Raw genomic sequence first — 57,904 nt, forward strand, 5'->3', positions numbered from 1 at the left:
TTGAACACATTGACAATGCCAAGGATGAGAATTGAATAGCCAATGCCGTGATGGTAGATGTTCCAGAAGAGCCTGTACTTGTGATCCTTAGCAGGTCTCAAGAACAATGCAAACATCTGAAAAAGTCCAAACAGGGCAATTACCATCAGAAACAACAAACTAAAGAGCAAAGCAATCTAATCTGCCTCGTTTCAACAATGCTGCCTCCAACATGCCTAATTGAGCTAACATTACTGAACACTTACGGCATCACACAATAAATCTTCAAAGTTCAAAGTGCAAATTGCCGAATTCTCAATGCCCTTGAATTTGTCATGAAATTGGATGAGAATTTTACCTGCACAGTTGCAAAGCTGAAGAGGGTAATTCCGATGTTGCGGTGTAGAATGTACTCAGCTCTTCCAAGCTTCATTCCGGTGGCCCAGCCAGCGGCGCCGATGGCATAAGCAGATAATTGGCAGGATACATGAAGATAAAACCATGCAGGATCGGCAGACGGAAAGACTCTCATGTACCTTGCTATGACCATCCCCAATGGAAACAAAAACCCCCAACTCACAGCATTCAGAATCCCATGAATCTGAAACAGAGCACATCCAAAACAACTTCCCAACTTTAACAAATGAATCAAAATAAAACTTTCCCTTTCCTCAAAGTTTCAACTTCAATAAATAAACCAAAGTTTAATGGCAGTTAAGAAACTCACATTCCTGTTCTTCAGCTTGGAATCGGCTCCGGTGGTGGCTGTGACACCGGCATTACTTCCGGTCAAGGTGAGAGTCCCTTTGGCCTGAAGATTCCCATCATCAAAAGCATGCTTCGCCGGAAACCCAGTATCCGTCACCGCCGGCCCGACCTGCCATACATGGTTCACCTGCCCAGTCTTCACCTTCACCTTCGCAAACAACCGGAACGCGTCTCCGGACGACTCCGCCGCCGTGTCCCAGACGTCAAACGCGAGTTTTCCGGGGACAATGGCGTCGCCGGTGTAGCCACTGATGTTAAACGTCTTGACAGCCATGGCGCCGGAGGCGGTTTTGTAGGCCAAGAGCGTCTGCGCGCCCTCCATGCCGGTGCCGGTGGGGTTGATGGCCCATGCAACCCACCCGGCGGGCTTGGCAGGAGGTGCGACGAAGGCGACAGCGATGGTGGAGTTGGCGGAGTCGTAGGACCAGTGAAGGTAGGCGCTGAGCGTGGGGAGGTCGGCGCATTGAGTGTAGAGCTTTCTGTTGGTGAAGGACTGGGAGTTGCAGGTGAGGGAATGCGCGGGTGAGATTAGGAGCATCACAGTCAGTGAGATTAGCATGGCCATCATGCTCTGGTTGCCAACACCAACTGAAGAAGAAGAAGCCATGGATGGGGTGACAAAGGCTTTCCCACTCAAATTTTGGCTCCAATATATAGAACAACTGAGAGGAGGGGGTTCAGTGTGGTAGCGTCATCTGAGTCTAAATGAAGAATGCCAATCAACAGACGAAACGTGTTAGGTGATTCCCGCGTTGTTTTTTCCCGGGAACTGTGGGTGGCACACGTAAGTTATGAAATTATGCATCCAACAACCATAAAACGGATATTAAATGAGGCCGGAACTGAAAATCAGGTGGCAATAAATGGAAATTGAATGATAGGAAGTAAAAAAATTTAAAACATATATTTCTCAATAATAACGACTAAATTAGGAAATAATTTTTCAATGGAATAAAATCACAATCGAGGTGACGTAGATTTATAAATAAAAATCTGTTGGGATCAGGGTTTGTCTGATTTTGGAAGTTTTTACAAGTGTGGAATTGGGAATCGCAATCTTCGTCTTCTGCCTGATAAGATGTTATTGGAATGAGCCGATGCAAAGTTTGTGTCATGATTACCTCAATAATATTGCATAATAAAATTATAAAAGAATTGGTGAAAAATCTCTTTGCCTGCAATAAACCTATTCAAGCATGTAGCCAACTCTTTTTTGGGTTAAATACGGGGTCCCAAGCAAGAAAAAAACAACACAAAAACTAAGACTCATACGAAGAGCCAACTCTTCTAGCCTTTTATTGCTTGGCAAAGTTCAGAATTCCTTTTTTGGTTGTAGTCAGTGGTGTGAAGAAATTGTGGAAATTGATAACGTGCTCTATGGTTACTCCTTCGATCTACATATGATGATCAATCTATGAACGAAAATTAATTTCTTTGTAGGCAACCTAGCTAATCCCCTCCAATAAAGGAAGTTTAGTCTAGACCTTAGCCCGTTTTAATTTGTTTTTCAAATCATGTTCATATGTTTTGCGATGCCCGTCAACAATGTAGATTCCTGAATGAATAGGTAGTGTTAAATTCTGTATCAACAGACCCAAAAAAATTCTCTATCAAGGTACGTCACAATAATCTCCTTTCAACACCGAAAAAAAAGAGATTAGAATACAATTTGTCTCATTGATCCTTAATGACGTTAGACGAGCAGGTAAAGTTTTGGTCTATAAGTTTAGAATCTCTTTGAGGGCGAAAAATAATTAGAAATTTACCAATGCTATATGAGATGATTGCTTTTGATGTAAAAAACAGAAAAGAAAAAGAAACTTACTGAAAACTCAATAATAGTGCATTTGCATGCAATGAACAAATAGCCGTGGCACTCAAACGCCTAGGATTTTCCTCAGGCAGGGTTGCAAATACACTTCTTCGATCGCCTCCTTCAACTAGAAACGAAAATGGAGTCTAAATGAAATGGGGAATTCTCAGGGCCACCATTTTGCTTTCCATGTTTAACAAAATACAGTTGGAAAGAAGAAGCAATAATAGAAAGTTAGAAACAACAGACATTGTACACATCATATGCACGTAAAATACGGATGTCTAACTGACCAGACCCTTCAATATAATTGAATATCGGTTGCCTTCAGTTGACTTGAATCTGAGTGATTGATTATAGATGTTCTATTACAGGTAAATTGTATGACATTTTACTATTTTACACGTATCGGTAAAAAGATAAAGGAAAGTAAAAACAATTGCAAAGCCACAAAGCACATAACAACAAGGGAAAATGACATACAAGAAGTGAAAGCTCAAAATACACAAAACTCACTTGTTAAAAAATTTGAACAAATTAGTACAAACAGCTCAACCCAACTTAAAATTAAAACTAATTAATCTCTCTCGCTCTCTATGCAAACAAAAGATTTTTTTTTTCTGAGAAGGTCTCTTTATTTGAGTTTTTTTAAGGTGAATGAATTTACTTCATTTAGTAACAACACCATGCACGGCCACAATGATCAAATACAAAAAGCCGGTGACATTACCAAGCTAAACCCTATGCAAAACAAATAAGTGCGTAAAAACACGCTTATTATACAAACCAAGATCTGAAAAAAAAAAAAACCTGAAAATGAAACGGAAAAACACTAAAACCAAAAAAACTAAAGCATAGTAACTCTCTCTAAACTTTTCAATCAATCAAAAACTAACAAGTCGGTCCCATGACATCAATTGCGTACTCTTAATGATAGAAAGAGTAATAAAAAAAGTAAAGAGGGAGGATCTTTCACCCCACAAGGCATAGGCTCACACCTCAAACCCCTTGTTCTTGCTTCTAGCCATGGCCGACTTCCGATCATCGATGGGGTTGTTGCCGCCTCGTCAGTCAAGTGGTTTACCCAACCCGGAGGTCATCTTGGAACCTCCACACAAATGCAAAACCACAATCCAAAGTCCAAACTGCCGCAAAAGCGCTACCCACCAGAAAAGCAAGAATGCAAGATGATGCTGATATATGTCGCTACCAAACAAGAGAACTTGTTGCCGGTCACAGCAGCATTCTTGCAGCCTCGGAATCTGAATACACCTGATCAAGATCCCCGCGCCCTATAACCAAATCAGAATACCAATTGGAAATAACCCAAACGTAAACCAACCCTAGCATCGGTTGCTACACTACGTGTCTTCGCATGTGTTTACTTGCAATCGCCCGACGCCGAGACATTTGAACAGTCAGAGAAACACCGCCGCTTTGCCTCACGAAACCTAGAAAACCTAGGTTTCGCAATATTAGCTGAGGGAATATTGGAGCTTCTATTTTGTTGTTCTTCTTTATTTGAGCATTGAAAGATTGGTAAATCATCTTGAGGATATATGGCATGTAGAACCAACTTAATTACCTAGGGTGGTGTATTTGTGTAATGCATGTATTTGGAGGACTTAAATGTGATTTGCTATTATTCATGTGGAAAAATAATGGACTAGCTTCCGGGACTAGTGGGCGATCACTGCTAAAACTAATTAAACTCATTCCTAATAAACAAATACAAATTGAGCATATAGAACTACTGTTAAAGTCTTTGCAAAATTATACCATAACGTTTATTTAGAATATCTGATATTCTGATCGGATCCAAGACAAGAGAAGCGCGCCTACAACGAGCCGTGCTGCATCGAAAATTTGTTAAGGAAATTCTTTGGCAATTTTGTATAGAAGCAGGTGCACTTGGGCATATATAGGCAAGATTCGAAAAAACGTTAGGCGTTAGCTGGGCGGACAGTCACTGCCTAGTGCCTAGACGATTTCGAATTATTAAATATTTATTTATTTTTATACATGTATATAATATTATTTATATGATTACAAATATATAATAAGTAAAAAGTGCTCAATATTAATGTTCAAAAATCAAAATAGTCTCAACTCATAATAATTTAAAGTCTAAAGTTCATACCATAATATTAAAAATTTAGAATAAAAGGTAAATATTAAAAGTTTAAAACAAATGGAGGACTATATCTCGAATTCCTCTTGTCAAACTCTTTCTATAACTACTTCGGTATCGGATTCAAACTCAAATTCCTCTTGTCACATAACTGACAGAAGTCACATGAGTGTATAACATGTTTTTTTTTAATACATGACATGCCAAAATTGAAAAACCAATAAATTTAGCATAAGAACAAAGAAACATTCAGAACCATAAATGTATACAGAAATACAAATCATGTTACAGAAGTGAGCATGGTCTATTCTGATTTGCTTGGCTTCCTCTTCATTCGGCTAAAATGTATACAAAATGGGAGTCATGTTACCCGACTGTTCTGTCCATTATATACATGTATATGACCTGACTCCATGATTTATAAGACTCCAAACCCTCATAGTATTCAGGTGCAGTGGACTTCACATTGTGGAGCTTGTTCCCAGGAGAGAAATCAGCCATAGAGAGAAATTAGAGAATCAAATAAGCAAAAGACTTCCAACCAGGAAATACAAAAAAAAAAAAACAAATCATCATCAAGTATAACAAAGCTTATGCATTTTAAAACGATCACGGAAGTTTTCAACTAGCAAACATATCAACATTAAGGAGAAACTAAATATGGTGTCAACTGTCAAGTAACAATGACGTTTTGGTATTAATATGTAGAAAATTAATTTGATAGGGGATCCTGCCATAAAAATATGAAACATAAGTACATAGAAAGAATCTTCTGCTTTTGTACCCAGCAATTGTGATTTTATTGTTGCCATTGATGTGTTACAACATATGGTAAATGAAGAAAGCATATGTAAGTCACTAGCTACAGGTTTTTTTTCTTCTTCTTGTTCCTTTCCTTCTTTTGTGAGGTGGGTTTGTAAGGTATCTGTTTGTAAAGTGGTTTAGTCAGGTGTCAGATTCTGTGAAGTGATATTTCATTATTTCTTATAAAGTTAAAGTTATAATCCATCAGCAAAGTATATATCATAAATTTTTTAGTTAGAGCTCTCATAAGCTGTTTGACCAACTGCATAGTCTGTAAATATTGTATCTTTCATATGGTTACTTTAGTTTCTTATTTCAATTTGCAGTTGAAGATGATGAATAGCTTGCAGCTGGGGTTGTTGTACTTTACATACAATATTTTCTCTAACAGTTAAGATCGAGGATTGCCAATATTATCAATCACAAAATACATAAATACAAATCATCATCAATTGTAAACATGCATGCATTTCAACTTTCCATATAGAAATTCATCAAATTCTAAACAATTTCCCCAATTACAAATTAACAATTTCATAACAATAGTTCAATTTATAAAGACTAAGAGTAAAGATTACAGAGTATAGAGTTAAATGACTTCAATCTAAAAGACTAAAGATTAATTAACAACAATGCAAGAAGTCAAGAACAAATATAGAACAATTTAAGAGCAAATTTACAGAGAGGAGAGAGTTGTACCTACAGTTACAAAGATCGGTGAGAGGTGAGCGACGGAGAGAGAGAGACCCAAAGGAGACCAGCGACGATAAAAGAGGAGAGACAGAGAGAGATAGGCCAATGGACATAGAGAGACAGAGAAAGAATGACGACAGACATCGGTCGGAGAGAGAGAGGAGAGAGTTGTACCTACAGTTACAAAGATCGGTGAGAGGTAAGCGACGGAGAGAGAGAGACCCAAAGGAGACCAGCGATGATAAAAGAGGAGAGACAGAGAGAGATAGGCCTAATGGACATAGAGAGACAGAGAAAGAATGACGACAGACGTCGGTCGGAGAGAGAGAGGAAGCCAACGGAAATCGGACGAAGAGAGAGAACCGACGGAAAGGGACGGAGAGAGGGCCGGCGGATCGAAGTTGTGATATGCAGAAATGGAGATCGCGAAAGAAGATCCCATCGGAAGGCTTCTGCAGCTCTATTACATTTTAGCATTTTAGGTTTTTTTTTTCTTTTAAGTCAACCGTTTTAGACCACCTAATCCACAAAATGCCCAAATTGGCCGCACAAGAAAAAATCGAAACGGTCACCCGCCGTTTAGCGCCCAGGCACCGCCTAGTCACTTTGAAGTTTGGAACCAACTCGTTTTTCGGTTTCAAGGAAAAGCTCCAAAAGGATAGTGGCATTGCTGAGACGAAAGAGACGGATCCTATCATGGTTAATGGTGATTGTCTAATCTTTACTAGCCAAATTGTTTCAGATGACAATAAATTTTGTTATTTCCTGGGTGGTTGAAATGACCTACCACTGAAACTAGACCACATTTATTTCTTCAATTCCAGGCCATATATGAAATGACAATTTAAAGACAAAAGGAGTCTTTTCGTCTCTATGGAAAAAACTAAACCCACCCTATTCCATTTCAGGTCGGTTTTCTAGATACTTGGTATTCTAATAATTGCATATTGTAATTGTGATTAGAGAAACCAACAAGTACTATTAATACATCATCATCAACACAAGTATTCTTGGAAGCGACAAAACCGAAGTAAATTTACCAACCACCTCTTATATGTTCACTTATGTCCACATATTTAAATAAAAGTCACATGTCTTTTTACTTACTATAGTTATATCATAGTTAACTCTTAGATTTCTTAAAATTAATTATTGATTTATTTTTACCATGTGTTATTAATTTATATAGATAACCATGATTATATCATAGTTAATCTAGAACACATGACTTTCATCTAAGTGGGTAGACATGAGGGTGGTAAAAAAAGTGGTCGGTAAATTTGCTTCCGACCTTAAACCTCATCATACAATTCTTTTTTACATGATAAACGACAGTATTGTTAAACTCTTAGTCAGTTAGCCGAAATAGATTAAGTTTCCACGTACATCTTTTTGTTTTAGGCCGAAAATGAAAACTCATTTTGGGTGCACTCTCTTTCAAAAAAGAGACACATTTGTCTCCATGATACAAATTAAAGTGACACTATTTTTTTATAGGTTGAGCAATAAATAAAACAAATCGGTCTGGATTGGAAAATCCCTTTGCATATTAATAAGTCAATTTTGGACATGTACCAAATTAAAATCGCACGGTATAGTAATTATTCTCACAGATCTGATCACATTTAATAAGCAAATAACTCATTTCTCAAAAGGAAAAAGTCTACCATATATCATATCATATTATTGACAAATGAGTGAAATGACAATGATGAATCATCAAATGGTACATTTCGTGACAGATCTAGATCACATTTAATGAGCAAATAATCAATATTATTCTTCCATCTAAAATTATATGAAAGCTCCATGTGGGAGGGATTACAAGAAAATCGAAAATTTCTGAGCCAAGTTCAAAAATAACAAAACAAAAGAGAAGGTGAAGGTCCAAATCTAGAAAACAATAAGAGTGGCAAGGACCAAAACCAAAATAGAGAACAAACTCACGTGTCCTCCATCCCCAATCCTCAATGGCGCTCCACTCTTACCACTCGTGGTGTTCGTGGCGCTGCCACCACTAGTGGCGTTTGTCGTGGAGGAACTGCTGCTAGTTCCGGTGGCCACCAAGCTCAAAGGACCGAACGCTGCAAGATTTTTGGCGCGAAGTCGTGTTTCATGAGATAGCCAGTGGTCTTGTTGACTCCAGGGCCGACCTGCCAGACCTGGTTCACTGTCTCCGCCTTCTCGGGAACTTTAACAGTGGCGAAGAGGGTTAGGGTTCCATTGTTGAGCTCGGCGCTGGTGTCCCAGAAGTCGAAGGCCAACTTTCCGGGAGTGATGATGCTGTAGGAGGTGATGTTGAGGGTTTTGATGGTGGGGGTGCCGTCTTCTTTGGTGTAGGCGATTATGGACTGCGCGCCGGACATTTTGGTGCCGGTGGGGTTGATGGCCCATGCGATCCAGCCGCCGAGCTTGGATGGTGCGGCGACGAAGGCGATGGCGAGGGAGGAGTTGGTGGCGTTGTAGGTGTAGTGGAGTTGGGCGTCGAGGGAGGAGAGGACGGTGCAGTTGGCGAAGACCTTGTTGTTCTTGAACTTGGTGGAGGAGCAGGCGGTGGCTGCCTGAGAGGGAGAGATTAGAAGAACTGAGAGGGAGACCAGTAGGAGGAGGGGAGAGAAGGAAGCCATTGAAGCGAGAGAGAGAGGGAGAGAGAGAATAGTGTTTTGATTTGGTAATGTAATAAAGGAGGAAGCTCTAAGTAAGGGTTATTTATATCCATGGCAGGAGTGAAGTGTGGAGATAAGCGTGGAGCTTCACTGCTTAAAGTTTTTAATTGGTGCTCAAACATTAGCTTATTTGTATTTGTGTCTTGTGTACGTCTTATTCGGGACAAAATTATTGATCTTTATTTGAACGTGGGAGATGCTTGATATGCGACGAATAAGTAAATCCAAAAAGATACTTAGCTAGTTAGCTTACAAAGGCGCTAAAGAGCTAATGGAACTGAAAACTGAACGTTGTCTAAAATAACGGTTAGCTTCATAATACGAAGCAAACCCAACTCACGAGCACTAGTAGATGAAAATATCTTAGAATCGAGACCTCAAAAAGGGGATTAAACTGAGGGAAACGTGTGGCCGAATTTTTCCATAATGCAGAGAATACCGTTAAAAGAGCACTCGGGGGGCAGTGAATATGAATATGGGGGTAGTTGGTGAATTATAATGAATTCATGTGAAAATTCCATCTAACAGACGACTTGGTTTTTTCTGGGTCGACTGGTAGTGGCAACAGGACTTGCTTTGCCTCCACTTTAATGTTGGAGACGACTTTCTTTTTTATCTAAGATAAAGCAAATATAATTGACTAAAAAAAAAGATAAAGCAAACATGTGAACAAGACGACCTGGAATATGATTCCTCTTCTTTGTGTAAACTGCACCCGGGCATTTAACCTAGCTTTCCGGGTTAGAACTAAGGAAGGCAATGGAGTATGGATGGAAATAATGTGTACGTATGAAAATGTTATATCCTTGGATGATTCGATCTTCTTTGTAAGAGAATTAAAGAAAGGAATGAAATTTCGGTTTTCCTAAAAAGATTAGATAATCACTTGTCTGAATGGAGCAAGAGTAGTTGAGATTATGCATATGACGTAGCGTTTGGATAACTTGGACATGCCGTAATCCAGATGATTTCTTGAATGCCTAACACTTCAAACTAAAGAAAGGATAGAAGAAATAGTTCATGATATTTTGATTTTGTTAAATTTATTAAAATTAAAACTTTTTCATTCCTAGTATGATGCATGTGTGTGAATGTTGAAAGCATGCATGCTATGTGTTTCATAAGAAAATGGGGTATGTGTCTATATTGCAATCTTCTCTTTATATGAATGATGGAAAAGTAATGGAATTGCTTTTCGATTTCGTTTTCTGTTTTTACCTTAAAATCACATGTCAAATTGCATAAGAAATTCAGTACATAGCTGAGATACATTCTTAAAGTTTTGCTAATTAGGTGACAAGTGGATAATCTATATTATAATTAACAATTTTCATATTATACAATATTACCGATCACCACAGTATGCTGATCCGGATTTATGTATAAATATAACTATCATATTTTATGATAGAAGCCATAACGTAGTACTTTAGGCTTACTTTTGTTCGTTCATATTTTGTTTCACTTTTTACTCCTAGGGTACGGCCGAACATGGTACGTATGAAGTATGAACATGTAAGAACGAAAAAGAACTTATAAATCAAAAGAGCACTGTTAGCACGCCAGATTCAACATCATAATCTTAATCGGTATGCACTGTCACATTGTTACGTCAGTAGTTAAAATAATTATTAAATGTTATTTTTAAATGAAAAGACAATCATATCCTTGTTAATCCAACGGCTCTATATCATTATAAAAATTATATTTTTTGGTTCTTTTTTTATATAATGCTTTTAAAATATAATTACAATATGTGTGTGTGTGTGTGGGCGAGCGCGCACGCACGCGCAAAAAATATTTTCAAAATTAAATTCATCTGATTAAAATATATACGTATGTATCCTAAATAATTTTGTTAGAGACTTTTTCATTTTTTTTGTAATCTATTTAATAATTCGATAGAGAATATATGGTAATTGTAGTAATTAATTATAGCTATTAATATAATTAGTAAATGTAAATAAAATTGAGAAACTGAAAAAGTCATTAATTAAATTTGAAGCATTTCTTGACATATTTAGTGATAAAAAAAGAGTTTTTTTGGGTAAGATTCTTAATGAAGAGGATACACAAATTCAACGATAATTAATTAATTCACTTAGATGAAAACGTTTTTGTAAGATTATTTTATTTTGGTAATTAATTATCCCTTAATTATTGCTGAAATCATATTTAATAAATAAATGATAAAAAAATCAAATTATTTACAAGGATATGATTGTCTTTTTATTTTAAATTAAAAATTTTGTAATATTTTAAGAAAAATATTTTGGAGCCATATCCGGCGTCACAATCCTACATGTCATGTCATATCACATTGTCATGTCAGCAATTACAATAATCATAAAAAGTCGTTTTTGAAAGAAAAGACAATCATATTCTTTTTAATTCAATGACTCTAGATTATTATTAAAAAAATTTGCAGTTCTTGTTTATATAATTTATTTTTTCAAAATTCTTTCAAAAAATGTTATAAAAAATTCAATATTTACAAAGTATGCTTGAAATATATAAATATATATATATGTACATATATGTGTGTGTGCGTGAAATATATATATATATACACTCTCTATCTAGAGTGAAGTTCCAATTTTGGCACATTTTTCGGTCAAATTGTTTCACCATAAGCGATTCAATATTTAAGTATGTTATTCAAGATCATATCTACAAAGTTTCATCTAATTTGACAACGATTTGAGCTTTTAAAATTGAGATTTACACGAACGGTTCACGTTGAACATTTTAATTCATTCATTGATTTAATCTAATTTCAATATTTTAACGATATCCGAATTAGATGAAATTTTGTATAAATGATCTTGAATAGCATACCTAAATATTAAATCGCTTATGGTGAAAAAAGTTGACCGAAAAGTGTGCCAAAATTAGAACTTCACTTGGTAATTTCAAAGTGAATCTTAACTCTTAATAGAGACTGTATATATATATATATGTGTGTGTGTGTGTGTGTGCATGGGTGTCTATATGGTAATTGTATTAATTAATTATAGTCATTAATAAATCGTAAATGTAAATAAATTAAATATTAGAAAGTTATGAATCGTAATTATGATATTAATTAAGATATGTATATTATACGAAAAATAACATTTGTTACCTTACCTATCCCCTTAAATCGATTATACCCTAATAAAAGAATATTTTATTTCAGAAAAAAAAAAACAAAAGAATCTTACCAAAAGTATGCATCTAAATAAATGTTGTAAGGTAACTAAATCGTTTGAAATTTTAAAATAAAAATATAAGGTATCCGAATTATATATCTCCATTAAAATATTTCCTTAAGAGAAACACAAATTTTTCTTAATTTAATAATCATAATGAATAAATTAAATGTCGTATATATCGCATGTCGTAATTATATTTTAGAAGCATTATTGTGATGAAAAAAAATGATAAAAAGAAAAATAATTATAATAATTTAGAACGGTTGGATTAACAAGGATAATATTGTCTTTTCATTTAAAAATGACATTTTGTAATTATTGTAATTGCTTACATGACAATGTGACGTGACATGCCATATTATAACGCCAAATTGCTTATATGATTGCGGCACCGGATTTGGCGTCATATTATGGCGCCCTAGCATTTCTCATATTTTAATTACTAAGGTGGAATAGTGATATAGCATGCCACGTAAGATTATGACGCCATATTGTGGCGCTAAAACATTTTCCAAATCAAAATACTTTGTCACTTATGGTAAGTATATAGCTGGAACTTAATCTAACACACCACGAGACTTAATTCTCCGGATGTTGAACTTCACTCCTTTTGTTAATTGATAATGCGAACGTATGCTCTCGGCTCTTCTAACGTGAGCCTAAAGCACATTTATGTATATAATATTTTCAATACATTTGAACGTCTTACACTCCCAATTGCAAGTTTTCAGCTGATCTTTTCGTCTGATTCAAATAAGGTGCGGTTGTTGTCATCCTACAGTTCATTTTGTTCACCCCACAACCTAATGATTTATTGAAAGACTATAATATCCTGATGTAAAATTATTGTAATAGATAATAAGTTATTAAATTTGTGATTTATTTTTGTTTATTTCACAAAACACACATATATTAAATAGTTAAAATTGAAACTAATGAAAAAGATCGAAATCCTTATACTTATGCAATATTGTTAAATTGAAGAACGTGTTTTTGTTTTTTATTAGGATTTTAGACTTCAATGTGATCGTTGTTTTCTTAGCTGATATTTGTAACTTTAACTAAATTATACTATTGATATACATACAAATGAGAAAACTAAAGTACGTCATTTTATATCTACAAAACCTGGTTACATGTAGTAGTAATTGCAAGCTTTTTTCTTAATATAGATTGTCAAAATAAATCTGAAATAAAATCTGAACATGATAAGTTTAGAATTGAAAAAAATTGTGTAATGTAAGAAGAGAATGTAGGATGAACAAAGCAAGCTTAAAATTAAAGAAATTATATTGAGTTATTGAAAAATGGGTAATTAAGTATTATAATTGAGTGAACAAAGTAATTTGAAAAAAAATTTACGTGAAATAAAGAGAGAATGTGGGATGAATAAATTAACATGTAGGGGTGACAATAGCCGCACCCTTCAAATAATCTTCAATAGTAGAGAATTAACAAATACTTAAAAACGGTAAAGATAACACTACAAAGTCATTGACTCTCACATGCTGTTGCCGTCTCCAACTATTTTTCTTTTCAATTTGCACCTTATTTTTGGTGTTTGACTACCTAACTTGCACGTTATTGCAGCCAATGGATCCCCCAATCTCTGGGTTTGAATACTTTGCGCGATGATCGATCTGAAAGGTTAGCAACTTATTCAAGTCTGATCACCAGGGAAAGTAAGAGACCAATTGATAATGTTCAATGAATTATGACTAGAATTCTTACAAAGATGGTAATCTTTTCGAAAAGAGCTTTTTGAATGAAGAACATCTTTGTAGCGTACGTAGAGTAGTTATGTATTGGAATAGATCTCTATGTGGGAAGATCTTTGAGGCGTAGCAAGTATTGTATGGAATCTTTTTCTTTGTTAGTTCGAATTAAAGATTTGGAGGCAGTAGATTAGTACATGTCTTTTATTAATTGGTATGATGATATTCGTTTATTTTCGAAATTTTCAGTTTGTATCGAGCCACACAACTCTAACAATCTATACGTACATTATATGAGATGCAATACTACTCTATCACCGATCGTCACTTTACTGAGTGATAATATGACTTATGGAAACTCCACTTTCAATCTTGATTTTTCATGAGTCACTCTAAATATATGACTTGTCCCAGTCTACATTATGTTTTTGATAATAGCTAATTGTTATGTAACCTTCAGGCATAATCAGTTAAGGGACAGTTTTAATAGACTGAGAGGCAAATGCATCTCAACCATATGTACCAAATCTAAAAATATAAATGATAACAACTGAAAATTCACTTGTTGCTCACATTAATTATCTTAAAAACTCTCTCTTAGGTGAGCAGTCCTTTTGTAATTTTGTAACCTTCAAATAAATGGGTAGAATTCTGACTATGTAATGACATCTTCGTAGCGAAACTGTCAACACGACAATGCAATATATGTTGGCAATTAATTCAAGAGCTAGCATTGACAGTTTGATAGAGGATCTAAGTAGATGGAGAAAATAGCAGTACAAAACCGACAAAAGTGTCGGTCATTGTTTGACATATTGCATATACGTACTCCAGCTAGGATAATTTTTTTCTTAAATTGTTGAAATTTAAGGAACAACACCCATCGAAGACTTCAGCACACCCAACAGCTACGTTTGATTGAAGCTTATGATGCGACACATTGATGAACAATTGAACATGATCGATCATTGCCAGGATTTGATTGGGTATACCCCAAATTCAATCATGAGGAGATGAAGAAAGGTCCACCGAGCAACTGTTAGTTTGTTCCATAAATTTATGAGGGATTTAGGAAACATGTATGATGAGTGTTTTACTGACGAGCTTCAGTAAGTATATATAACTGGGGATTGGGGAAAGTTATATCAAAGATATCGAGAATAGGTAGTGGAGTCGGGAATTCGAACTTGTATAGTTGTATTGTTTTACGTTCTCTTTTACTCCCTTGTAACACACAGAATGCCTGATGTTGTGCAACGCAAAACTCATCATGATTGTGCTTCCATTGAGATCTAGAAGGCCAAGAATAGTGATTGTTTCCTTAACTTGAGCTGCATTGAACTGTTATCAACTCATGCTTAATTTATCTAACAAAGTATCAATATCATAACTTTAAGTTAAGATAATTAATCATATGGTGCTATCTCAAAGGCAGTAATCAAGTCCATGTTTAGTTGTTTACCACGCACTAATCACCAGCTTAAGAGTCATACTTTAAGAGATGATAAAAGCCTATTCAAACCCGCAGTGATGTAAAAGTTCCTAGCATTCATGATTTTGTTTGAGAAAACCTGGACATATGTGAAGATATATTGGCCTTCATGTGTTGATGGAGTTCAAAGTCAATCAAGCTTGTGACAAAGGAAAGAATGGAAAGAATGGCCGGATTAATGAAGGAGTTGAAGTTTCCTACTTGGACTAGGAAAGCTTCATGTCGAAAGGTTTCTTGCCATATAGGTTGATATTTCCTTCTTTATTTTTTTTATTCATATGGGTAGATCTAGATATATTTGAAAATGTGTTTTCAAGTATATTTTCATATTTATTAAGAGATAAAGGGTGAATTGTTTTGGTTAGTATTTGATATAGAAAGGGAGTATGGTTTCGTTGGAAAAAGATATTGGTGAGTTGTTTTATTCCTTATTTATTTGAGATTTGTATTCAAATAAGAAAAATTCATTTTCTAGATAAATATGATTTAGAAAGGTTGTTATGGGGTTTAATTGTAGTTCTTATCTAGAGAATAGAGGGGAGACAGCTTTTATTTAAATGAGGATGGTGCTAGGATGTTGGCACGCATCACAGACATAGAGAGAAAAGAAAAATAGTTTTTGTAAGTGTATGAGATGATATCTAACTTAGTCAAAGTTATAGCCTAGATCAGTCTTGTGTGGCAAGAGACCTTCGTGGATTCAAGAGATCTTCGTGGCTTCAATTATCTTTGTGGCGTTAACTGTCACATCTCGGGACCATTTCCAGTCCCGAAATGCAGTAGTAATCGCCGTAGTCCTAAGTTAGTACCAATCGATACGGGATCCTACGCATCGACATCGCCAACTTACGACTACAATGCTATGAGAATAAGTAAATAACAGTAAATTTGGGTTAAAAACAAAGGAAGCTAAATTTATTGAATAATTACGAATAAGCGAAATGTAGCAAATAAAATGAAATTCAAGTATGACATGAGAAAAATGCGTCATCATAATAAATACGGGCCAAAGGAAACAACTGCACAACTAAAATGAAAAGTAACAGATTATGCATTGTGCAATTGTTAAAATAGAAACAAAGATCGGGCAAATAAGAAATCACATCGGAAGCTGGCTCCCTAGTATCGAAAGTGAACCACGAGAGATGCAACGCCACTAGCACCTAGTCCAAGTCCTCGCGAACCGGCTACCAGGTACCTGAAAAGTAAGAGTGATCACTCGTCCTCGCTAACTCGATGCGGGTGAGACGACCTAACTGTAGTTAGGTTTGAAAACCATATATATATATATAGTCTCTATCCAGATTGAAGTTTCACTATGAAATTACAGAGTGAAGTTCCAATTTTGGCACACTTTTCGGTTAATGTTTTATCACCATAAGTGATTCAATATTTAGGTATTCTATTCAAGATCATCTCTACAAAATTTTATCTAATTCGGACATCGTTATGGTATTGAAATTAAATTAAATGAATTAATTCATTAAAACTGTTCAACGTGAACCGTTTGTGTAAATCTCAATTTTGAAAGCTCAAACCATTGTTAAATTGGATGAAACTTTGTAGAGATGATCTTGAATAACATATCTAAATATTGAATCACTTATGGTGAAAAAATTTGACCGAAAAGGTGCCAAAATTGGAACTTCACTCTGGATAGGGACTGTATACATATATATAAATATAATAGTATATATATAGACCGTTAGCGTAAAAACACGTAACGAAAGTCAAACCGAGACTATAACAAGTCTCGTAAGGTTTATGGCAAGTCAAGTAAAATCATATAGATGTAAAATATGCGACTCGGCTCGAAAGATCAAATGCGCCAATGAGGTATATCCAACCCAACCGGCTCTAAGGTTCGCCTTCGGGCGAACCGAGAGCCATTAATGTACTACGGTGCCAGACATCAGGACACGGTTATCACCGTAGTAATAAGTCACACAGTGCCGGACATCAGGACAACGAAATCACCGTGATGGTGCTCGGACATCAGGATGTGGGATTCACCATATAATAATAAAACTTGCGGTGCCAGACATCAGTACACGGAATCACCGACTTATAAACATGCATAAAATAAAAAGGTCAGTCTCGAGACAATATGACCAAAATAAAGTGCCAACGAATGCAACATGCGATAAAGACGTATAGCATCTACATTATATATATAGAATACCACTAACCCGGAAGGTACCGGCTCACCCTAGCGAGCGGCTCACCTTACCTGATATAGCAATGCCGAAGTCCGCGCCCCAAGTCTCACTCCTCGTGCTCCGCGTAGAATCAGGTCCCACAAGCAAGTCTCATAACTAAACAAATAGCGAAAAAAAATAAGGTTCACGACGGTTTTAGTCCATTTAGTAATTCATCGTCAATTCGACTAGTTTTACTACCCGAGTCGAGGTCTCGGGATGATCAGTTGACTTTTCTAAAAGTGAGTGTGAATTTTTTTTATAGAAATTCGTATCTTAGATTTAAGATGCAAATGATCGATAAATGAAAATCTTAAATTTATCTTTCCGGCATTTAAATCTTTCATGCTTAAGAGTTCCTCGATTTCTAATCCGGGTGGAAATCAAGTTTAAGATTTAACCGTAGAGCTAAAATTACATTTTAGCGAAAAGTTACTAATTTTCCTTAATCCAATTTAAATCGAGAAACTTAAAGGTAAAAAGATTGAATCGAGATTTAGGTAAAATTAAATTAATTACTGTTTGGGTAAAATAGTAACTTTTCAACTTATTTACTACTAAGGGCAAGACCGTAATTACTGAAAGTCAACAGGGTATTTTGGTCACTTCACATGAGCAATAAAACAGTAAAATGGTAACTTTAGAAACGGTAAAACCATGGTTTTTGACCTTGCCTTTCTGATCAACAATCCTGCCAAAATCTATAACCACAGTCGTTCCAAATCAACATGCAATTATACAAGAAGCATCACAACATCAAAGCACACACAGCCATACCAAAATTGAAGAGGATCAAAGTTGTTTTATACCTCAACGAAGAACTACGACAAAGGCAGTCGCCGCGGTGCTCTATTGCTGCCAATCTGAGCTGCTGCTGCCCTTCGTGGCTCTCATCCAAGCTCCCAACATTGATTTGAGGCCTCGCAGTCCTCCTCTAGCTTGCCTAAGTCACTGGTTCATAGAATCGTAATCGCTAGAGCTTCAAGCTCAACGGCAGCGAAAAACAAGAAAATAGGAAGAGTTTAGAGATTTGTTTCTAAGGATTCGTATTGAGATGAGTTCAGAAATGGGGTAGAGATTTCGATAATTACCAAAGGTAAGAAGATTGGATCACCGAAGCTCGAAATCTCGCCGGAATCCTCAAGATCACGCCGGTTGTCCTCCTCTTGATTCGATGGTAATCAATCTCAAATCTCACATGCAAGATATGGGTTTTGTAGAGAATGAAGAAATAAATCGAATGGAGGTGGTCTCATGGCCTGGGTTGGCCAGAAGGCGGTGCTAGGCGGCGGAGAAGCCGCGTCGGTGGGGTGAGCTGCGTTGCAGCAGGGAGGGAGAGAGAAAGGGACGAAGAGAGAGAGAGAGAAGTCATGGTGTGTGGGTGTGTATCGTAGTTGGGTAAAAATATAGGTTGATCTGACGGTCCAGATCAATTCGCTCAAATGGACGGTCAAGATTTAAAAACAGAAAATATGAAATTCTTAAAATACGTTTTAAAAGAGTTAACTTTGTAATTGCGTAGAAACTTAACCGAGTATCGGAACAATATTCCACGAATACTCACGCGCTCGTGACGACGCATAGTTTAATACGAAAATATTAAACTACATTTTTTTGACATCTCGGAAAAATGTCGGTTAACGCGACAATTTTCGGGGACTCACATTAACATTCTTCATGTCTTTGTATTACACTTGATCGGGTTCTTTAAGTGTGAAGGTTTTTTTTTGAATATATTACGTACCATTGATCATTCGTTGTTAATTATTTGTAATATTTTATTCAATAATGAAGTAAAATTCTTCGAATTATTCCACTGCTTATCTCTTAACTATTCTATCTAGTATTTTCAATATTGAAAAGAGTTGTACAAAGTTCTTATTAGATAATTACTAGCCTTGAATATATATTTGATGTTTATAAGATACGATGAAACATACAGTACTGTTAGGTTAATATTAACCTAGTAATGTTTGCCTTATTCTTATTCTTTTGCTTTATATTTTTGTATATCTATTTATTTCTTTTTACGTTTCCTACTCATGCTAGGAAAATGTGCAAATGATCGGAAACACGTCAAGAATAGTGGATTTAGCGCACATTATGGATTTGGGTGAAAGTTTCAAGCCAAAAAGAGCAAATGTGGAGATTTCATAAGAAAAGAAAAGTCAACGCCGGAAAATGCCGGTTAAACTCCGGCGATGAGAAGGTGGTTGCCGGAAATGGTGGTGGTTAAAGTCAATAAGTCAATGAAGCATATTGGTGAATTATGAATTGTAAATTTTAATTTACAATTTAAATTCAAAATAGAAGAAGACAAATGAAGGAGACAATTTCAAGAACAAGATCCACAATTTGTGCTTCTACATTTGTCCACCATATCTAACCATTCATCCCCTTACATCTCCACCATTCATTTGTGACCTTAAGGCCTTTAAATACCCTCATTCTTCACAAATTCGTGCATTCTCCTTCACCACACTAAAACTCCATCAAAACTTCATATTTTCCATAGTTTTAACATAGTTTTCTTAGGCCTAAGTCATAGATATCAAGTTGTGCAAAGAAAAGTGTAAAGTGTCTTGAGTTTTCACCAAAAACTAAAGATCATTTACACCCTTGATCAATCACAAACTTGTTTCATAGATTTGGGTCACTTCACTCTCTTTATCCTCTACTCATACTCTTTCTCAACCCTTGTTCTTTGTTCCTAGATTGTGTGGATAAAGTATGGTGTTCATGGAGTTCTTCTTTTGTTAGAACCCAGTAATATCATACTTAGAAGCATTTTCTTTCTTATTACATCTTTGTGGGTAGTAAACCTTTAGAGGTACGGTTTGGTATCATTTGTACCAAACCCTTGGTAATCTCTTCTCTCTTTACTCTACTTCTCTTTTGATGTATTTCATTTTCAAGGGTGTTGTATTTAATGGGTTGTGAGTAGTTGGATTTGAGGCTAGGCTAGCCCTAGCCAAACTCATGTGCTAATGAATTCATTTTACTTTTAATTGATGTTGATGCATGTTGAATCTATGGGCTTCTACACTTAAAATGCTTACTAAATGTGTTACTAGTTTTGTCACCTAGAAACATGTTTAGGTAATTAATGAATCGGAACTTGAACTTGACAACTTCTTGAATCCGTGAGCATGGGTAGCCTTTAGGTGGTGGCTTAGTGTTTCTTACGGGAAATACTAAGTTGCTTGAATTTCTTACCATGAACTTAATGCTTGTTCCATGAGTGTAATTACTCTAAGGGGGTGTTATGCTTGTGGTACATAGCCCACTTGTATTATAAGGTAATATAATTGGGACTAAGGTTTTGTGATTTAATTTGGCTCCAAAAGACTTTGTTAAATTACATGATTAGTTGGTTTCTTGGTAGCTTCACCAAAGCACTAGGGGAAGTTTGTCAAACATGTTATGCATTAATCTTGAGTTACATTTGTGCATGAGTAAGGCTAGGTGCAATGCCTAAGTCTCTACTCCTCTTTTGATTCTATCTCTACATTTACCTTTCTTTGTTGTTTTAGTGCAAGAATTAGTTTACTTAGCTTAATTCTAAAATCAACCAAGTCGATTCACTACCACTTGTTAATACCATCTCCATGATTCTTAGCTTCCAAAGGGCTAAGGTTGTGAACTTGTAAAAAGTTAGAATGCATGTTTTTCTAGTTTTTCTTGCGAAAATCTAGTTAGAGTTGAGTTTTCCCCAATCCCTTGGGTATGATACTCTACATTTTCCCTTACTAAAACTTGACCTCCTATACTTGGGAGTAGGTAGTTTCACCCATAAATACACATAATCATACTTAAGTGATTCAACCAACAAGTACTTATATATTGACTTTGTTACAACAACTGAACAAAGATGCTTCAAAATGGTAATATCTAATACCTCTTGGCCCAATACATGTAGTTCAGAAAATTGAGAGAGTTGAGAATGCTCAGAAGTGTGTAAAACAGATCCAAGCGCCCATGATTCCTATTCATTCCTCCAAGCCACTCTTTCCCATATCTTCCACTAACTGAATTTACTGTGGAAACCAGCACTGAGCTCAAGAAGTACCCCATTGATGTTGAGCACCATGATAAAGCAGTGCACATACTTCTCATGCTGCTAGGTGCCACAGAGTAAAAGAACTCGAGCATTCCTCCAAGAGTGAGCATATCAGACACTCCCAGGAACAAGAATTGCCACCCGAGCCAAAACATTGATATCACATTGTTATCAGCAGCTCTGCACGCCTCTTAGCTTCGACTAGAGCAGCTATCGCCATTGAGCCTGATGCTAGTGCTAGCCCTAGTCCGATCCTCCAGAGCGGTTTGAAAATGATGTTTTTCACAGAATTCAATCGTTCGTATAGGGGAATGGAGGATAGCATGATGATCAGAGGGATTACTGTTAATGACGGAGTCAGAATTTCAAAGTTATGTAGTTTTCTATTCATTATGCTCCCTTGTACCACAGAGAATGTTTGAAGTTGAGCAAGGCAACAGTTCATCATGATTGTGCTTGCAAATATAAGTAAAAAGCCAAGGAAAGTTCTTGCTTCCTTTACTTCAGCTGCATTGACACTGTTGTCTATTAATGCTTTGTCCAGGAACCTGAGAAATACTTCATGTTAAATAACACTAACAGATAGCTAGTACTAACATCATGATGCAAGATGCATGGCCGGCCCTGAGGGATGGCAAGCAGTGCTCACACTGGGCCAGGGCCCAATTTGTTTTCTTCTGTTTGCTTAACATTGTCGATTAATCTCCTCTTTTTTTTTGGCTTTTACAATTGCATTGTTTTCAACAAAACTTCACTTTTTTCATGTTTTCGTCATCTTCTTCTCTCTTAAATTCTTAATCTTCTCATTTCATTATGAAGAAGACTAATTGCAATAATCAAAGAGTTCGACTGCCGATTGATGTTCTCATAAATTAAAATTTCTTTCTTTACTAGCTTTATAAATAGATAGACTTAATAGTGATTTTTCACAATTACTCTGATATTTTGAATTTGACGGCTTCAGTGTTCGGAGCTTTATATAATCCCATATATTTTTTTCTAATTTTGCCAATGAAGAAGGTTTTTTTAAAAAAATAATTTTTTTTGTACAAGGGCCCATTTTTGTACGCACGAGGCCTCGAATCTCTCAGGACCGGCCCTGGTAAGATGTAATGTAATCATGCCTGCACCAATAACAAATTTAAGAGCAAGCTAGAGAAATGTTAGAAACCTATCTTTAAATAAAAGTAGGACAAAATACTGGTCACTCATCCAATTTTTAGTAATTCGACAATTTAGTCATTCATGTTTCAATTTCAACTTATCACTCCTTCTATTTTCAAATTTTAAACAATTTGGTCATTATGTTAAGTCTGCGTTCAATTCTACTGTTAAGTGATTTTTTTCCCTCTTATGTAATGTTTGTTAAGTCAGCAACTTAGCGGTGCAATTAGACGGAAACTTAACGGAATGACCAAATTGTTTAAAATTTGAAAGTATAAGGAGTGATCAGTTGAAATTGAAACATGAAAGACTAAACCATCGAGTTATTAAAAATTGGAGGAGTGACCAATTTTTTGTTTATACAATTAATTTTCATGATCACCCTCAAAGATCATTGTTGCAAGATATAGAATTGAATGGTTTGCTCATACAGAAGTTACAACATATATACATAATGGAGGATGACAACAGAGGGATAAAGTTCCTCCCAAGAAATGGTCGAGAAGATAGGAGTAGAAGAAGTTACCTAAACTTGTGATCACCATCGGCTCTGTTCAGGTTGAGTGCAGCTACTGCATGCTGGTTCCCCAATCCCTCGTCCGGTGCGGCTTTCCAGTTTCGAGCAGCAGTAGTAAGTACCTGATATGCATTTCCAACACAGAAAAATCAAAATGCAACTACAGTCTATTTCCGCTCCAATAGAATTTTCTATTTCATTTTCATTACTTTAATTTACCTTGATGATCCTTGTTAATGCACTCCCAGTAGGTCGTTTGTGCTTGTAGATTGGACTTCCACTGATGAAAAGAATAAGTGCAAAGCTCAAAACTATAACTGTTATGGGAAAGCTCCAATTCCAACCTTTGTTCTCTTCCACCCAGACCATGACAGTTGCGCTAATGAGTCCCCCAGTTTACAAGGAAAAGAAAAACCAGTTGAAGAAGGAAGAGATCTGTCTCTGGTTACTGTGATCAAGCTGATCAGCACCATGTGCAGGTAAGTTGGCATTGATTCCAGCAGCACCTGCAGCAACGGCATAAATGCCAGTGTACAGAATTGCTGCTTGAGACTGAGAAGGCTTAAGATTCAACGCCGGCCGCAACCTTGTGCTTTGTGATTGGATTGTCAGCAAGATTAATCCCTGTATATAATTTGAGTAAAGAGCTTGGTTAAGACCGCTTAAGATTAGATATGATAATTTCATAGACTGCAAGATGGCCATGTTAACCAGCAACTCGATCATGCAGGAAAGGACGAAGGTTGTGAATCTAGTGAAGAGTGAGTCACTGATAAAGCCTCCCAATATAGTGAGCATAAAAGAGGAACCCATGAAATTGGTGACCATATTTGCTGATTTAGCTGGCGGGTAATGCATTGATTTAGTGAAGTGTGTGACAAAGTTACTAGCATTGCATAAGAACACCATGTTGGTCAAGACCTCAACAACTGCAACACAACAAGAAGTTTATTGTGACCAATTTATGTCATCCATCAATCATAATAGTTCTACACTTTCGTATAAAAGTATCAAATTAAGGTCAGCTCGATCCCACTAAATAATCTGTATGAAATATGCCCTGTATTGGAGATGTGAGATCATTGAAGTCATCAATTCTAATATACTAGGTTCCTCAATATTCAGTGTCAGTATCAATGAATAATGATTAAGATGTGCTGGGGCAACTTACCACATGCAAAGGCAGCTGCTCTAATTCCACCATGGATTTTAAAATTTTCCTTTCTTCCTTTCCAATCAACATACTGATCCTCATTCTCTTTCTGGTAGATATCTATCTCCATACTCATCTCTAAGCCCTCAAGTGATCAAGTTTCCGAGCTTATACTACTATTAATTATTATGAAGACTGATGGTTTATACAACTGGAATGGGATATTGAAGAAATGAAGCAAAAGAAGAAATTGAAAACAGAGATGATTGAGTTGGCGCGTAATCAGATATGGATGGAATAGTGGGGATGATGAAGACCTACGAAGTGAAAGTTAAAAAGATGGAGACCACTTTCATGGAAAGAACATATCTGCATGTTGAGAAATAAGGCTATGCAGACACTTGTTTCTAAGAACTGGATGAAGATTGTGAATGCATATAGGATAGAATTGGGCGGATTGATGAGAGAATCCAGCATTGAATGCCTACTCAATTACTTGTGTGACAGCTTGAAAGGGTTTTGAAAGGTAATAGATGGTCCTATACCAGTGCATTGCTTGCAGAGTTTTATTTGAAGGTTAGAAGTTAATAGTTAATACTTAATACCATTAATTAGTTTTCTTCTTTGTGCGTTATACACACAATTTAGTTTCCTTCTAAATTTTGACTACTTTTAGAATTCTAGTTTTGCCGTTTCTGTAAACCAAATGCGTTATAATTAGTCTAATACATTGTATGATCTGTATCAATAGACATGAGACATGGTCACATGGACTAGTAGTATTGCAATGTACCAAGAAACGCAAACAAAGAAGTGTACAATATAATTAATGATGTATTCAGAATAAGCAATTGGAAAATTGAAACTACATTTTGACCTAATTATTGTTTGAGAAATTACAGTTGTAATTGATAATATGGAACTCAAAATCAATTGGAAATATAACACATTTTGGCTCTAGTTGTGGGATATGTCACATAGACTATATACCATGTACATATAATAAATTGTTATTTTCCTGTCATAATTATTTTTTATGGGGGGTAAATATTTAATTTCTTGCCTTTTCTTGTAGATTTATTTGTATCCTCATATACTTTGATATTAGTAGTTCAATCTTACTATTTAAGTTACGTATATGTACTCGATCAAAAGATAGAGTAGTCAGTCGTCGGTGTCTTATGAACAGTGATTAATTATTTAAACCCGCTTGAGGTGGAGCAAGGATGATTTACTACTCACATGGCGTGTTTGGTTACTTTGAGCCAACTATAGAGATTTATGATTGAGATGTTAGTTTCTAGTTCTAGTTTTGTTAATTTGTTAGAAATTAATCATTTCGCAAACTCTTAATTATCGTTGCTTTCGATTAAAGAGTGAGAGTTTGTTTATGTTGTTTCGTACATTATCTTTCTATTATATGACAATTCGTCGTTCTTAATATCTATATATATATATATATACAGTCATTATCCAGAGTGAATCTTCACTATGTAATTACAGAGTGAATCTTCACTATGTAATTACAGAGTGAAGTTCCAATTTTGGCACACTTTTCGGTCAAATTTTTTCACCATAAGCGATTCAATATTTAGGTATGCTATTCAAGATCATCTCTACAAAATTTCATCTAATTCAGACATCGTTAAGGTATTGAAATTAGATTAAATCAATGAATGAATTAAAACTGTTCAACGTGAACCGTTCGTGTAAATCTCAATTTTAAAAGCTCAAATCATTGTTAAATTGGATGAAATTTTGTATAGATGATCTTGAATAACATACCTAAATATTGAATCACTTATAGTGAAAAAATTTGACCGAAAAGTGTGTCAAAATTGGAACTTCACTCTGTAACTTCAGAGTGAAGCTTCACTCTGAATGGAGACTGTATATATATATTATGTATGTGTAAAGCGTGTACCGGCACTATTTACTACAGGGACAGGCTGCCGATTCTCGAGAGCGAGCGGCTGTGCTTGATGGACTTGCATCAGCTGCTATTGTGAAAACAGCTACTGATCCAACTGACAGTGTCAAGATCCTAATACAGAATCAGAATGAGATGGTAAAAAATGGTCGTCTTTCGCAACCATACAAGGGGATAAGAGATTGCTTTGACCGGATTATCAAGAACGAGGGTGTCAACAGTCTATGGAGAGGAAACACTGCTAATGTCATCAGATACCTTCTTGGCCAAGGGTCAGCCATTATCTACAACCTTTTGTACAAGGCTTCATTCAACAATGATAACCAATTAGTGGGGAACCTAGCAGCAGGTGCTGCTGCTGGTTCTTTGCCTCTTATTTCTTTGTATTCTCTCAACTATGTAAGAACACATTTGGCAAGTGACATCAAGGCCACAAAGGGCGGTCAGAGACAATTTCAGGGATTGTTTGATATGTTACGAGGCACGTACAGGGGATTCAGTATCTCTTTAGCTGGGGCTCCTGTTTACCGCGGCCTCTACTTTGGACTATACGATTCTCTGAGACCTCAAGTACTCCCCTGAAAAGCCTAATTTATTTTCTTGTTTCTTGCTGGGATGGGGAGTTGCGACGACTACTGGATTGGCATCGTACCCCGTGGACACAGTGCGAAGAAGGATGATGATGTCCTCTGGAGACGCTATTGGTACATTTGAGCGAATTATAAAATATGAAGGTGTCAAGTCTCCGTACAAGAGTGCGGAGCAAATGTATTGCGTGGTGTCGTAGACTTGCAGGTGCTTTTATGCTTGTTTTGTATGACAAGATAATGTTTCCATGGCAATCGCAACCAAAGGCACTGTAGCTGCCGTCTACATGTTTATTAGAAGGAGGCTGAGCGGGATCGGATCCAGGATGACTAAATTAGAGATGTTTGAAATTTTAAATCAAAGAAGAAAATAGTGAAAATATCAATAGTGCCAAATAATTTTATTAATTGAAATAAAAATGAATACGACAAAAAAGTTAAATTATCTAAATTTAACTCTACGAGTCGATAGTTCCTCAAACTCTCTTATCACCTCATCATTACCTATAGACTCAGCATACTATTTCTCAATATGAAAGACCATACAATCACCAAGAAACTCATCTTCCATCTTATTTCTAAGTTTATTCTTGATGATGTTCATAGCTTAAAATGCCTTTTCAGTTGTTGCCGTAGAAACATGAATAGTCAAAACTAAACAAATCAATCTATAAAGCATAGGAAAAAATTCAGACTTCCTTGTTATAACCAAAGTGTGGCACACATTAGCAATGGATTCTAATTTCTGGAACTTTGGATCACGTTGCATATCTTTCTCATAATATGTAACGACCCTAAAATTTCAAGCTTAAAAACTCAAAATTTCAAAGTCGTTAAGCACTAAACAATTTCAATGAAATCGAAATCATTTAAAATGCACAGCGGATCATTACTGAGTTCTTAATACAACTCAGAAAACCAATTATTACAACCCAAATTTATAATTCAACATTACATAAGATGGAAATGTAATAATCCTCACAATCTCTCACAAAACTCACAAATAAATCCACACCAATTCTCACACACAAATCCAAGTTAGAAACCTCACCACAAGCAGGATACGAACGACTTCGAGTCTCCGGAGTCGTAACTCAATCACCACTAATCAACACCTGCGGAATTATCCCCTACACCATCGAATTGGTGCACCGGGATTGTAAACACAAACCCGGTAAGCTTATAGCTCGTATGAGTAAAATGAAAATATAATTCGCATATCAATATATACGAAAAATCATAAATCAACAAATATAAATGCCCTCATGAGTCAATGGACGGCCCATCTGGTTGTCCCAAAAAATATATGAAATGAAAGTACTCATGAGAAATCGGGCAACCCTTCTGGTTACCCAAAAACATTTATCATACGGGTACTAATGAACGCTGGTACACATCTGTTACCCCTCACGTAGTACACCGCTGATATTGGGTAACCACCCGCTACCCAATATCCAAAACAATCTAAGTACTCATGAGCCGATAACCACCCGTTACCTCACATGCAGTACTCTGGCAGACAGACTAGAGCTCTAACTGTATCGTAACTTTCGCCCGGCCAAAGGCTAGGTTCCGACTTGCCCAACACGTACAATAATCTCACATCATATTGTACCAAAAATCAAGTCCGAAGACAATCAACATTTTAACAATCTTCATGTTAAAATCCACGTACAATAATCTCACATCATATTGTAAAAATCAAAATCACATGCTCGATAATATCTTGTCATCGAAATGACATCATCACGATAAAATCATAACAGTATATTATATAGCAAACTATATATATATGTACTTATTGACCATTTATACAATATATATATATAATCCATTATATCATATACATGTCATAATTCATAAACACGTCTAAAGACAAAACGTTTAACAACACATTAAAATCACATACAATAATCACACCTCATATTGTACAAATTAATTCACATGCTTGTCATATAATTCTCGTCATCGAAATAACCAATTCCAATGAATTCATAACAGTATATAATATAGCAAACTATATATATAAGTATTTATTTACCATTTATACAAATATATATATATTCCACTATATCTTATACATGTCGTATTTCAATATTTAAAACTCTTGCAAAAATCTTGAATTCACCGCAAGGGTAGATTCGTAAATATGTGAGATTTTACTCACCTTATCGACTCGAGCGTAATTCCGAAATTTCCGAAGATAATTCATTTCCTTGATTTATCGATCACCTTGAAAAGATAAGAAAAGAATTTAGAAACGTTTCGTAAACCTTTAAATGCTGAAACAGTAATAATCGGTTACTGTTCAGCAATTTTCGGTTTTACGAATTTGCTGTTCACTGAGTACTATTCACTGTTTTACTGGCCACTGAATACTATTCACGTATTTACTGGTCACTGAATACTATTCACGTATTTACTATTCATGTATTAATGTACAAATACACATCCAATACGTATCTATGTACGAGTACATACTGTTTATGTATTTCTGTACGTATAAATACTATTCAAATGTACGTACTGCCTCAGTAAATAATAATTACCGAATTACCCTTCCAAAATTACTTTTTACCTTTACTAAAAGTAATTTACATTTACATTTACCGTACGTAAATGACCTTTTTACATTTATCGTACGTAAAAATAAATTACAAAATTACCCTTTTTCAGAAACATTGTTCATGCCGCCGCACGTGGCGGCGCGTGGGGTGCACGCGCCACCTCTGGCAGGCCGCGCGTGGCGCTCAGGCGCCACTCACTGTGACAGCGCGTGGGCCCCACGCGCCGACACCAACCAAGGCGCATATGACGCCATCACCACCCCTAAACTTCTTCTCTCTTCCTCCTCTTCCTTCCTACGGTCTCAGACCACCTCCTACTCCTCCCACGCGCCGCCTAAAGCGGCGGTAACCTCACTCTCCTCACCTCCTCCGATCTGCCTCCAATCCATTCAAAATCCAACAACAATCACAACCAACCCATCAATTACATCAAATCATACATTGATTGAAGTTTAGAACTTCGATTTAGCACCGGAGAAGCTCGGATCGTCGGTGGTGCTTCGATTCCTCGGGGTGGATTGGGATCGTGCGGTTTTGCCCCTAAGTCGACAGCAGAGGGCTCCAAGGCGAGGATTTGGCGTCGTGATGCTCTCCTCCGTGCTCGTGCGTCGCCGGAGGTGATGCTGATGGTGGCGACGAAGCTCGCGGTCTCGGGTTGAAGCGCAGAGGCTCACGACGTTGCGAGGAGGTGTGTCGACCTCGGGCTCGACTGCGGAGGTCCCTGCGGCACTCTGGGGGTTGGCGGTGAGAGGCACGCCGGGCTAGTGGCTGAGATCGCCGGCCTGGTTTTTCGAGAGTGAGGGAGGGACTCGGGGAGAGAGAACACGAAAGGGGAGAGGGAGAGAAAGGAGGCGCGGGGTGGTGAGGGAGAGAGAATAGGGTTTCTGAAAATGGAAACCATATTCTGATTAATTTCCTTTTATACCCCTTTCCAAATTGGAAACTAACTTCTATCGTTAATAACTTCCACGTCCGACGTCTGATTAGAACGCGTCACATACTTTCGAACTCGTATCGATGAGCTCTACAACTTTCGTGAAGAAAGTTGTCGCAACCGAGGGACGGAATAAAAGTCGATATATACGTTGCGGTAACGTTACGTTTTTCAAATTAAACGTTCCGAGAACGTTTCCGTTTCGTAATTTCGCAAGAAATCAAATTCATTTTAATTGAATTTCACAACTTTATAGAATTCAAATCAAACCAAATATTGTTTTGAAAAATATGGTTATTACATAATATGCACACTTTGATTGAAGAGTAAACATTTCACCATCATCAAAATCTTCAGGATAAAACTTCTTGGCAAGATTGCAAACATCTTTAGCTTTAAAACTCTTGAAGTTATCCCGAGGATCTAAGGTTGAACTAAGAATAAGGAGTTCTGATGCTTGGTCTGAGAATCTTCTATTCAATTCACTCAACTGAAGATCAATCCAAACATTGAACACATCTATATGGTAATGATGTTCAATTGAAATGAAATTCCGTTGTTGGCAATCACGACCTGTACCATATTTGTAACGAGCACTCAAATCAGGCATATCAAGATCATGTTTTTCACATAAAGATTTCACTTCTCCTACCAAATCCTCTCAACCTTTTTCTCTCATTTCTTGAAGAAGTGACTTTGTAAGTCTAACAAAACTCATAGCATGCACAAAGTCTAGAGATTTCCGCTGCAATGTCTGACAAAGAAAATCAGTAACTTTCATTACTTTGTTCATTAGAAGCAAGCAGAACACAAACTCAAAAGATCTCAAAGCTCCAAGAATAGCTTCAGCTTGTCCTCCATTTCCTTGATCAATCATATCATTAAGAGTTTTCTTTATTGACCTAAACAGTTCAATTAAACTCCTGATAGAACAGAAATGTGAGCTCCACCGAGTAGGACATGCTCGTTGCAAAGTACAAATTTGGTTAGCACCACTGCCTCTTTGAAGTTCCCCACAAGCAACCAAATTACCAATTTCCTCTATTCTCACATCTTTTAATGTTGAATGCCTCTTAGCAGAAGAATCAACAAAATTCACAATTAAGCTCAAAGTTTGAAAGAATTGCCAAATTTCTTTAACCCCTTGAGCTGTAGCATTTAATACCAACTGCAAACGGTGAGCAAAACAATGCACAAAATATGCATAAGGACACTCTTCAAGAAACAATGCTTGTAACCCATTATAAATTCCCCTCATATTACTAGCACCATCATATCCTTGACCTCTCATGTCTTTCACTTGAAGATTGTACATAGTAAGCACTTTTGAGATCTCATTTTTAAGGGTTTGTGAGGTAGTATTAGGAACACTCACAATCATAACAAATCGTTCTCGAATCAAGCCTTGAGAATCAACAAATCTCAAAATGATTGTCATTTGTTCCTTACCGGACATGTCTATAGCTTCATCAACAAGAATACAATATTTGGAGTTTCCAACTTCATCTCAGATCTTACCCCTTACTTTGTAACCAAGGATATTCAGGATTTGCTTTTGAATTGAGGGACTAGTGTACTTGGCATTTGCAGGGGCATTTTCTAAGACAACTCTCTCAATATCCACACTCATCCTTGAAAAAGATTTTATTACTTCTTGAAAATATCCACGATTCAAGGAGTTTTTAGATTCATCATGGCCTCTAAAAGGAGCTCCTTGAATAGCAAGCAATCTAACACTCTATTGAAGCCGTAAGCCTCAATTGATTGTCTTCCATGTTCTTCAATGACCTTGTCTCAAGAACTCTATCAATATGGCCATCTGAGTTCCTCAACGAATCCCATTTTTGCATGGCAGCCATGGGTTGAGATGTGATGCTTCCAACATGCTTCATCAACATATTATTACCCGTATAAACCTTGTTCCAATTTTTAAATCCTTCCACAATAAATGCATGATGGCAAGAATCTTTAGTGTCAAAAAGAAAACAAGGAAAGCAAATTGCTCTATCAACAACAATTGAGTACTCAAGCCATGGATAAGTCTTGAACCAAGAATACTGAAACTTCTGTTGTTGACCCCCATATTTGGTCATTGGAAACACCACCTTAGGTTGAAAAGGCACTAACGAAATGTAGGCTTTTCGAACTCTATCTTGCTCATCCACTGGCCATTCCCAAATCGGACAACGTAATCCAGGATCACGTTGAAGAGCATTAATCCTATTTGGTGGCTCTAAAGGTTGAGAGTTGGGCAATGGAAAATGACTTGAAGGTTGTGGTTCATCATTAAAATTTAGAGAAGTAATGGAAGGAGTATAATTCAAATTGGAACTTCCGGACTCAACATCCCTTGAAAACCATGAAGTAATTTCTTTTAATCGCTTCGATTTTGGCAGAGGGTCTTGACATTTTTTAGATCTTAGACTAATAACCTATAATCATTGAATACCAATGCATATATTAGACAACTATTAACATTACAGCTACCAAATTGATAAATGCACATAGCACAATTCGAAACAATTCAATATCACAACATCATGCTCATTATTGCAGTTAGTCATCACGAATCCATAATCACCCCACATAATCATGTAAAGCAGCTCCAACAAGAAATCATTATATACCCAGAAAACTTAGCATGCCCAACACCATAATCAAATGAACACTTAATATATACCCGGAAATTTATTTATTTTATTTGAAAAGAAAAAAATTGAACTTTGTCAAATATTAACAATCTGATTATTGAATTTCATTATATTAGTTCAAAGAAGACAATAATACTCATGTACTAGATGAAAATAAATTGAGATATTGAGGGAGAAGACAGAAAGAATCATTCTTTCGTTTTCCCAAATAAGAGTCTGACCTTCCCATAACAAAACTGGAAAAAATAGTTCCCAGAACCAAAAGTGAAAAACGTTCTTACCAAATTTGGAAATTTCGATTGGCTACAATCACTCTCTACTTCCTTTCCAAAAAAACTAACAGAGAAATCAGAATCTAGCATAACTAGAAGTACCTACCAATCCAAAGCATCCATCCAATAAGGAAAAAAGATTCCAAAGCAAGAAGAAAGGTCAAAGCTAAAACCTTTACACTGAAATCGTAGTAATAGAGGTACCCAGATAGAGAAATTGCATGAGAAAATGATTGGTGAGCTGAATGAACTTACTGGGATGATTATTTTGCAGAGAAGCTTTTTCTTCTTTTTTTTCAAAAGAAAAAGAAAGCATTATGGGCTGGGATTCTTGCCATTCCTGATGTGTTTGTTTGATCAAAGTCTCAAAATAAGAGACAAACTTGACCAAAAAGATGTAGAGAGAAGCAATACCAAGCTCTCTCTCTCTCTCTCTCTCTCTCTCTCTGAGAGCACAACACACACTAAAATTGTGTAGAGCTGTTTTGGTCTTGGCTGAACACCTCTGTATTCTAGAGGACCATGTAGGTTTAAATTTGTGTTTGGAGATTTTAGGGATTTAAGATTTGGGGTCGGGGAAGAAAGAAGAGGGGAATTGGTTCAGTATATGGTATAATACAATGGGGAATTGAGGGTAATTTGGGGATGCTAAGTCTACACACATCTAAAAAAAAAATTAGTACCGGGTGTTTTTTTTCCCCTATTGGCTGGAGATGCTTGAGTCCTCCCCCCCTTAACACATGAGATCCGCCCCTGCACTGAGTGGTGATGGCATGCCACTTTTATTACTTGCATGCAAATTTTTATTTAAAATAGATGGTTTAATTATTTTTTTAAGAAAAGAAAGCTATATTGCACTAGGAAGATATTAAAATTACATTAAAAGGATTACTTGGTGGTGGAACTAAACTCCCCACACTCATCCTTACCAATAGTGCTAGTGACAAGACTATCACAAGAAGAATTAGACATGAGATAAGAAGACCCAATCTCGAACTAATCTAAACGATTAAAGAAGTAATCGATACCAACTCGCCGCTAATAAAACGCTTAAATAGTATCACATACCAAAACCTCCGGTATATTTACATAGACAACTCTCTCATTACATTGACACCAAAAAAGAATCGACCATTATAATAGTCCTTAAAGATGACATGCACCATAAAATGGCACACCAATGACACTACCGACGACCAAATCCTAAACCCTCACAAGGATGAGTGACGATAAAAACCAACTAAAAAAATAGAAAACGAGACCTGGCCAAGAAGTCCCAAGCCCACATATTTGATCCATCCCAGGCCCACTAGTGGATCTCCAAAGATCGGTCGGCTAGGATTACAGCCGACCTGTTGCCGACTTCTGTCTGCAAATTATCCCTCCTTCGCCGACTCAAGTTGCCACTAGAAACCACCGTCCATATCTATGACGTCAGTGCACCTCACCACCAAACTAAATTCAACCCAGCAAAGATGCAGGAGATCCGACCCGGATTCACATGGAAAGCCAATCAGCCACTGCCGCCTCTGCTCCCCTATCTCATATCATCGCGCACCGGAAGTGGCTCCACCCGCCGACAAGAACGCAACTGGAAATCTATAGCGACACAATGGAATCGCCTCCGAGAAAGACCACTGCAACTAGAATGCAGCGACTTCGATTACAAAAAATGTCGTCCACCCTCAGGGCCGGCCCTGAGATTTACGGGGCTCGAAGCGACGAGAAAAATTGGGGCCTCTTGTCAAAAAAAAAATTTGAAACAATAATTTTTTTGAAACAACAAAACATAGCAATAAAACTTTCAATAATAATAAAATACTATAATGTTTGAAACAAAAATATAAAAGTTACAAATATCAGTACATTTTTACTCAAAAATTGCCATTCTTGCATTTTTAGAAGCAAAAGTATCAATTAAGCACGAACACTCAAGCTTTTCCGCCAACTCATTTTCAATCGATAACATAGCCAAAACATTCAGTCTTTCTTGAGACATAGTTGATCGAAGATAAGATTTGATCAACTTTAACTTCGAAAAGCTTCTCTTAGCACATGCAACAGTAACAAGTATGGTTAACAAAAGTTTGTAAGCAATCCAAGCATGTAATAACTGCTATCTTTACTCATTTCAAAGTGCTTACAAATTGTTGTTCTACATAATGTAAGATGTAGTTCCATCATAACTGTTAGTAAAAGTAATATAACAACAAATATAAATACAAGTAATTGTTGTATTATATTACAAAATTGCTCAGGTAATACATTGTCTCAACCAACAAGGTTTTGTATTTGACTTACATTGTCAATATCTTTTGTCCACAAAGTCAAAAGATATTAACTTACTGATTTCCTTGAAAGATCAATACATTCTTAGAGGGGTCTCACACATAGAAGATTGTTAAATTTTCCTACTGGTGCTAAAGAAAATCAGCACTAGATACATACAAGAAAGATAGAAATGATAGTTACGACACACATTACATTACCCAAGACACAGTCTGATCTTCACCCAAGCCAATGGTCCTCTTGTAGTTGCTCCAAAACTCCAATAACTGAAACAAAATCACCATTTTCTTCGTATACATATATATTTTGGAATCCCGTTCTTTATTTTGGTATTTTAAAGTCCGGCTTTTCTTTTTTTTCATAGCGTTTACTGTAAAAAACACTGTCACGGTTTTTTTTCTAACCCAGTTTTTTTTTTAATTTTGTGTGTACAATTAAGGGGGCCCTTAAAATTGGGGGCCCAAAACTATTGCTTTAATGACTTTAGCCCAAGGCCGGCCTTGTCCACCCTCTCTCTATCCCCACCAACCCCCACCATGCTAGGCCACAGTTGACCCACCAGAAATCTCGTCTAACAGTGTCGATGGACGTGCCGTCAGAGAGAGATGCAAATTTTATTTTTCAAAACCCTAGAACACTTCAGCTTTTGCGGAGCTCCCAGGCCTAAGACTCATTATGTTCTGTCTCAAAGATCGATTAAATTTCATAGGCAAGTCGCCAATATTATGATTATTATCAATAGAGTCAAGCAGGAGAAAAAACCTTCACTATAAAACTCAAAAGAGTCATTATTTGGCTAAAAAAAAAAAGAATTATATACAACTAGGAAAGCAGAAAACATACGTGAATTGATGCGAAAACAAGAGAGTGCGAACCGTCGATCCTTAGCTTCAGATTTGCTACACTCTATCCCCGATCCTAAACGATCAGTATTGAGTGGTTGACTTAAGATAGCCACAACGAGCTTTGCCCTATTACCATCATCATCACCATCTATCTCATCATCTCGGCCTCAGCCCACACTTAAAACCTTTCACAAAGAAGCACCGGACTCCGTCAATTTTCAAATGGTCATCAAGGCTCTTCTCCAAAAAATCAAATTGCGTGCATGGAAAGTAGGAGTAGAAGAGATCGAAGACGAAGCCCTAAATACCATCTCAAAATTAGAGATGTTAGGGCTTTAGTTTCTGCTCAATTTCATCTTCCTCAACCTCCGGATACTGATGGGCAGCAATCCCTACTACAGTGAAAAAAGGATCCGGATCCTCTCATGAGCAACTAAATCACCTGACCTAAAAATCGTAGAACAATTAAGTCAAGACACCTACCCAAAAGTCATTCATACTTGAACTAGAGTCATTAAATCAGAGGAGGTCATCAACGTTGGCTTGTTGATAGCCATATCCATTATCAATGGAATGAGATTGAGCTTGAAAGTGGCGCGCCTTTCGGTGGTGCTATCAGCCTTGGCAGGATAGGAGATCGAACGACTTGTGTGAGATTGGATAATTCGTCATGATTGTCAGTATTATATGCAAGCTTTTGATTTTGCCCTAATTAGGAAGGTGCAACCAAGATCAGCCTTTGGAATTCTCCAACTAGTCTGAAAGATAGTGATAGGACTGTGGGCTTGGTTTGGGCCGGAAACTTTGGGTTTCTGAGTAAACAAATGAAATCTTATGGTGTGGTGCCGAGGCAGCCAACCACTCCTGTTTCGTATATATTCACTCACTTGGACTAAAACCCTAGCCCGCTCCCCGCCTCTCTTCCTCCTCTCCACTCTTTCTGTCTGCGTCGCCTTCCCTTCAGGTTCGAAACCCTAATCTCTCATCTCCTCTCTCCTTCGTTATCGTGTTCTTCTGCTCCTCAATTTCAGGTGTTACTCCAGAATAGCTGGATTTTCTGGATCGGAGTTTTCAAAACCCATCTCCTTTTTTCTCTTTAATCTTTGCGGACTTTATTTCTGTTGCTGAGTGACCTTGGGTTGGTAGAAATCGGGGGATATTGATGATATTGTGGTTGTTTGAATAACAGGAACAATGGCCGTGCCTTTGCTGAAGAAGCAGATTGTGAAGAAGCGCGTCAAGCAGTTCAAGAGGCCCCAGTGGGACAGGAAGATATGTGTCAAGGTACAGATCTCCAGTTCATTTTGTTCTTTCGATTATATGTATGTATCGCTGTTTGAATGCAATTGGATTATGTACGATCTTATAATGTAAGCGTACGCTTAGTTGTAAGTAGAACTTTGTATTGTTTATGACAGGTTGTAATTAGATGTCAATTTAAGATGAGAGGTTCTGTACTGGGTGTGTTGGTGTCTAGTTTTATAAGCAAAGCAAAGCATGGATTGTGTGTATCGGCGTAGTGCTACTCAATGCGCTCTGATCCGAAAGATTTCCCTGCAACATTCATCTGGGGAAGGTGGGCAGTTGGGTTTCATTTTAACCTATTGAAATCATCAACAATCATCTTCCCCACATCTTGTCTTTCATTTTATCCATGTGTTTGTACTTTCTTTTTTAGTACTGTTCAGATGAACCGATTAATTGTTTAGTTTTCCTGTTGCAAGTCCTTTATTGCACGGGGTAGAATAAGTGATCTCCAGTAGGTTTAGCATCTTGCAGACAGCATCATTCCTTGCTTGGTTGTTGGCTTCTTAGTCTAGCTAGTTGATGATTTCTATGTTTGGTGTTTATAGATGATATTCAATCTTTTCTATTTGAGATCTTGTTTATTTGGGACTTTGGAACACAATTTTATTTTAGTTTCAATGGTCCATTTTATTGACTGAATTAGTTCTGAGTTCAAATGTGTAAGTGCACCCTGCCTTATGGAGCCCTAATGTTATGTTTTTCTGTTTGGTTGTATGGCAGACCAACTGGAGAAGGCCCAAGGGTATTGATTCCCGTGTCAGGCGTAAGTTTAAGGGAGTCACTTTGATGCCCAACATTGGGTATGGCTCTGACAAGAAGACTCGCCACTACCTCCCCAACAAATTCAAGAAATTTGTTGTCCACAATGTCAAGGAGTTGGAAGTTCTTATGATGCACAACAGGTTCGTTACAGTTTCTTTGAAGTACTAGTTGATCTCATGTTATGTAATTTAGGACTTACTGTGCCAAGATTGCTACTTAATGTGCTCTGATCTAAAAGATCTCTCTGCAACATTCTGATATTCCTTCGTTTTCCTCCAATATTTTAGGACTTACTGTGCCGAGATTGCACACAACATTTCCACCCGGAAGAGAAAGGAGATTGTTGAGCGTGCTGCTCAGTTGGATGTTGTTGTCACCAACAAGCTTGCCAGGTTGCGCAGCCAGGAAGATGAGTAAGCTTTGGAGCTATCGCAAGACTTTTCATTGTGTGTTTTTAAATTTCAGTTTGGAAGGAGATCCTATTAAGAATCCTATTTTTGTCTTCAGTTCAGTACTCTTAAATCTAGACTCTGGTATCTAGTTTTACTAGTGAGACATGTTAAATGATATGAAGTTATGCTTGCTCATATTTTCTCTTGATTGCCTTTGTGATTGCTGCACTGGTGGTTTGTTTGTTTTGACAACCCATGGGTCATAAAACGGAGAACTGTGCATTGAAAAGATGCATCTTTGTCCAAATGCGAAATCCTGGAGGTCTGCGGCAATGTTTGCTTGCTTCATTTTTCTTATGGCTTCCTTTCAGGTGGCTCACTTTTGTATTTCAGTAATCCAAATTATAAAAAAATTGTTGACATGTATAGAGGCATTTGCCATTCTTGGCTTGCCTTCACCATGAAGGCATGATTGTTTAAATTATGCATGATCATTCTTGGTCGACATTTGTTTCTGTATCCTTATCTGCCCGGTCCTTTTAGACTATGAATGTGATAGCTTATTGTGGCCATCTAGGCATCTATATCATGAACAATTGCAATTATGCTAGAATTAGTAATTTCAACTGTGATTAGGCCAGAAGTCATCTCAACCGATATCTTAACCATATTTTCATCCACTTTTTTGTTGGAAGTTGTAAGCTGGACGTTTCAACCTAGGATTTGGTCGATCCAACGCAAAATGTTCATTTCCGATCAGGGTAAAGTTGCCTTGTGTTTCCTATAGTAACAATAATCAGCAATCTGATCAATTTGGTATGATTTCTGTTGGGTATTGGCCAGCGTACTTTATTTAACTAGTGGAGGTCTCCTATCTCTTATAAAAGCTTTCCGCTCCATTGCTTTCGAGATGCTACCCTTGCAGGTGGAACGTTCACTCTGTTGCGTCCTTACGACCATCAGCATATTTGATCGGTTAAGAAGCTGTGTGCAAGTGTTGATCATGACCAAGGAAGCTGTTAGCCGTTCCAATAAACTACTGAATACTTTCTTCTCGATCTCTTTTCTTTAAGAATTCATGAACTGGTCCGCTCGATTGTAATTGGAATTCTGTATCAGTAAAATAAGAATGGTAACGTTCAAACAATGAGTCAAAATTTCTTGCACGCCTTGTGATAAAAGTATACTCTTAGACGAAGAGAATGTGTGCTCGCCAAGTCTTGGGTGTTGTTGCTGTTCATGTCGTAGTCAGAGGCATGCGTCAGTAACTTCAGAAATTAATTATTGGTTAATTTTTGTAAACGAAAGTATTATGGTTTATTGACTTGAGAACAATTCAAAGACCAAGTATGTGAAAGCTTACGGACTAAGCTCAAACACTGTTTAGGTTATTATCAAATCCCTGAAAGATAATCCCCCAGAGGCTGTGGCAGAGGTGGAGATTCCTGATGGTGATTCAATGTGCCTCTTCAATGAGGCCGATGGCGAGTAATATCCTAGCTGATCTAGGAAAGATCATTTCTCTTCTTTTCATTGCTTCTTTTCTTACCGTGAGAGTACACAATTGATGTCTTTGGCTTGATCTGGTAGAATCGTTGCTTGGTTTGGGTTTAAAAGTTATTATGTTTTAGTTTTGCTTCTATTGTTTTATTTTGATGGTTTGTGCACTGTTAGTTGCTTAGTTGTTAACTTGCATTTGGAGTGGTTTCGTCACTCCATTTGTATGGTCATTGCGGCCGTTCATGACTTATGTGAAATGAAGTTAACCATTTCTCTCAAAAAATATTTACCAGGGATTTGTTTTTTGCCCACAACAGTCGAACCTTATAACGACCAACTATTGCTAGGTTAAACATAAGCAACCTCCAATGATATTTGCAACAGAATCAACTTCACGGCATATGCTTGTTACAGTTCCACGCGGGCAACACATTTGAAATAATTCTTGTGGGCATGAACCTCTAAGGTAAATTCTGCAAATTAAGAGAGGGAGGGGGACGCCGCATTGGCGGAGGCAGCATAGGACTAGTGAGGGCCCTTGCCCCCACTGAATTTTTGATTTTCTTCACGTTTGAGTCATTTGTGCCCCCACTGAAATATTAATTTTACCATACAAAAGAAATCAACTTCCAATATGCATGGTTATATTCATGTATCATCTTCTTTTTTTTGACAATGTCATGTATCATCTTCTTGGTTATGCTTTTATTTGCTAGTGTGATACTTCCCACTATGTTCTTTTATTTTTGTGGCCTTGTATTGGAGGAGGCATAGACAGATTATATGTGTGTGTGTATATATATATATATATATATATATATATATATATATATATATATATCACATTGCCAATATGATGTCCCCAACACATTTGCAAAAGACTTAGATGAAGCGTATGCTTGATCCGTTTAATTTCCATCACAAAAAAAATAGCTTTAACAAACTAAGGATGCGATATGATCAACTTCAGAGCTTTTGGGGAAGGATTTAGGCAATGCTCTGAGATATAGCAACTCTACGGGAGAGAGTACGTGCAATATTTAGTGAGCTAGAGGGATCCAAAAAATAAACATATTTGTTGCTTCTTGCCCTTTTGTTGCTGGTAATAGCTTTGTATCTCTTTTAGAGTCTTAGCTCATGTGTTTATCTTTTATGAACTTAAGACACTCTCAGTTTATGTATTAACCTCATTTAATTTAGGAAGTTAAAATTTATTAAAAGATTGATTTAGTGTCTAAATCTGAGATGGTGCATGCATGTATTCATTCATTAAGTCATCTTTTGTGTGATTGATTCAAAATTTTGCCCCTTCTCATTTTTGTTTCTCCCTCCGCCACCTAAGACTTGTGGATGGACCGCATCTTGATCTCACGTATAATGACCTAGTAGTACTGGTTGTGCAAAGGCAGCAAAAATCTGGTTTGCCTTGCATATATGATTGAGCAGTAGCGCAGTTGAATGTTGTTGTCACTTTCTACCCTGCGCATAACAACCTTGATTTGAAAATCTGAAACATGATGTTTTCCCCGTAATCACTTAGAAATCGATCTGCTTCATTGTTTTTGATGGAGCGAGGGACAAACTGATGTTGAACAGATCAAATAAGTTGGATCTTATTTTTAATCTGATTTCTTACAAATCATCAGCAGCTCATCTGATATATTAATAGTTTAACGTTAGTCAATCTGAACCTGTAGTATGACAAGTACGACCAAATATGAACGAGTTTTAAAATTCAACCCATAGACGTGAGGCTGTAGACACTCATTATTCTTGAACGTTCTTTCAAATTTTCACATGCGAGTATGAGATCTTTGAGTAACAATTCCCTATATAAATCATCACGGAAACAGATTTGCATTAAAAACGACTGAGCTGAGGAAGAGAATGACAAAAGTCCAAATTTACCTTCCGATCAAGAGTTCCAGGTGCTATATAATACATAATATATAAGCTTGATATATATCAGCACTATTGTAACAACAGATTTTGTCAAGTAATGGATCAAGATATATATCGGACTCACGATAGACTAGTAGTAGATTTCAATTGTTTATCCGATAAATAAATATACATCATACTAACTCCAACAGACGAGAGATATACATCATAGCAGCCGAACTCTCGTTTTGGTTGTGCCTCCAGTCCCTCCACAGTAAGTATGGTACTTAATAATTCGAGGGTACTTTTATGCTACTGATGAGTACTTAGAGCTCGATAGCAGACTCGCCCTAGCTACTCAGAAATAAGCTTTCGGCTCCATTAATGTCAAGGACACAATAATCCAATTCCATGTGGACGAAATCAGACGTATAGTCGATCAGCTTATCTTGCAGACACATCAAATTGGTTAAGAGGCTACGAAAGTGATCCATGTTAACTTCTGATCATGACTAATTAGGTTGTTAGAAGCTGCATCAAAATTATTTAAAATCCTCCTTTTCTTAGTTTCTTGCATTCTTATTTAAACTTCATTTCCGTCGCATTCGTACCGACGACATCAACTATACTTGACCAACAAGTCTATACATAAAAGATTAGTCTGATGTTCTATGTTTCTGTTTTGTATTTTTTTTATGGCACTGTGTTTCTGAAAGTCAGAAGAGCCTGAGGCATGGTATGATTTCTTTGACGGAATTTAATAAAGATTTAGAAAGACTTAAGCTCAATATTAAGGCAAAAGCGAAAACGGTCTTAGGCCGGCAACCAAATATCTCGAGTCTTTGAGTTTAGATTGTTCGAGTTGCATAGTATAGAGGGAAATGTATTCGATCAATTGTTGTTGGAAGAGCTAAAATAAAATAATTGAGACATTATTTGATAGAAGAAGCAGACCATAGAAGTCAGACATTAAACTCAATAAACAGCTTATAGATCTTTTTTCTTATACGCATACAGAAAATAATTTCATCTACACTATCGCTCATATAATGAAGAAAATATCACAATGAAAATATGAAATGATTTTTATCTTCGTGTCTAAACTAGCGGTGCTTGATGATCAATTCCGTGGCATGCTTCTTGTGTTAAGTGTCAAAATCTTCTTACCCAAAATACGTAAAAGACTTCTTCTTCTCATCACATGATCAAGGTCCATACCACACTCTTGATTCTTGCATGGTTTTAGAATTGCATGGATCATGTGGCCTAGAAGCTATATATGTGAACAATCCACCAAACTCAACAGGAAAGGGGTCCGAAACCATGAATGAACAAGGACCCCCATTGCAAATTTTGATGGCCGACGAAGTACTCATGATTTCCAGTAGTGACTTGCAAAGCTGCAGAAGCTTCTCTGTCTGGTAATCCTTAGCTGAATATATCAACCTACGCAACGACCCCCCCCCCCCCCCACGTTTATTAGAAATCAAAGCCGACCAGTTCGTGGTCCTATCGATCGAATTATATTTGCTGGCTTCACATGCAGTTTTATTATTCATTTGCTGCATCTATCTATTTTATGTGGCTGGCCAGCATCAGAATTTAACATTCAGTTTAGAGATTTGTATAATTGCTGCAGTTGGAAAAGGAACAAAGGACAGTTCTAACTTCTATGATTATAGGTGACCCAAAAGAGGGTCCTCAAATCATTAACTGCAGAGATTTGATGGGTCTCTTGGGTTTTCCTTTTCCATCGTTCTCTATCTTCTGTCATCAACTTCCTCGGTTTTGAGCTACCCCAGTTCATTTCCTTCGCAATTCATTTCACTTTCCACAAGTTGGAATCCATCCTTCACAGTTTTTTGTACTATAAGCATCTCCATCTCAAACGAACCCTAAAATTGGCCAATCCTATATGAGAATCCAAAACAGCCCATGCATCAATGCACGAACATTATGGATCAGAGAGGCCGACCACTAGTAGGATTAGTAAGATCGATCGATGCCCACATTTTGGTTGATTCACACTCCCTACTCTACAAACTGTTCATAGTTTGACACTTTAAAGCCTCACATGATTGCAGAAGCTTTAGATTACAATATAGATGTTCATCTTTTACATTGATTTCTTGACCATACCTTATACAAGTTACGAATATATGCCTCTCTCAAAATTAAGTAAAAAAGAACAAGAAGATGAAACCAATAAAAAAGAAATGAAAGAATTTGGTTAGAAAACAGAAAAGGTATCATCAGGTTGAGTGGGTTTGTGATTCAGTTCTTCCTCCCACACCCTTTTATTCACATTCTTCTTCTTATTCTCTTCCTCCTCGTCACCACCGCCGCATTTATTCTCTCCGAATATTCCCTCCACCACCGACTCCACGTCTATTTTCTTATTCCCATCCCTACCCTCGTTCACCTCCTCTGGGATATACGGCGGCCTCGCTAGCTGCGCCACCGTGTCCCACGATCCTCCTATGCCCTTAAAAAACTCGTGCTCCTTGATTTCCTCCAGCACGATTCTCTGCCTCGGATCCTTCTCCAGAAGCTTCCTGATCAGGTCCCTTAACGGCGTCGCTTCCCCCGTCAGCTCCGGCGACTTCGTCAGTATCCGGTAGAACGTCTCCTTCCGGTTGACGCCTCTGAACGGCGTCGTACCGTACAGCATTTCGTAGAGCAACACTCCCAGGGACCACCAGTCTACTTCGAAGCCGTGGCCGGTGGCGGATATGATCTCCGGCGCCACGTACTCCTCCGTTCCGACGAACGAGTTCGATTTCCCGGACGACTTTGCCGACTCCGTTTTGCTTTCGGATTTCTCCGACTTCTCGGTTTCGGCTTCGGTCTCGACCGGTACGATCAAATCGTCCGGCGAGATTCCCGAGTTGCAGAAGCTGCGGAAGAGCGACCTGTGCTTCTTCTTGTTCTGGAGTTTCTTGGACGCTGATTTTGGTAGCGAATTTGATCTCGGAGCTGGTTGAGGAGTCTTGATCGGCGGCAGCGAGAGGTTGGTTGAGAGATCGAAATCCACGAGCATAATGTGGCCGTTCTCTTGGATCATAACGTTCTCCGGCTTCAAATCCCGGTAAACAACTCCCAAGGCGTGCAAATACTCCAATGCCAGAACCAATTCCGCCGCGTAAAACCTTAACAACCACCGGAAACAAGATTCAGTTCAATATCTCAAAAAAAAAAAATCAATCAGGGTCGGATCTCGAAATTCCGTTACAACAGATTTTAATTACCTGATGACGTCATCGGAGAACATGCGCTCCGTCTGTCTTTTCCGGAGAGAATTGAGATCGCGGCCGGAGCAGTAGTCGATGGCGTAGCCGACGAGATTCTCAGTGTCGAGGACTCCATGCAGCTTTGGGAGGAGCGGGTGGTCGAAACGACGTAGTACTTGCTGCTCGAAGCAGACTCGCCGGTACTCGTCGGTGCCGTCACCGTCTTTACTTTTGCGGTGGATCATGTCCCTGGAAATTACCTTCAAGGCCATGAGCTTGTCCGTCTCTTGGTCTTGCACTAAAAACACTACGCCCTTGGCGCCGCGGCCAAGCGGCGTGATCACTCGGAGCCGCTGGAAGTTAAAGCTCGGCACCGCTGCAACAGCGTCGTCGCTGCCGCGGTGAGTTTCGGTTTGGTTCATTGTAACGACGACTTGAATTTTGGAGGAGGTGTGGATTTTGCTGGGCGGTATTTATAGAGAAGTTTCGAGGGGGGCCTGGGGAGTCTTGCTGGAGAAGTATTCAAAGAATTATGGGGCCAGGGAGATTGTAGGGTTGGTGCGGGGAGGGGTGCTTTAAATGTTGGCTCTTGGAGGAGTGGTGCGTCGAGATGAGGACACGTCGGTGTTTGTTGACGTGGCGGAGATCTGAGGTGGGTTTCTGTTTTCTGAGCCTTGAGGATGACGTACGTGATTACTTTTGAGAATGAGGTGATTAGCTTTGTTTCCAAAACGAGGGAAAATGGGAGGGAGTGTGATGACGTTTGAGTAGCGCTCATTCCAGAAGCCGTGTGCAGCAGGGAATGTTTGCGTTCAATGTTCAAACCCGGCGGTTGTGGGCTTTTGGGCTGCACCGTTTCACATCCTATTGGGCTATCTAGGACTTCAAACCGTGCTCCCAGCGCCTTTACGTTTTTTTTGGGGCTCTCTGGATTTGTTTTAGGGTAAATTCCTCATATGGTACCTGATGTTTGGCTACTTGGACAATTTGGTACCTGATATATAAAAACGGACAATTTGGTACTTAAATTTCTCAAATTTAGGCCATTTTGGTACTTATGTCAATTTTGACCATATTTTTAGGGTTATTTTCGTCATCTTATCTCAACTTTACTTTATGTTTTTATAATACCTCCAAATTGCCTCTAAGTTATCACTAAAAATTTGATAACTCATCCACTTAGTATCTGTGATGATTTACGTATATAAGTTTTCATAATGTAGCTATCAATCTAAATTAATTTTAATTATAAGTAATTAAAAAAATTTTGATAAAAATTACAATTGCATAAAGACAATTTATTTCCTTTGCAAAAAATAATTAGGATACAATAAGTATATTGAGAAATTTTTTTTTGATATATGCGAAGTAGATGCTAAGTGAAGTAGATATATCAATTTAATTATCTCCAAAGAGAGGCAATTATAGGAAAAAATGAAGAAAAATATGAATTTAATGAATTTAGGACTAGAATGACGGAAATAACCCTGAAAATATGGTCAAAATTGATAGAGGTACCAAAATGGCCTAAATTTGAGAACTTTAGGTACTAAATTGTCCGCTTTCATACATCAGGTACCAAATTATCCAAGTAACCAAACATCAGGTACCATAGGAGGAATTTACCCTTTGTTTTATTCTTCCATCTGCTCTGATGCGAAAGTACATTATTACGATTAATAATTGCGACATCATCCGAAAATTCTTCTCTCACCTGGTGAACATTCACCTCTGTGACATGGCAGAACCACATCCAAGTATTTGAGTCAAAGATTAGTTTTGACTAACGCTTACAACTCCCGTTAACGTCAATCTTTATTCAAAGAGTTTGACAAAAAAAAAATAGAGAGAAACAGAGAAGAAACCCAGAGATGAGAAAATCAAAGGACAAAGGAGAAAACATGGGTCTGATCGTGTTAACAAAAAAAAAGGGTCTGATCGAGTGCCTTTACGTAGAATCGTCTGGCCAAGAATTAAAATGGCGAACTAAGTGAGAAAAAAATATAAATACTCCCCACCAATTTCAAACAAGAGTTCACAAAGCAATTTGTCAAATTGTTTTGCTTTTTCAGTCAAAACAATTAGAAATTGTTAGTCCCAAGTTTGGAGAAATTAAATACTAAACTTTCGGAAACAGTTTCATGTGCAAATATGACCAGCTTGCAATTGTCACACATCGTTAATTTTACATTTATTTACCGACTTTATATCTACGAGATGCACGTGCGTGTAGTTTAATCAAAATCTTTCCATCGACATTATTTGGGGTTTTGCCCCATCATTTTTTTATATCAAAGTAAGGTTTTAGGATGTCACATTTAGTTAGGGTCTCACGTAATGAAGACAATTTCTATCAGAAAATATCTTGGTCTCATCTATGAAATTTGATAATAAGCGTTCCGGACTCATTAATGCAAAAAAAAAATAAATTGTGCATTGTCCATGAGCCACCAATGTCCTGAATCTAAAATCCACCGTGAAGGTTCAATGGAAATAAGAGACATCAGTTGGACTAAAAATAGTGAGATTATGTCATCTGTCATGTCAAGGTGTCATGTTTTGAGAAAATCTTGACATTCTTTGTTGGAGATGCTCTAATATTATATCGCTTGTCAAATTCATTGTCATGTCAAGGTGTCACGTTTTGAGAAAATCTTGACATTCTTTGTTGGAGATGCTCTAATATGATATCGCATGTCAAATTCGTTGTTGGCCATGAAGATTGAACTCGAGCACTAGTCCGCCCCTACCAACTAAACAAACTTGATTTGGCCAAATGTCGTCATTTTAGAGTTTTATAAAGTCTAGCATCTAGTTTAAACAATGCTAAAACCAATTGCAAACCCCTAAATTCATCCCTAAATTCATGCGGTGAAGATGTGCAAAGATGAAGTTTTTCCCGATCCTTCTTAGGTCTTGAGAGTATGAGACTATGCTATAAAAATAGGCAAAATTACCAAAATACACCCCAAATTTGGCTAAAATTGTCAATTTGCACCCAAGACTTGTATTTGAGTCAATGTACCTCCTAAACTTGATAAAAATTGCCGATTTGCACCTCATCCGTTAAATTTAACTGTTTTCATTCAATTTTGTGTCTAATGTCATGCACATGAGGGGTAATGTTGTCATTTTATATTTATATTTTTCTTAACAACAAATACAAATATTCTTTAAAAGGAGGATTATTTTTTAATCAAATTATTTATTTATATCTTTTTTCTACATACTTAACCCTACTTCGAATTATATATTCAACATACCCACCCATTCAAATATAGTGTGTTGTGTATATATATATATATATATATATATATATATATATATATCTGTGTACACATTGTTGGAGGAGGAACGAAACGAGAATAATAACGACGTAGTGGAACAAAACGTAACCATTTAATTATTGATAATGGGGCATATATATGTATTACATAATTACAATCTCGTAGGATTCGGAGTCCTAATCTATTACAGAGATGCGAATCTATCTCTAACAGGAAACCTAATAAGGCTAAAACACACACAATGGTAGAATAATAATTCTCCCAGAACACACATTTATTTTTAATTTTCAATGTATTTATTTATATTTTCTAATATCTTTTAACTGACTATATCACGTAAAATAATAAATATATAAATCAATAACATGTTTTTGAAAAACAATTATAACAAGTGTTCATCTTAAGTAATTTTATTAATTTATTTCATTATTAAATATGAATAAATATATAATGACAATATTGTCCCTCAAATGCATGACATGTGACTTAAAATTGGATGGAAAACATTAAATATAACGGATATGGTGCAAATCGGCAATTTTTACCAAATTTAGGAGGTAAATTGACTTAAATGCAAGTTCATGGTGCAAATTGACAATTATGACCAAATTTAAGGTGCAAATCGGCCTTTTTGCCATAAAAATATGGATGTATTATTAAGACATCCTAAATTACTATTTACACACCCCTTTTATTATTATTTAAATGAATTTACAAATTCACCCCTTAAATTTACTTTAAGATTGGCTCTCATCATGAAATGGTTATGTGAATATTGGGATTTTAATTGTTGGATATTGGGTTTTGCCGTTTGGAGAGGGAAGACCAAAGACCCATAAGAGATAAGGAGAGAGGTATAACTGATCAATGATCAGAGAAAGAAAGAAGAACAAAATTAATTATTAGGAAGATCCAGACCCCTCATCTACAATCATAGGTTTCTCCTATAAGTTTATTCATATCGGATCTCACGATCAGACCCTTTTTATTTTTGGTTAACACGATCAGACCCATGTGTTAATGTTGTGATTACACTCGATTTAGTACGCCGTACTCCTTGTGGATGTGATACGCCGTATTTTTTGTCTCCTTCCTGTCACAAGTAGCACACGTCGTCAAAGTAGAGACCATGGCGGAGTGGTCTTCAACTCTCAAACGCTTAAGTTAGGGTGATAGTAATTTATGCAGAGTTACAGTAGGGAGTTTTTGTGTACTTACTTTATGAGGTCAGGAGTTTGACCTTTTATTGTTGAGTTGGGATAGATCGTTTATCTATCTTTCGATGTGGGACGACGTCCGATTAAGGTGTTCTCTGGAGTCTTCTTTGAGATGCGCGTGAGGACGCGTCCGTAGTCAGTTTGGATCGCGGAGAGGCCCATTGTGTAGCTAGTACGGCTGACTTGCTATTAGTATTGTAAGACTGTGCTATACATTAGCCTTAATGCGCTTGATAGTTGTGCTGATTATGGCGGGCATAAGCCTATGCCAACACCATGTTTTCTCCTTTGTCCTTTGATTTTCTCATTTCTGGGTCTCTTCTCTGTTTCTCTCAATTTTTTTGTCCCACTCTTTGAATAAAGATTGACGTGGAAGAATTTAAGTTGCCTATCACGATCGTCGCCCGTGCGATTCGGCGTGATGAGTTTGGTTCAATGTTGCCGAATGGGTACGCACTAGTAAGTCCCTCCGTACTACGACTTGGGGTGGAGTTGCCGTTAGACCCCCGCATGCAGTGTCTTGTGGCGGAGTTTGGCTTGGCTTTTGGCCAAGTCAGCTATAACATGTGGCGAGTCCTTCTCAGTCTCTGCTCACTATTCCACCTCTCGGGGTGTTCGGCTCCTACTGCGGCGGAAGTACTCCATTTCTTCAAGGTGGACTATAACCAGCGTAATGGTAATGGAGGGACCGCGCGATTTGTGAGGCGGGATGAGCGCAGTGAGTACCAGGTCTTAGAGAACTGGTCCACCTCGGAGGCGAACTGGAGGAAAAACAGTTTCGTGGTAGAGAAGGGGTGGGAGTATGGGCCATTAACGGGGTAGAATATCTCCCAGGAAAGCGTATTCGCTCGCGATTTCAAGCCATTAATTGTAGGTTTTGATGTTTTACTAAATTTTGTTGCTACGGAATATCTGTTTGCTGACGCTACCTTCTTTGTTTTTGTTGCATAGCTGGAAGGAGATTGGTGTTGTCAAAGCGAGAGGTTGATCGAGTAAATCGTGTGACATACCTTTGGAGGTGCCAAGGTGAGGACTTAGTCCACGATTTGAAGGTATTGACGAACCCGTATCTCCTGTTCGAGCAAGGATTACTCCGTCGCCATCGTATGTAGAAGTGCTACGCTCTTCAATCCTCTATTCTTTGTTTATGGCGTACTAATCTGATGTTACATGTGCAGCTACGACGCTCTCGGTGAACATGAATTTTGAAAAGTCAGAGCGCATTTGTTACGCATGATTTCTGCAGCAGGAAGATCCCGACGTAACGCCGGATACTGAAGGACTAGCGGTGACGATGTTGCGACGCGATATGTCCAAGAAGGTGGCGGCCTCTACGAGGAAAACCAAGAAGGTGAATGCCTCGGCGAAGTGGGTCGAAGATTCTCCCGCGGTCGTGGATCTACCGATTCCCCCACACGCGAGCCTGCCAAATGAACAGGGATTGCCGCGCCGCAGTGATGCGGAAGGAGTGGGCCGTATTGACGCCGATCCGCATCTGGTTGATCCGGCGGTGTCCCAAGAGACCGGAAGGAAGAAGAAGGTGCAGAAGGCGGGCGTGTCTTCGAGGAAAACAAAGTCCTCTGCTGCTCCCGAAGATGTGGAGGATGTGACGTTGGAAGCTCCGCCTCCTAAAAGACAGAGGACTACGCAACTGGCGCCCCTCATCTTCACGGAATCTCGGGTATTCGATGATCTGTCCGCGTTGGACCGTAGTCCTTTGGGCCAACTCGGAGCTCCGGAACTAGAGAAGCTGGTTTTACTTAGCCAGCGCGCCGGGCTCGGGCGTTTGAGGCGGCCTGAAGGGTCTGGTCTGGACCTGCGGAGTCCACTCGGTCTAGCTACCACGAGGGCGGCAAAGTTGATGTTCAACCTGCTTGATGCAGAACGGGATGCCCTAGAGGCGCAACGCCATCTCGCCGAAGTGGTTGAACGGGACAGCACCTATGCGACAAGGGTGTTGCTGCTGGAGAATGACTTGGCCAATGCTAAGGCCTAGTTGGAAAATGCAGCGAACCTCCAGGAGGACCTTCGGCAGGAGGTTGCCCGTCGGGAGGTGGCTGAGTCGCTTGCCTAAGAGATGGATGCGGAGAGGGATGCGGCGCAGTCTGCTCTTGCGGATGCTGAGGAGCTCGTCAGGCGGATGAGCGAGGAGGCGGAGGCTGAGAGAACCCGCGTAGCGAAGGAGGCTGCGTCCAGCGCCGTGGCTGCCTTCAAATCATCCACGGAAATGACCAAGTACTTGGAAGGGTACTATGTCACGGCCGTGGGTGACATGATAGCGCAGTTCCAGGAGCTGGAGATGCTAGATCCCGCGGACTACGAGGTCCGGCTGGCGAAGAAGGGATTGGAAGCGCCGCCCATGCCACATGAGGTGACCCCGCCTTTTTCGCAGCCTGCTCCTGCTGCGGAGGCCGAAGATGGTAAGAAAATTTCTGACTCTTCTTCTTCTGGTTTATCTTGTGATAATGACAGGTCTGATTCTAATCCGGAGACCCATTCTCCTACTCCTCCTTCTCAGAGCATCAGGATGCACAACCGCCGCAAGACGAATCGGGGGAAGCGACGGGGCTAGAAGTTGCGAGTACCAGCGATGCAGTCTGAGCGACGTTGGCGTATCAAGCTGCGGGAGAGGAGTAGGATAGGGTGATAAGATCTTTGTAATGCGTCTCTCGTCGCCGTAGTGCTTTATTTTCTCTTCTGTAATTTTTTGCATTTTCTTCTGTAACGGCCTTTGTGCCGAACTTGCTATCTTTTGATGAATAGAAGTTCTTTTAACCCAAGTGATTGTTTATATTATTGCCGTAGAAATATTATGTGATTGTTATCTTATACTTTTGGCGGTATGCTTAATGCTATCTTTGTTGTGCGCACAATGAAATAGTCCGTCGAAGGAATTTAATTGGCATAGTACGCTAGCGTAGTAAGGATCAATGGTTTGAAAAATTCCTCATTTCATTGATAGCCTGGCCGTAGCCGTTTTGTACAAAGATAGTTTTGGCAATGTGCCGAAAGTACTCAAACAGTCCGAGTCCTTGTCTTACGCTACGCGCGGACCCCTACTTGTAATAGTACTTAAGCTGTTCCATGTTCCAAGGATGGGCTAATCTCTCTCCGTACTTGTCCTCTAGGCAATACGTGTTTGGTGCCACGATTTCGACGACTTTGTACGGTCCGTCCCATCTCGGGCGTAGTCCAGTGACCTTTGTTTGGACCTTCTTTAGGACCCAGTCGCCTAGTTGTAGTGTCCTGCTCTTGACTCTGGAGTTATAGAAGCGCGCTACGCGCTGTTTGTTCTGGACGTTATGGCGATGCGCTGTGATGCGTTTCTCTTCCAAGAGATCTTTATCAAGTTGCATATTTTCCGAATTGGTATCGGGGTCAAACAGCAAAACCCGTTGTATTGGCTGAATTACTTCGATAGGTAGGACTGCTTTCGTGCCGTACATTAAGCAAAAAAGAGTTTCGCCCATGGCTTCTGTTGGTGTGGTACGGATTGCCATAGCACTTCGTCGAGTTTTTCAGGCCTTCATCCAGCTTTTTTCTAAGAAGGCCTTTGATAAGCTTGTTAGCGGCTTCTACTTGCCCGTTGGTTTTTGGATGTGCTACGGATGCGAATTTGAGCTTAGTTCCTCTTGCCTTGCACCATGTGATGAGGTGATCGTTATTGAATTGCATGCCGTTATCGGTGATGATAGACTCCGGCGTACCGTGGCGGTAGAAGATGTTGCGTTGTAGGAAGTTTTGAACCTTCTCGGTTGTAATGGCCGTCAGGGGCGCATCCTCAATCCATTTGAAATGATAATCGATGCACACAATGACCCACTTGAATTGGCATTTTCCGATGGGTAGTGGGCCAACCAGATCCATTCCCCAAAGGCAGTTGATCCACGGGCTGACTATGTAAGATAGCGGTTCTGAGGGTTGGCGTGGTATGGGTCCATGAATTTAACATTTGTGGCAAGATCTGGCGAGCTATTGTGCATCAGAGGCTAGTGTGGGCCAATAATATCCTGTGCGGAGTGTCTTTACAGCCAATGCGCGGCTGCCGTAATGGTTGCCACAATCACCACTGCTGTGGATTTCGTTCAAGATCTGCTTGCCTTCTTTAGCTGTGACGCATCTATGGTCGGCGTTCAGCGGACCTTGGTGATAGAGCGTGTTGTTCCGCATGTAATATCTTACCGCTCGCCTCCTTAGTTGTTTTGCCATAGTCTCGTCTTCGGGTAGCCTGCCGTTACACTTGAATGCTATTATCGCTACCATCCATGAGGCTTGGTCGCACTCTGCCTGGCATATCTGTTGCAAGGTCTGGTAAATGGAAGGATGGTGGGCCATTTGGACCCTGGTATCCTTGTGGCATTGGTGTGGTTGCGTCGTGGCGAGTCTTACTAAGGAGTCCGCTCTTGCGTTATCGGCCCTTGGTATTTGATTGATGTGGTAGAATTCAAATCGCTTTAACAGTGTTGTGGCGTACGCCAGGTAGGCTGCTAATTGCTCGTCCTTGGCAGTGAAGGATCCGGTTATTTGATTGACTACGAGCTGAGAGTCGCTAAACACATTGATGCTGGTGGCACCCGTGCTAAGGGCCAATTGTAGTCCTGCAATCAGTGGTTCGTACTCCGCTACATTGTTGGAGGCAGCAAAGTTGAATTTTAGAGCATACTCGAGTTCGAGTCCCCCCAGTCCGCTTAAGATGATCCCCGCTCCGCTAGATTTGGCGCAGCTGGAGCCATCTACGTGCAAGTTCCATGACGAAATCTTGACGGGGTTGATGACATCATTTGGTACTACTTCCGTCGTATCTCGGGGAATCATTTCTGCAATGAAATCAGCTACGGCTTGTCCTTTTATGGCGGGTCGTGGCTTGTATTCAATGTCAAATTCTGTCAGCTCGATATCCCACTTGCTGAGTCGCTCGGAGTGTTCTGGATTCTGTAGTACTTGTTTGAGAGGCTGGTTTGTAAGTACGTGGATGCTATGAGCTTGGAAGTAGTGGCGCAGTCGTCTGGCTGCTACGATGAGCGCAAGGGATAATTGTTCCAGTGTTGGGTATCTTGTCTCTGGGCCGTTCATGGCCCTGCCTGCGTAGAAAACTGGCAATTCTTTAGTTCCATCACGGCGAACTAAGGCACTGCTGACCGCGGTTGCAGATACTGCGAGGTAAAGGTACAGAGGTTCTCCCGGCTGTGGGGTCGACAATAATGGTACTTCGGCGAGGTAGTCTTTTAATCCCTGAAAGGCCAGTCCGGTGTCCATTCGATCAGTTTGCTCTTGGAGCGCCTTAACAGTTTGAAGAATGGCTCACACTTGTCAGTCAGTCTTGATATGAATCGAGATAGTGCCACGAGTCTGCCTTGGAGGGCTTCTACGTATTTCTTGAGTACTGGCTGTGTCATATCCAGGATGGCTTGTATCTTTTCGGGATTTGCCTCTATGCCACGTTGACTGACGACGTAGCCTAGAAACTTACTTGTTGTTACGCCAAAAAAACATTTCTCCGGGTTCAATCGCATCTTGTATTTTTTGAGCATATTGAAGATGGTTCGGAGGTTGGCGTCGTCTTCGGCCTTTATGCTTTTGGCCAGCATGTCATCGACGTACACCTCAATTTCCCGACCGATGTGTTGGTCAAACATTTGTGTGACGCAACGCACATACGTAGCGCCCGCATTTTTTAATCCGAAGGGCATGACGTTATAACAGTACAGGCCTCTGTCAGTGACGAAGGTCGTAGCTTCCTGATCTGCCGGGTTCATGCGTATCTGATTGTATCCGGAGTAGGCGTCTATCATGCTTAGCAACTCGTGACCTGCCGTTGCGTCGATTAGCTGGTCAATTCTTGGTAGGGGGAAACTGTCTTTTGGGCATGCTTTGTTTACGTTCTTGTAATCCACACACATTCGCCATTTACCATTGGCTTTACGGACCATAACGCAGTTTGAGATCCATTCAGGGTACTGCACTTCCCAGACGAACTTCATGACTTTCAATTTGTCAACTTCTTGGCGTATTGCCGTGCTCTTTTTGTCGTCGAAGCTTCGGCGCTTTTGTTTATATGGTTGTGCGGAAGGTTTGATGTGCAATTCATGCATGATGATGTCGGGCGAGATGTCGGGCATGTCCTCATAGGACCATGCAAAGACTTCCATGTTGTCGCCCAAGAAACTTGTTAAATCTCTCTCAACAGTGGGACTAAGAGTTGCGCCGACTTTGATCTTGCGCTCCGGATGGTGTGGGAATGGCGTAATGCTTTTCAATGAAGATTCATGGTTTTCCGGTGTTTTGGCCTCGTATGGCGTAGCCTTCTGCTTGCTCTTGCCCTTCGACGTTTCGCCATCTCGTGCGTCGATGACCTTGTCGATCAAGTTTACTGTGGCATGTATTGCCAAGATTTAGTGTCGGTTGCGCGTCTGTCGAATCGCGCGTGTTTGACAATCTTTTGCTATGGATTGTGAACCCCGGACCTGTCTTGTTCCATGCGGAGTTGCGAATTTTATGAGCATCATGTGCCCGGCGATAAAAGTTCGCATCCGGTTAAGTGTAGGTCGGCCGATGATCCCGTTGTAGGAGCTGTAGGCGTCGACTATGATGAACTCGGCTTCGACGCAAACCGTGCATGGTGCGGTCCCAATGCGTACTGTCATATAATCCGAGCCTAGGAGTTGGGTTATGTCGCCAGAGAAGCTGATTATCGGTTCGTGGTCTTGTACCAACTTCTTGCCACTACGCTCCATCTTTTCGTAGCACCCCTTGAATAGGACGTTGACTGCCGATCCCGTGTCGATCATCATCTTCCCTACATCCAATTGTCCGCCCAAGACTGCGTCTATGAGGAAAGCGTCGTCATTGGGTAAGGAGATGCCAATTTCCTCTTCCTCAGTGAAGGTGATCGGCTTCCACCCTTCCTTCTGTCGCTTAGCATTTCCTCCTGTGATGGCGTACACCTGCCTTGGATGATTGCTGCGGTCAAAGCGCTTTTTTGCTCGGTTAGACATGTTTGTCTTCGGGGCTCCTCCCTCTATGACGTTGATGTGGCGCATGTTCTCAACTGTGGCGACTACGTTCTGTTGTACCCTTTGCTGCGCCGGGCGAACCCCGTGTCGCCATTGGTTCTTAGTATGCGGAGGGTGCGGCAATCATTCGTGTTATGGCTTCCATTTTCATGAAATCTGCACCACTGACCAGTTTCTGCTTCGGTTTGGGGGCGTAGTGGTCTTGCTGGTTTCCTCAGCGTGCCCTGATGCTTGTGGAAAACGTCTTCCAGGGTCTCTTCCCTAGGCGGTGTGTGGTCACTACGGCGTCCCATCGCGTTAACTTGGTGAGGGTCTCTGTTGTCGCGACGTTCATGGCCAAGTCTCATGTTCTTGTCCCGGCCTCTGTGCCGATCGTTGTTGCGCGCGTCACGATGATTGGCCTGATGCCACTCTCTTTTCCTGCCTTTGCTATGGTCTTCTGTGTTAGGGAAGAGCTCACGCTAGAGGGGGATTGTGTGTACAGATGTCTGCGGCGCAGTGGTTTTGTCTGATGGTACTGGTGTCCGCTTTTCCCCATATGTGACGTATTCTGCCTGAGCGTATCGTACTGCTTCAGTCATGATGTCATCATATGTGGCGCCGCGCATTCGAGGGTCCACATTGATATGGAACAAGAAGTTCTCTGACCGTAGTCCTTCCTTAAAAGTGGCCAAGGCGAGCGTTTTGTTCAGGTTCCGACATTGGATGCTGCTGTCTGCCATCGCATGACGAAGGCGCCCAATGTTTCCCTGCTCTCTTGCTTTACTTGAAATAGGCCATCAGTTGTGTGGGCGGCTCCGGTCATGAGGATAAACCGATTAAGAAATGTTGTGGTGAACTGCGCGAAAGAATCTATAGAGTTCGCCGGTTGTTCGAATAACCAATTCATAGC

General features: G+C 38.8%; 6 protein-coding genes, 1 non-coding gene and 1 pseudogene across 7 annotated transcripts in view; 3 read left to right on the forward strand and 5 right to left on the reverse strand.

Moving 5' to 3' along the window:
• Positions 1 to 1,354, reverse strand: part of LOC126782785 (cytochrome b561 and DOMON domain-containing protein At3g25290-like) — a 1,760-nt gene extending 406 nt beyond the window's left edge. Inside the window, exons 1-3 of the mRNA XM_050508098.1 lie at positions 707 to 1,354; positions 338 to 580; positions 1 to 116 (exon numbers count right to left, since the gene is read on the reverse strand). The exon at positions 1 to 116 is cut by the window's left edge and continues 406 nt beyond it. Coding sequence (XP_050364055.1) covers positions 1 to 116; positions 338 to 580; positions 707 to 1,354 — 1,007 coding nt within the window. The remainder of the gene's footprint in view (positions 117 to 337; positions 581 to 706) is intronic.
• A 6,491-nt stretch (positions 1,355 to 7,845) lies between these two features.
• LOC126782786 (auxin-induced in root cultures protein 12) lies at positions 7,846 to 8,848 on the reverse strand. Its single transcript, XM_050508099.1, is given in 2 exon segments — positions 7,846 to 8,290; positions 8,293 to 8,848. Coding segments are annotated over 2 exon segments (732 nt in total). The 5' UTR covers positions 8,816 to 8,848; the 3' UTR covers positions 7,846 to 8,081.
• A 12,496-nt stretch (positions 8,849 to 21,344) lies between these two features.
• LOC126783691 (protein NRT1/ PTR FAMILY 4.2-like) lies at positions 21,345 to 24,539 on the reverse strand. Its single transcript, XM_050509204.1, is given in 6 exon segments — positions 21,345 to 21,697; positions 21,700 to 22,061; positions 23,204 to 23,316; positions 23,414 to 23,818; positions 23,906 to 24,123; positions 24,366 to 24,539. Coding segments are annotated over 6 exon segments (1,569 nt in total). The 5' UTR covers positions 24,484 to 24,539.
• Positions 24,540 to 24,635: 96 nt separating this feature from the next.
• On the forward strand, positions 24,636 to 27,105 carry LOC126784060 (ADP,ATP carrier protein-like; annotated as a pseudogene).
• Positions 27,106 to 31,026: 3,921 nt separating this feature from the next.
• LOC126784061 (uncharacterized) lies at positions 31,027 to 31,821 on the reverse strand. The gene has a single exon (XM_050509561.1). The coding sequence runs from the start codon at positions 31,819 to 31,821 to the stop codon at positions 31,027 to 31,029; it is 795 nt and encodes a 264-aa protein (XP_050365518.1).
• Positions 31,822 to 37,310: 5,489 nt separating this feature from the next.
• On the forward strand, positions 37,311 to 39,079 carry LOC126782769 (60S ribosomal protein L32-1-like). Its single transcript, XM_050508073.1, has 4 exons — positions 37,311 to 37,386; positions 37,612 to 37,706; positions 38,451 to 38,632; positions 38,780 to 39,079. The coding sequence occupies exons 2-4, from the start codon at positions 37,617 to 37,619 to the stop codon at positions 38,907 to 38,909; spliced, it is 402 nt and encodes a 133-aa protein (XP_050364030.1). The 5' UTR covers positions 37,311 to 37,386; positions 37,612 to 37,616; the 3' UTR covers positions 38,910 to 39,079.
• Positions 37,915 to 38,059, forward strand: LOC126785534 (small nucleolar RNA snoR135). The gene has a single exon (XR_007671066.1). It is a non-coding gene; the product is annotated as a small nucleolar RNA snoR135 (small nucleolar RNA).
• Positions 39,080 to 44,347: 5,268 nt separating the features above from the next.
• Positions 44,348 to 45,947, reverse strand: LOC126782983 (serine/threonine-protein kinase OXI1-like). Its single transcript, XM_050508356.1, has 2 exons — positions 45,514 to 45,947; positions 44,348 to 45,414 (listed from the first exon to the last, which is right to left on the reverse strand). The coding sequence occupies exons 1-2, from the start codon at positions 45,915 to 45,917 to the stop codon at positions 44,496 to 44,498; spliced, it is 1,323 nt and encodes a 440-aa protein (XP_050364313.1). The 5' UTR covers positions 45,918 to 45,947; the 3' UTR covers positions 44,348 to 44,495.
• Positions 45,948 to 57,904: the final 11,957 nt, after the last annotated feature.

This window comes from Argentina anserina, chromosome 2 (genome assembly GCF_933775445.1).
Source record: "Argentina anserina chromosome 2, drPotAnse1.1, whole genome shotgun sequence".
Taxonomy (NCBI): Eukaryota; Viridiplantae; Streptophyta; class Magnoliopsida; order Rosales; family Rosaceae; genus Argentina; species Argentina anserina.

Bases quoted from the DNA above. Each gene is read 5' to 3' on its own strand.
- LOC126784061 (XM_050509561.1), bottom strand. From the start codon at position 31,821: ATGTCCGGTAAGGAACAAATGACAATCATTTTGAGATTTGTTGATTCT.
- LOC126782769 (XM_050508073.1), top strand. From the start codon at position 37,617: ATGGCCGTGCCTTTGCTGAAGAAGCAGATTGTGAAGAAGCGCGTCAAG. The intron at 37,707-38,450 runs GTACAGATCTCC...GTTGTATGGCAG, and splicing joins ACAGGAAGATATGTGTCAAG to ACCAACTGGAGAAGGCCCAA. The intron at 38,633-38,779 runs GTTCGTTACAGT...CCAATATTTTAG, and splicing joins GTTCTTATGATGCACAACAG to GACTTACTGTGCCGAGATTG.
- LOC126782983 (XM_050508356.1), bottom strand. From the start codon at position 45,917: ATGAACCAAACCGAAACTCACCGCGGCAGCGACGACGCTGTTGCAGCG. The intron at 45,415-45,513 runs GTAATTAAAATC...GTGGTTGTTAAG, and splicing joins TTCTCCGATGACGTCATCAG to GTTTTACGCGGCGGAATTGG.